This window comes from Pinus tabuliformis, chromosome J (genome assembly GCF_031772625.1).
Source record: "Pinus tabuliformis cultivar Carrire ecotype Pingquan chromosome J, CPIR1, whole genome shotgun sequence".
Lineage (NCBI taxonomy): Eukaryota > Viridiplantae > Streptophyta > Pinopsida > Pinales > Pinaceae > Pinus > Pinus tabuliformis.
The window spans coordinates 686,213,191-686,285,279 of NC_142295.1; the positions used below are offsets into that span (position 1 = coordinate 686,213,191).

At 37.0% G+C, this 72,089-nt stretch overlaps 1 non-coding gene and 2 pseudogenes across 1 annotated transcript; all 3 read left to right on the forward strand.

The window, feature by feature from the left end:
• Positions 1-31,650: 31,650 nt before the first annotated feature.
• LOC149228683 (18S ribosomal RNA) lies at positions 31,651-33,460 on the forward strand (annotated as a pseudogene).
• Positions 33,461-35,670: 2,210 nt separating this feature from the next.
• LOC149228684 (5.8S ribosomal RNA) lies at positions 35,671-35,824 on the forward strand. Its single transcript, XR_016248540.1, has one exon. It is a non-coding gene; the product is annotated as a 5.8S ribosomal RNA (ribosomal RNA).
• Positions 35,825-52,942: 17,118 nt separating this feature from the next.
• LOC149228685 (25S ribosomal RNA) lies at positions 52,943-53,941 on the forward strand (annotated as a pseudogene; the record flags this gene model as incomplete).
• Between the last annotated feature and the right edge of the window lie 18,148 nt (positions 53,942-72,089).

The following is a 72,089-nucleotide window of genomic DNA, read 5'->3' on the forward strand; positions in this document are numbered from 1 at the left end:
GTTGGGCAGACCTACCTATGGTTTTGTGCATGATTTTTGCACATGGTTTTGGATGCGATGGTTTTCGGTCCATGGCTTTGGGAGCGATGGTTTTCAGTCCATGGTATTGAATGCTTCGGCATGTATAAATATGTATTGTAACATTGAAAGGAACATAATGAAAAATCAAGATAGTAGTCCCGATTTTGGGATCCAGGGGAAAGTCTCTATGTATATGTGTTTTATGTGTTATCCTCTTGCATTGTTTATTTTATGTGTTTTAGAATTCGTATGCAGGTAATTTTTGTATGGGGTTAAAACCTATATTTGGTATCAGAGCTATTTTGGCTTCAAGGGGACACCTTTGTTGCTGAGGGGTTTCACTTGGGCCTGTGGTAGACCCTATTCAGTGGGAGATATGTGAGATCATTTTTGGGTGTGAAAGAAGATGGTGAGTAGTGGAAAGATAGAGATCGAGAAATTTCATAGTCAGAGTTTTGAGTTGTGGGAACTCAAGATGGAGGATCTGTTGGTGGATAAAGATTAGTGGATCGCGGTAGATCTGGGTACTAAACCAACGGGAGTGTCCGATGAAGAATGGAAGAATTTGGATCGGAAGGCAAAAAGAAAAATATGATTGTGTGTCTCAGATTCAGTAGTGCTGAATGTATCAAGGGAAGCTACGGAAAAGGATTTTTGGCACAAGTTAGGGACTTTGTACCAATCTAAGTCTCTAATGAATAAACTGTTCCTGCGGAAAAAGCTATATAACCTAAGGATGAAATATGGAGACTTAGTGACAAAGCATCTGAATGCATTTAATATTGTGGTAAGTCAGTTAGTGTCTGTTGATATTAAAATTTTAGATGAAGATAAGTGCATCAATTTGCTGTGTTCTATACCAGATTCATGGGATAGTCTGGTTATTGCAATAGGTAGCAATGCAACTGCCTTGCAATTTGATGAAATAGTATCATCCTTGCTGACAGAGGAGATGAGACAGAAAAACATGGAAAGCCAGTTGATGCCTTTCCTATACGAGGAAGGTCCCAAAATAGAAACAAAAATAAGTCATCGAGTGTGAGATCTAAATCTCCAAGAAAACCTGTAAAGGTGGTGTGCTGGAAGTGCGAAAAGGAAGGGCACTACAAAAGGGACAGTAAATCTAAAGATCTTGATAAAGGAAAGGGATCTGATGATGCTCCTTCTGTAGAGGTGAAAACCACCTCAGATGAAGGTGGGGATGTTTACTTGGCTTCTTCAAGTACACATCTAGATCATGAGGCAGGGTTGATTGACTTAGGTGCATCCTTTCACTTCACTCCCCATAGAGAGTGGTTCTACGAGTATGAGAAATATGATGGTGGTAATGTTTTCTTGGGGGATGAAAGGAAGGCTAGAATCATTGGTTGTGGAAAAGTAAAGTTGAAGTTGCAAGGTGGAAGGGTTAGAACGCTTCCTGGTGTTCTACATATTCCTACATTGGCCAGAAATCTGATTTTTGTAAGCAAGTTGGATGATGCAGGTGTAAAAATAGTGTTTGAGAAAGATACCTGCAAGATGGTTCGAGGATCACTGGTATTGATGCAGGGAGTTTGGACTAGAACTCTGTACAAGCTACAAGGTAGCACTGTTGTTGATGGGTGCAACAGTTCTATGGTTCCGGAAAGTGGAGCAGAAAATCTATTGGTCTCTGGAGAGAAGACCATGCTATCGCATCAAAGGCTTGGACATATTGGAGAGAAGGGCCTTCGAATACTTCATGGTAAAGGTATGGTAGAAGGTATGACTAATAGCTCTTTGGATTTTGATTCCTGTGAAAACTGTGTATTTGGGAAGAATAATCAGGTGAGTTTCCCCTCTGGTGGTAAGAGGGCAAAACAGATACTAGAGCTTGTGCATAGTAATGTGTTTGGACCTGTGAAGGTTCCATCACTGGGTAAGTTTGTGTACTATGTATCATTTATATATGACGTCTCAAGGAATACATGGATATATTTCCTTAATAATAAATCTGAAGTCTTTGACATGTTTAAAGAATTTAAGGCTCTAGTGGAAAACTAGACAGAGAAGAAGATAAAGTGTTGAGGATAGATAACGGTGGAGAGTTTTGCAGTAAGGAATTTGAAGAATTTTGTAAGAAGTGTGGTATAGCACGGTAGAAGACTACTCCATATACACCTCATCAAAATGGAGCTGTAGAAAGAATTAATAAGATGTTGATGGAAAGGGAAAGAAGTATGCTCAGTGGTGCCGGGTTAGGACAGGAATTCTGGGCAGAGGCAGTGGAGATAGAATGTTACCTGGTCAACAGATCAATTTCATCAGCATTGGATGATAATACTCCACAAGAGCTATGGATTGGTAAGAAACCCTCTCTTTCACATTAGAGGGTATTTGGATGTGATGCATATGTACATGTTCCAAAGGAGAAACAAATCAAGTTGGATAGTAAATCTGAAAAGTGCATCTTTATTGGGTATGAGAATGGTTTAAAGGGTTATAAGCTTTGGAACCCAACAAGAAGGAAGGTTGTGTACAACCGAGATGTGGTGTTCATAGAGGTGAAAGATGTTATTAAACATGAAATCCAACCAAAGGAACTTGAAAAGATAGAGTTTGAGCTAAAGGCGGAAGAATCGGACTCTACAGCAGAGGAGGAATTAGAAGATGAAGAGCCACAAACTCCAAGTCTAAGAAGATCAGTTCGAGAAAGAAGGCAGCCAAAAAGGTATAGTCCATCTGCTTTCTGTTCGAATTTTTCTTTATCTATTACTGATGATGATACTGGAACTATGAAGGAAGCAGTAGATTCAGAGGATGGAAAACTCTAGAAAGAGGCCATGGTTGATGAAATGGCATCTTTGCACAAAAATGAGGCTTGGGAACTGGTGGAGTTGCTGGCTAGAAGGAAATCCATTGGTAGCAAATGGGTGTTCAAGAAGAAGACAAATGCAAAAGGAAAGGTGGAGAAATACAAAGCTCGGTTGGTAGCAAAAGGTTATTCCTAGGTGCTGAGAATTGATTTTGGTGATATTTTTTCTCCTGTTTCCAAGGTAGATTCTATTAGATTACTTTTGTTTGTCGTTGTTGATTTTGATTTTAAGGTAGAACAGGTGGATGTGAAGATAATATTTCTTTATAGGGATCTGGAAGAGAAGATCTACGTGAAGCAACCTAAAGGCTTTGCAGTGAAGGGTAAGGAAGAACTGCTATGAAAGTTAAAGAAGTCTTTGTATGGGTTAAAATAGTCACCAAGGATGTGGTATCAGAAATTTGAGACATTTATACGGGGACTTGGCTTCACCAGAAGAAAAGAAAATCACTGTGTGTATTTTAAATTAATTGGTGACCGTGTTATTTATCTAGTCTTGTATGTGGATGATATGTTGTTGGTTGGAAATGACAAAGAAATTATCTAGGATTTGAAGACCCAATTGTCCTCCAAATTCAGCATGAAGGATATTGGTGCTGCAAACTATATTTTGGGCATGGAAATTAAAAGAGACCGGGAAAAGAGGAAGCTCTAGTTAAACTAGAGGAAGTATGTCGAGACAATACTGCAGACGTTTAATATGCAAGATAGTAAACCAGTGAAGGTTCCTATTCCTGTAGGTGTAAGGTTATCTACTGAACAATGTCCCAAGACACAAGAAGAGGAAGAGGACATGTCTCGTGTTCCATATGAAAGTGCAGTCAGTAGCTTGATGTATGCAATGGTCTGTACTAGACCAAACATTGCACATGTAGTGGGAGTATTGAGTAGGTTTATGCCAAAACCAGGGAAGGAGCACTAGATAGCAATGAAGTGGGTTTTCAGGTATTTAGGTGGCACTAGTGATTATGGTTTGTGCTACCAAGGAAGACCAGGATTGGACAGATTGTTGGATGGGCTTTGTTGATGTAGATTGGGCTGGAGATCTGGATCAGAGAAGATCTACAAGTGGGTATGTGTTTAACCTATTTGGAGGTGCAGTCAGTTGGATGAGTAAGAAACAATCTATAGTGGCACTATCAACTACAGAGGCAGAATACATGGCAGCCACTCATGCAAGCAAGGAAGCAGTTTGGTTGCAGAGATTGTGTTCAAGTATGGGGTTAGTACAGGGAGCTATAAGGATAGACTGTGATAGCCAAAGTGCAATTTTATTGGAAAATAACCCTGCATATCATTCAAAGACAAAACACATTGATGTTTAGTATCACTTTGTGAGGGATATGATAGAATACAAAAATGTGTTGTTGGTAAAGGTGGACACATTGAAGAATACTGCAGATGCATTGACAAAATATGTTAGCTCTGAGAAGTTCTTTTGGTGTAGAGAAACAATGGGCATTGTAGGGCTAGATAAATGACTAAGCTCTCTTGTCGTCCCCTGTGGAAAGAAAAAAACAAGTGGGAGAATGTTGGGTTGTGTTATATTCTTTCCACGACTAGCCCACGTAGTTAATCGGGGCGTTATAAGGGGGGTGGAGCCCCCCCTTCATTGTGTCGATTGCATAGTGAGGGGAGTCACAGGTGGTTTGAGGGTTGCAAGTAACCCCACTCTATGGGGTCCGAGGCATCACCCCGGAAAATTTTGGTTTTGGACCCTATGTTAGGTTGGGCGGACCTACCTAGGGTTTTGTGCATGATTTTTGCACATGGTTTTGGACGTGATGGTTTTCGGTCCATGGTTTTGGATGCGATGGTTTTTGGTCCATGGTATTGAATGCTTTGGCATGTATAAATATGTATTGTAACATTGAAAGGAACATAATGAAAAATCAAGATGGTATTCCTGGTTTTGGGATCCAGGGGATAATATCTGTGTATATGTGTTTTATGTGTTATCTCTCACATTATTTATTTTATGTGCTTTAGAATTCGTATGCAAGTAATTTCTATATGGGGTTAAAACATACAATAGGTCAACTTTGACCAACATTGATCGGGCTTGTATTTGCTCATTTTGGCCAAACCAATAGATTTTCATCCATCTGTGGTTCCTAATATTTCTAAATATGTATTTATGTCATGCCCATGTGTCCTGCACATATCACTTGAATGGAGCTATTATGGGAATTTTTAATGCAGTTGAAAATTAATTTTAAAACCTATTTTTTATAAAAACTTCTAAAAATTGAAAAAACTTAATTGAATTACATGAATATGAAAAATAAGGGTAAAATGAAGCATATATGACTGTAATAAGGTGGAATATTATGTTAAGTAAGTGGTTTTATGATAAACAAAAATGACCAAAATTGAAGGCCAACATCTCCCCCTTGCTAATGTTCCAGCATGTCCTCAAGCTTGCTTCTTTCACTTGGACCTTCTAAGTATTGATTCCCCTACTCTACTTGTCACTGTAGCTATGTCTCTTGATGTTGAAACCTTTTCTTGTGCTTCTTGAAGAAATATGATAAACCTCTCCATTTCCTCCTTTGTCAATTTAATTGGAGCGCCTCCAAAGATTAATTGAACTCTTTGCCATGTGAATCATGTACAATACCATACTTTTGGAGATGTGTCTAAAAGTTTTCTTTGATTTTGAAAGAGGGTATTAATTTCTTTTATCTGAACCCTATGAGTGTCCTTATACAACCCATTCCTTTATAATTTCCATTTCCTAATGCCCAATAACCAAAACCACTCTTTTTGCCCAATTCATCATATTGATAGGAAATGAATTTTTTAACCATTTCTCATAAACTACAAAGTGAGATTCTCTGAAATTTTGCAAAAATATTTCTACCACTCCATTGCTTCGCTTCACCAAAAATTGGAAATATCCTCATCACAGATTTTGAGAAAAAGACAAATTGACTATAGGTGACACTGCTTGATTTCCTCAAAAATACAAATTAGTTTAACTTGAAATTTATTGTATCTATTTATCTCACAATGATGCATCCCCTTGCTAAATTTCATGATAATCTGATGCACGAAATTAAAAAAAAATGGGAAACAATTGTGGGTGATGATGGTTGATTTCTAGAAAAATGAAAATTATTTTGGTATGAAATTTTCTAGGTTTATTCATCTTATATCACTGCATCTTACCTCAAAATTTTGCATCAAATGGATATACGGTTTAAAAGTAATCAACAATTTTTGAAAATGAAACTATTTTCTTACCATGACTCTGATGTTTTGAGACTAATTGAGACTGATTCCTCTTCTTATTACTCCTTCAATTCCCCTTTTGTTATGCTGCAAATGATGCCCAAAAATGCCCTCTGTTTTAGAAAACTAATAAAAGAAATTTTGCACTGTGTGAAAGACCATAAAAATACCTCAGAAAGATTTCACTGTAGGGAAAAATCATGTCTCAATCTATGTTTGCAATTTCAACCTTATGAAAAAAAATCCCCTCTGTTTAAAAAAATTGCATACTATGTATACAAACTGGGAGTTACTGCACTTTTCATGTGCAAAATTTTGACAAATATGCACAAAGAAATTGTTTAGATACCTGATCTTTGATTAACTGGAAGAGAACTTGTAGAATTTTTTGGTAATAGTTGTTTTCTTGTGTTAAACAATACAATTCCAATTAAAACTCTTCTCTCGGCATTTCAAAATCTACAAGTGGCAGTGTGTGTCTATGTGACAATTCCTCAAATGAAGTTTTATTTCCATACTATGTCATCTCTTTAAATAAAACCCTGAACATATCATTGTAATCCTCTAACTGTTGATGAATTTACGAGATTAACTCTTACAAGTGGCAGAGGATTTTCCGCAAAATAGATCTGGAACTGAAGTCATAAAACTTGGGATTTAATTTTATATTTCGATGCTTACCTTCATTGAGAGTTCACTACACAATTTGAGGGATTCTTTATGTAAATTATGGCTTGGCGCAAAATCCTCCACCTTTAAATAATCCTTCAATTCTACATGTTGCTCAGCATTCCTCTTTCCCTACGCAGCTCAGTATTCCTTTTCAACTATTCAACTATGGATCTACGCAATTTTAATAGCCTATTCTTTCTCAATTCGAAGTTTTAGGCTTTTTTTTTTTATTGCTTCAGTAGCTAAGAGAGCTTATCTACATTATGGTTCTGCGTAGCTACAACTCAAAGTAGCTCTGTGTAATTCTCTACTGCTCACAACATTCTTCTACATCTCACAACAGCTCTGCATTAGGCTATAGTTTTGCTTCAACTCAGAACAATTTTTCACGGCTAGGAATGTTTTACTATGGCTCTAGCGTTTTACTACATCTCACGGGGTTTCAGAACTGCATAATTCTCTAATTTTCAGAACTGCAGACTTCTTTTTTGAAAATTTTGACCATTTTAATTTGAAACTTTGAAGTTGATTTCAATGTTGCTGTGATTTGAACATTTGTTTCGTAAAGCCTTAACTCATATGTACTATGGCTCAACCTATTTCAATTTTTCAACATTTGTTGCATAGCCTTAAGGTTATGAGTATTTAGGTTATGATTCTTAGATATGCACTATACTCATATTCTTTTAATACCATCTCAATATCCATTATGTGCATGTTTGATTTTATGTTTTTATCATTGTCCCTCCTTTTCATCATATGCTCTTAGGACCATAGTTTATTTATCATTGTAGTTCTTTGTCCTATTTTCATCATATGTTCTCATGTATTTTATTTTAAAATGACCATAGTTTTGGGTCATTTTAAATAAAATATTTGTTACAATGATACTAACCCTTTTTGCTTTTGTAGGCAAGCCAAAATTCCTTATGGGAAAAAATTTTGAGCCTCAATTTTTGATAAAAAATTCTTCTGTTTATGTTGAAGGATAACAAAGGAGTATATGGGGTTAATGGAGGAATATAATGAAATGTAGGGTAGGATAATGAATGTAATGTTTTATGTGGTGATGTAGTTAAGATAAATATAATATGAATGAAGGAGTATAATGGGGTTAATTTAGGACTCTGATGGAATGTAGTAGGATGCATATCCAAGTTAAATTAGTTTTAACAATTCTAGAAATTTATTAAAAACTCAAAGATTTTAAAAGAAATCTAAACTTATAGTACTTTCCTTTGATAACTCATTTCTTTTGTCATCACTTGACTTTCAAAATGAATTATTGTCATCCCTTTGACATTAATTTGATTAAGGTCCCTTCTATATGTGTTAATGATGGTGTTTCTAGGTCCCTTATGATACTTGTTGATGAGAATGTTTCAGGTCCCTTCAGATAAAAAACTTCTTGAGATCAAACCATTGCATGGTTTGTTGATTTATTATGAATCTCCTCCCTTGCGGATCTTAAGACTTGTCCTCAATTCTTTAAATTTTGGAGGATGATTATGCAAAATAAAATTGAAAAACATAAAAGAGAATTCATATTGGCCAAAGAAGTTGATTTTCCGATATGAATTCGAGTTTGTATTGTGCTAGTATCTTGGATTTTCACAACCAAACTCCCTTTTTGTTTTTTATGTTTTTTTTTTTGGATGCTGGTGGTGTATAATGGAATAGGGAATAGATAGATAGATAATAGGTATGGACTTCATTCATGCATGATCGTGGAGCTTAACATACAATATGGATGATGGATGACATCATGAACAATATAGCTTATGAAAGGCTTCTTAGGCAATGGATGTGACTTTTCATGGTACAAAACTTGACTTCTTCTTCTGATGATTACCTTTATTCCTTTTTCCCCGATCTTGATTCATGTTGTTGGGTCGTTGGTGTTGTTTGTCAACAACTGAAAGCAAGATTCAAGAGTTTTGAGTTTATTTGAATGAACTCAATATTAGGTGAATTCCACTTTACTTTGAAATGGATATTTTCATTTGATATTCTCATATACGAATTTTTTAAAAATTGACTTTGAAAAGTCCTTAATCCATGGAGTTCATTCCTTATTTCTTCTTATGACCTGTAAAAACATAACATTTTCCTGCAATAAAATTTTAGATGATGGATAAAGAGAGGTGTACAGTCTCTCTTCTTCCAAGAAATATGTAAAATAATTACAATAAATTCTTGAAAAACAAGTCCAAAGATGATATGCAAAGAAAATGTATTTGTTTACCCCTTGAGGAATGGTGGCCCACCTAAACCTCCTAGCGGTATGTTGTTCACAAAATCTTCTTTTTACATCAAATTAGAGTGATTACAAATCCAAATTGAAGTGAATTCAAATGGATACTTCCAATATAAACATGTTTTCAAAATTATTTGAAATGATACATTATAAAAATGATGAGGAGTACCATGTTTTCTAGAGCTGCGTGTGAATGTTCGACTAGACCAACGGTCAATATTTGGAGTGTAACGTTTTCGTTAAAGATCAGATCAATGTGATTCAACTTGGAGATTAAACTAGATTTATTTTTTTCTACCCAGTAGAAACATTTTTTTAAAATCCTTAGGTTTGATATCATAAAATTGTTTATGAACATACCTAGGAGGTAGAGTTTCCCTATGTTGATTTTAAGACATGCAGTCACTAAAGGTGGCATAAATTTTTCATTTGACCTCTAAATGGGATGATTCAAATTGTTTATTGATATATACTTGAATATGTATCTCCCATATAAATATGTTTTGAAAATAATATTATTGCGTATGTTAAATATGCCAACGAACAATCAAGGCCTAGAATTGTCACCATGCAAATTTTTCGACGAGCAGTTAGTATTTTCAGTTTAAGTTTTTCATATGATATTGGATTGAGGTGATTCAAATTTATTTAGAAACTAGATTCCAAGGGTTATCATCCCTATAAATATTATGTTAAATTGTTTCCATTAGACCCCTCATATCAAGGTTGTACTAACTCTTGTCCTCAAAATTTCACTTGAGACTTAGTATTTATTTTGATCATATCATTTTGATTTGTGGTCCAACTTGAAAATTTCAAAATGGATTTAAAAACTATATTTCAAGCGATACCTTGTTTAAAAAAATTCTTTGAAAATTATCTTGTGTATTGCCATTAAGTTCTTCCAAATGAATATTGAACAATGATTTGAAGAATTTATTCATGAGAGTTTGAATAAAAAGTCTTATTATGAACTCATTCTACCTATTTATTTATTAATTCTATTCAATCATACTCTATTGTATAAAAAATAAGTCATTCTCTTAAGTATAAGAGAATTTCTAATGCATCCATTTGTGCAACAAGATCATAAGTAGACTCATATCCAAGTTTGAAAAATATACCTTAATGAATACTTAGACTTGAAAAATTAGTTGATCATAAAAATTTGGTGTTAAAGAATATTGAAAAATGGAGTGATGTTGTACCCTAATGACTCATTGAAACTAATTTTTGAAATGATATTTGTTTGTTTGGCTGTCCTTAATTTTCATATCACAAATTTCTTCTTGTGGAACTTGTTCAAAATTATGAATGCACAAGGAATATTGTGATACATATTCTAGATATTCTTCAATTTCTACCTCATTTTTTTGAATTTCATTGAATGTGATTGATGGGCCTAGAAATTATACATAAATTAAGGCCTATGACCATCCTTCGGCATATTAAAATTATCTTTTTGCATTAGATAAATCATTTTCAACTTTAATATATTGATTAGGAAGGTTTATGAATAATTGAATATTTGTGCGTAATATTATTTATTTGTATGGAATATTATGAGAATATTGGGCACATTATGAAGAGTTGGAGGAGGAGATAATTTAGGGACTTGTTCCCTACTACTGGGGGATCAATAATGAACAATACTTCAACAAGATATTATAGAATTATGGCACAAATTGTGGAACTCAAATGATTGAGAAAATATAGGAATGTGTTCCACTAATCAAGGGAGAAGATCCGCCAATCAACAGATCATATCCACTAATCAATGGATTTCGGTGGGGAAAGCTTACACCATCCATGGGGAATGATTATTAATCATTTTTTATAAGTACCAAGTCGAATTTTTCTCTAGGGAATGATTGAGAAAATTTAGGAATGTGTTCCCTACCATTTAATGGAAATTCCTAGTATTGGGGACTAGATCCACTAATCAAGGGATTTTGGTGGGGAAATCTTCCTCCATTCATGGAAAATGATTCATAATCATTTTTTATAAGTACCAAGTCAAATTTTCCTCTAGGCGGAGATTTTCATTACTGTTATTGCGGAGAGATATTGTATTTTTGCAGCTCCATTGTATTTTCTTGCATGGATGTAATTCTATTGATGAAAATAATGAATATTTGTGTCATGTTCAGCTTCTAAATCTTGTTTTCCTCAATATATATCTGATTTTCCTTGGGATTGTCCATCTCAAGAACCTCAGAGCCCTTTTGCATCATTTTTTTCATTGCACATGCATTTCTAGTTTTTATTTCTTTCTATTTCTGCTTTTAGTATTAATGATTTCTTGTTGTAGGATTGAGTTAAATGGTTGATGTAAATTCTTTTCCAGGACCACAAGCATCATTTCATCCTTGGAAAATCTTTTGGATTTCATAATAATCATTTAGTTGCTTGGATTAGTCTTCTCATTCCCAAATCTAGATTGTTGGACCTCCTTTTTAGCAAAGAACAATAAATTTCTGCTATTTTTTAGAGCATCCTAACGAGCTTCAATCAAATTGATTCCACTTGAATTAGGTCAAAAAAAAATTCTAATTCGTAAAAAATTAATCCATTGCATTTACACTTGATTTGGTTAGGCATTTTTCAGATTTACTAGCTCACTAGTTCTTGAATTTCTAGATTTTCAACTAGTAATGTTTTTTTACTTTTTTTGCATGGGTTAACATATGTATTTTTGAGTGATTCCACATGGAATGGGGACCCAAGACATTATAGTTAATAATAAAATTTGTCCCATCCAATTTGGATTTGATTTTCTTGGTCATTCAATGAATTATTGTAAATCTGTACATCTTGTAGGAAATGAGGGGATCTTGTAGGAAATCATTGTAGCATCCTATAGGAAAGCCTATTTTGAGGCCGAATTGAGGGAAAATCCTATAGGAGGCTACAAAAGGGTCCCTACTTATCTCCCAAGCCTTCTAACAATTCACCATCATCTGCAAGCCACCTTCCACATCACCAAAAGATATTAGCTTTCACGCTCTCACATGAAAAAGACAAAAATAAAAACAAATTTAATTTATTCATTTACATGCACAACAATGGAAGGTTTGATGGTTTGAATCTGCATGCTTAGGATAGTAGGGTTGCATACATGTTAAGTTAGCATTCTTTTGAAGCAAGGCCTCTTAGGAGTTAGTTAGAAAATGGTGTGTTTTAGCATTTGATTTTATTCTCTTCCCTTGTACTTCCTTTCTTGCAATAGGTTAAGGTCCAATTTCGAACATTTCATTTTCTTCAATTATTTTAGGATTTGAATTTAGTACATACACTCCATTACATTATAATAGCAAAGAAAGGACACATTGTATGATGCACATATAATGTTGACACCTCTTAATTTTGTACGAACCCTGGGTTGATAATTAAAGTCGGTAGCCTTGGGAGTTGCAACATTCTTGTTGCAATACTGATGCTCATCACTTTTTGGCACTGTTGTCGGATAGGTGTCGAAGTATCCATTTTTTTCTTCCCTAGTTGATTCATTTCTTTTTACTTTTTTCAAAAGAAAAACGTAATTGCATTAGGCATATTTCATTTCAAAAATAGAAAAGTGCATTGTATTAGAGTTTTCATTCAATTATAAAAAAAAAAAACAAAATTTCTCCGACACTAACCCACCTCCCCCCTCCCCCCCCATTTTATCACATGGTGCAGCAAGAGCCATATCACCATCCACTTTTGCAGGTAGAAGAAGAAGATGGCAAAGAATGTAGAAGAAATAGATGGAGATGATGACAATGAGGAAGATCCTCTTGGGTTTCGCATTCAAGACACTGATGGTAGTGTGCACATGAAGAAGATCACTCCATCTTTTGTTCCAAAATTTCATGGTCTAAGGTCAGAGGATTTGGAAACCTTTCTCTTTGAATTTGAAATTGTTTGTAGATCTTATGGTTACTTATCACAAATCAAAAACTCAAAAACTGATATTTTTTCCGGAAACATTAAAGGATAGAGCTCTTAAATGGTTCATGAGTTTAGGGACTAATTCAATAACATTATGGAATGATATGCAAAATATATTTCTAGAAAAATATAAAGATCATAATCTTAAGGAAGAAATATTTAGAATGAATCAAAGAGAAGATGAGAGTCTAGAGGATCTAACAGAGAGGTTCATGTATAGTGTTAAGAAGGCAAAACTACATCATTTAGGATCTGACACACTAAAAACCCTCTTACTTAGAACAATTAGGGATGAGTGGATTGATTTCCTTAATCTCATGAGTAAAATTGATGTATATCAATTATCATTTGAGGAAATTTGTGAAACATGCAAACACATATCAAGAGGAAAAGCAAGAGTAGGTAAATCAGTATCAAGATCGGTAACTCAAGCTAAACTTGGAAAGTTGTTTGATGATTTTAAAATAGAAATTCTTAGCAATCTAACAAAACAAGTAGAAATGTTAAGAATGCAAGATGAAGGAAAAGAAATTTTGAGATTTGTTTTGCAGAATCACATGATGTTAAATTTTGCTCCTCATTATGAAGGTTGAAGGAAGTTCACCAAGAGGACAATGGAGCAAGTCAATTTCCAATGCGATAATGTTATGTAGCTCCAAGAGGACCATGGAAACTTATTCAACCTGATATGATGCAAGAGCCTAAATCAAAATTTCAAGCTTATGCACATCCACCTCAAAGTAATTGGAACACACCCTTTCCTTAGCAACATTGGCTATCTCAACCCCAAAACTAATCTTGGCAACAAGGTTGGAAAGGAACTTATGGGAGCCATCCACAATATCCTCAATATTTTCCTCAATATCCTCCATACCAAACTTCATGTTTTTCTTACCATTCACCTCCACCACAACCACAACTCGATCCACATCCATGTCAAATATACACTCCCACTCAACTACCTGTACCACCATTTCCAAACCCACACATTGAAGTAGCTCAGCCCACTTACAGTGTTGAGGTACAAAACTTACAAACATCTCCTCTTGAGCTCAATGGTATTCACCATAAATTAGGAAAAGTATTGCAAAAAAAGAGATTCTCTTGATATTATTGAAGGACTACATCAAGAAGAAGAAGTTTTGAAAGAGAATATTAAAGAATCGTGGGTTGCACTTGATGAAGAGAAGACATCAAAATCAGAGATTGAGAAAGCTCACTAATGGTTTTCATAAAATCCTCCATGTATTCAAGAGAAAAATCAACAAAAAGAGGAAGATTTGAAGGTTATGGTATAGGAAGACATGAAGAATGATTCAAATCAGCAAGTGGACTAGGGGCATCACAACTATATTGAAATATGGTTCCAGACAATCACTAAGTTGCAACATCACTCTCTTCCTCAAATATGCTTGATCCATTCAAAGTCAAATCATTTGGTCTCTAAAATCTAGGTACATGTCAAAGCATACATTTCAAGCATCCACATCATTTTTTCTGACATCTTGATGTGCACATGGCTTCATTGGAAGTATTATTATACTTGAAAGTGATTTTGTTTTTCAAGGAGGGTAGGATAGAAAAAAAAAAAAAGAAAAAAAAAAAAGAGAAAAAAAAAAATCTAATGTGAAAACCTCCTTGGAGACGCCTCAGATTGGCTCATTTATTGAAAACCTCTATGAAGTCATCAATGGGTTGAAAAAAGGGAAAAAAGAGAAAAAAAAAAGATCCTAGGTGAAAACCTCCTTTGAGGTGCCTAGGCAGACCTACTAGTTGAAAACCTCATTGAAGCGACTAGTAGGCCTAGAAGAAAAAAGATAAAAAAAAAATAATAAAAGAAATCCTTACTCCATGCATTTCTTTGATAAATGCATGTACTCTCCAACATCTGCAAGAAACAAGAACAAGTTGGTACCAAAAGGAAAATTGCTCAAGCCTAGTGAAAAGAAGTCAAATTTTGACTTTTTCCTCCTTTGCTCAAATGCCCCAACAAGGCAAAGGTCATGCCCCATCACCCTCATCTATTTTCACGATCCACCTATCATTCTAAAGCTTCTACCATTCACTTTGCTTGTTGTCCTAAAAAACTACAGGATGCTCTGTTTTACTATAAGATTAAAAATTCATAGCGCAGAAATTTGTTTTTTCCATAGCTTGAAAACCATGCATCCATTTTCTAAGTTGTTTCAAGGGGAGATTTATATGGATGATGCTAACATGATCAAGCAGTTTCAACAAATTTAAGTGCACAGTTTCCAATAAATTTTCCTCCATCACCTTCAACTATTTTTCCATTTTCTAAAAATCTGTGCATCCATTTAAAAAGTTGTTTCATGGGGAGATGCATATGGATGATGGTAACATGCCCAAGTAATTTCAACAAATTCCAATGCATGGTTTCATAGAAATAAGCCTCTATCACCTTCAACCATTTTTAGTTTTTCTTGAGATCCGTGCATCCATTGACCAAAATGCTTCTATGGGGAGGTGCATAATGATGATGGAAACATGTTCAAAAAGTTTCAGCTCAATCCAGTCTACTGTTTGGGAGATATGGACAAAAATTTGTTGTCTTATAAACGTACAGGATACAGAACAACACTTACAGGATTGGCAGTGAGCATTTTTAAAGGAGTTCTAGAGGTCAAAGAAGCTCCTCCAGAGCTTAGTAGCATCATTAGGATCATCGGCATCACCATCCAACACCCGCACATCAACATCAACTTAGCAGTAACATGCATGTCTCTCCAACAACCATAAGGTAGGTGTAGGTATGCAATGTTCTTGACCTCTTCTCTTGAGCACATTATTGTTAGAAATGTGTTTTCAATGCATGAGAGATGAGGTTTTATAAGCTAAGGATGGGTCAGCAGTCTCAGACACCTTCAACTAGTTGATTGTAGCTCACTCCTTCACTCATGCAATGTTGAAAATTCAAATTACGAAGGGTGATGATTTCAAGGAATGAGGACAACAGTTAAAAGAAGAAATTTTTGCAAATTCCAGGTCACCATAGCACTCCAAGCCCTCCATCCACTTCATATTCACTATCTATTCATCATTCATCGATCACATTTCATTCTTGAGAAAAGAACAAGAAGAGCATCCTCTCCATTTTCACAAGCCTACACTACTCCCTTTGAGCCCTAGCATCATCATGCAATCCCTCTTCATCATTTCATTTCACTCCAATACAATTAGAAGACTATAAAGGAAGAAGGAATGACTACTACAGGAAGGTAGAATGTTGCTAAAAGAAGGAAGAAAGGAAAAAAGTGTGCTAAAACCCAAAATGATAGTGTCTAAGAGAAACCTAATCAAAACAGAGAACTCCAAGGCCATTAGGAAATCATCTAGGCCACAAAAGAGAAGAAGAAGGCAAAAAAAAAAATAAGGCATTCACCATCAAGATAGAACTCAAATTGTAGTGATGAAAAGAGGTGTTATGAGAGGTCTCCAATCTCTTTCTAGATTTTATCCAAGACCTAAAAATGGTAGAAATGTATGGGAGTCAAGTTGAGGGCCTGCCCTAACCTTAATCTATCATTTGTGCTCAAAACTGGTTTCCTGTAGTTTTAACAGGGTTTCCTGTGGTTTTGACAGGAATTACTACAGGATGTATTAGTTCTCATCTAAAGGAAATTTGAAGGTTTTATAGTTGTCTAAATGGCGGAACAATGTAACATATGGTTGATAAGGGTGTGGAAGACCTTGCCAAACTAAAAAAATATTCAAGAACTCATCTTGAATAAGGGAAAGAGAGCAAGCTAATGGTCTCAAAAAAACAATTATTTTTCCTTAAACAAATATGATTTTGGGCTTGTCCTTGCAGAGATTACAGCCAAGATTCTTAATGCACAAGAGAGAGGCCACCAAAGCCATGGATGAGGCACAATGAGGTCACTAAGTTTCTTAGAGGATGAGCAACACTTTTAGCAGGGGGTATTATGGGCCTCTAAATTAGACATAAATTAAGGCCCATGCCTCTAATTTAAAACATAAATTAAGGCCAATGACCATCCTTCAACACATTAAACCTATCTTTTTGCATTAGATAATTTATTTTTAACTTTAATATATTTATTAGGAAGGTTTATGAATAATTGAATATTTGTGCCTAATATTATTTATTTTTATGGAATATTATGAGAATATTGAGCAGATTATGAAGAGTTGGAGGAGGATATAATTTAGTGACTTGTTCCCTACTACTGGAGGATCAAAAATAGACAATAAGTCAACAAGATATTATGGAATTATGACACAAATTGTGGAACTCCAATGATTGAGAAAATTAGGAATGTGTTCCACTAATCAAGGAAGCAGATCCACCAATCAAGGGAGTAGATCCACTAATCAAGGGATTTTGATGGTGAAAGCTTCCTCCATCCATGGGGAATGATTCTTAATAATTTTTTATAAGTACCAAGTAGAATTTTCCTCTAAGGAATGATTGAGAAAATCTAGGAATGTGTTCCCTCCCATTTAATGCAAATTCCTAGTATTGGGGACTAGATCCACTGATCAAGGGATTTTGGTGGGGAAAGCTTCCTCCATTCATGTGGAATGATTCCTAATAATTTGTATGAGGACCAAGTCAAATTTTCCTATAGGGAGATATTTTCATTAGTGTTATTGTTGAGATATCTTTTATTTTTGCAACTCCGTTTTATTTTCTTGTGGGGATGTAATTCTATTGATGTAAATAATGATGATTGGTGTCATTTTCAGCTTCTAAATCTTGTTCTCCTCCATAGGTATATGATTTTCCTTGGGCTTGGCCATCCCAGGAACCTCAGAGCCCTTTTGTATCATTTTCTTTCCTTATTTTAAATTTCTTATTCACATCCATCTCTAGTTTTTATTTCTTTTTATTTCTGCATTTAGCATTACTGATTCCTTGTTGTAGGATTGAGTTAAATGGTTGATATAAATTCATTTGCAGGACCACAAGCATTATTTTATCTTTGGAAAATCTTTGGAAGTTCATAATAATCATTGAGTTGCTTGGATTAGTCTTCTCATTCCCAAATCTAGATTACTGGACCTCCTTTTTAACAAAGAACAATAAATTTCTACTATTTTTTAGAGCATTCTAAAGATCTTCAATCGAATTGATTCCACTTGCATTAGATCACAAAAAAAATTTAGTTCATAAAACAAATCACCCCATTGCATTTACACTTTATTTGGTTAGGCATTTTTCAGATTTACTAGCTCACGAGTTCTCAAATTTCTAGATTTTCGACTAGTAATGTTTTTTTATGTTTTTTGCACGGGTTAACAGAGGTATTATTTATTTATTCCACTTGGAATGGGGACCTAAGACATCCTAGTTAATACCAAAATCTGTCCCATCAAATTTTGATTTTATTTTCTTGTTCATTTGATGAATTATTGTAAATTTGTACATCCTGTAGGAAATCAAGGGATCCTGTAGGAAATCACTGTAGCATCCAGTAGGAAAGCCTGCTTTGAGGCTGAATTGAGGTAAAATCCTCTAGGAAGCTAAAAAATGGTTCCTACTTGTTTCCCAATCCTTCTGACCATTCACCATCATATCCAAGCCACTTGCCACATCACCAAAAGAGATTATCTTTCACACTCTCACATGAAAAAGACAAAAAGAAAAACAAATTTATTTTATTCATATATAGGCATAGTAGTAGAAGGTTTGATGGTTTGAATATGTATGCTTAGGATAGTAAGATTTCATATATGTTAAGTTAACATTCTTTTGAAGCAAAGCCTCTTAGGAGTTAGTTAGAAAATGGTGTGTTTTAGCATTTGATTTCATAGTTTTTCCTTGTACTTTTTTTCTTGCAATAGGTTAAGGTTCTATTTCAAACATTTCATTTTTTTCAATTAGTTTAGGATTTTAATTCAGTACATACACTCCATTACATTATGACAACAAAGGAAGGACACATTATATGTTGCACATATAGTGTTGATACGTCTTAAGTTTGTACGAACACTGGGTTGATAATTAAAGTCGGTAGCCTTGGGAGTTGCAACATTCTTGTTGCGATACTGAGGCTCATCAATGATCGATAACTTATTAATATCCTTAAAAAGATAACTATAATATGCTTCTAGGTTCTCTTCGTGTGGATCCTCTTCATGGATGCTTTGTTCTTGTTCTATCTTTTGAAATGAAGATTCATCTCTAGTGACCATTCTAAATTGTGGATAAGGGTTTAAGAAGATCTTTGTGGTGGCATACCCTCCTTCTCTTAATGACTTCTTTAACATCATGTCTTGTAGATATTTGTTTTGCAAATGGATTTTGTAGTTAAAGAGCTTTTGTTAGTGCTTGGGGGTTTTGTTTTATGTATCTACCTTTTTCATCTCTTTGTCTAGGCATAAATGACCATAATGAAAAATCTTATCTATTTTATTTTATTTTATTTTATTTTAATTTTTTTTTTATGTTTTTTGAATGATCTTCCTAATTAGTTATATCCAAAATTATGCTTCCCCAACAACGGTGCCAAAAATGTTAGCTCAACTTATCGTATAAATTAAAACATGTATTTTTTCTATGAATCTAGGTTGGTAAACTTAGAAGCAAACCACAATTTATGGATTTTTGGATAAGGAATAATATAGAAAGAAGATATGAGAATGGAAATGCATATTATAAATATAAATCACTCTTCTTAACTTAAGCAAAAATATCTAAATCTATTCCATAAAAGCATCCATTATCGATTAATGAAAGTAGACTGTTTTATAAAAACAAGGAAGAGGCTCTTTTCAAGGAGACCTGGTTATCCTCCCTCAACAATTCTATAATGAAATTTCCAATATCTAAGTAAGCATAAGAGAATGAAATGAAAGCATAAGAATTTAATCTAAGAAAGCTTAAAAGAAGTGAATCTTGTTCAATCTTAGTCCTAGCTCACGGAAAAGAGGATCTTTTCTAAGAGACCTAGTTGTCCTTCCACATTCAATATAATCACTAAAATGAAGCAATATTCACTTAACACATGCCATAAAATGAATTCACATTAAACATATTTACAAATATTTACAACAAATGAATATCATAAATGTGGAGAATCAAACTAGCATATGCATAAATATGAACATCATACAACAAAGTGTATTTAGCTTGGTATGGGGGCCCTCCAACCTTGCTGGTACACTGGTAAAATACTCATCTACAACAACTCATTCACTTCAGAAAGACCTGTTTTCAATTATCTCAAAATAATAATCTTCAAGTTTTTCTACATGTTCCAACTGTGAATGCCTCTCTTTAAATAGGCAAAATAATAACCATATAAGCTAAAAAGTTTTAAGAAACCATAATTAATGTTATCCCACTTCATTAGGTCGAAGCCATCCATTAGTTACATGAATCTGGAAGAAGTCCAAAAAATTCTAAAGCTGCCCCTTTTTAATCGGGAATTCTGGGTGATAGGTCAAGTTTGACCAGCGTTGATTGGGCCTGTATTTTCTCATTTTGATCGAACCAATAGATGTTCATCCATCCATGGTTCCTAAGACTTCCAAATATGCATTCATCTCGTGCACAAGTGTCTTGCACATATCATTTTAATGGAGCTATTACGAGAATTTTTAATGCAGTGTAAAATTATTTTTAAAATTATTTTTTACAAAAATTTCTAAAAATTGAAAAACTTAATCTAATTACCTGAATATGAAAAAAAAGGGTAGAATGAAGCATATATGAGTGGAATAAGGTGTAATATGATGGTAAGTAAGTGGGTTTATGATAAACAAAAATGAAAAAAATTGAGGGCCAACATTAAGTATAATTTTTCAATTACATACTTATTTTCCCTGCGCACTTAGCTACACGGGCCCACGCACTCAGCCTGCAGACTTACCAAGGTCTCTGCACACTCAATTGTAGGAGCTTTCCCCTTTTTCCTAAGTACCAAAAACGAACCTTTCCTTCCTTAGCACCTTGCCCTTACAATGATTGTTCTCTATTAGATACTTCTTAAGACTCTCTATGACTCATTTGTTGGCATTATGACACAGGTTTGGCACTATGGCACAGGTGTTGTCCTTGATGGCAACTTACTCAGAAACTCACTCAGATGATAGTTTAGGCTCACAGACTCACAGAATAAAGGAAAAGGAGGTATACGCAGGTTCCCTTTGACCAAGTCACGTATACACACAGATTCACAAACCAAAAGGTGCGCATGCATATACACGCACTTTCATGCACAGAAAAGTACGTACAGTTTTGAAAACTTGGTTTTTGTCCTTGGTATTTGGACCTATGGTATTGGTCCATAGTATCTTGTCTGAAGTGTTGAACCCAAGTATTTGGACCCAGGTATTGATTCTATGTGGTTTTGGACCATGGTATTGAGTAAGGCCTAAGACTATAAAAGGGGAAGGAAATCATTAGGCAAAGGCACTCAAGTATTGAATATCTAATGAAGAGCAAGATCTAGAATACTCGTGATTGGGTTATGGTGCATAGCTGGATCTGAATCAAGGAGGAACCTGAGCACTAGAAGAAGGATAAGTTCTATTAATGGGTCAAGGTCTTAAGGCTTGAAGAGAAGTATCTTTGTGTGATTTTGATCTTTTATATTTGGTGCATGTCCTGATCTGTAAATCTGATGATCTGGGTATAACTGATGTCTGAATAGTTGGAAAGGGTAAATTATCTTTTACAGATCTGTACGCAGGTTCATTATAGAAAGGGAACGTATACACGTTGTTTCAGTAATTCAAAACAGCGTATATGCAGGTTTTCCTTAATATAGCAGCATATGCATGCAGGTTCTTCATATTGAAGTAGCATACGTCTCATAAAATATGTTTTAGCTACTTATGTTTATTGTTGTAGTGTTCTGGGTTCAAGATTGGTTTCTAGTTACTGTTACTATATTCTGGTTACAACATCCAGAGAAGTGATTGTTTGATTCAGTTTTTGATTGGTGTAAAGGAGATTGGTTGATGCATAAATATTTAATGTTTGATTGATGTTATTGATGGATCCAATTTGAAAATTTATGAAATGTGGTCCCTGGAAGAAAAGAGAAGGTTGTAGCCTTTTGTAGGTCAACACCTACGTACTAGTACATCAACTAGTACAAGAGCTAAGGGGGTTGTATCTCCCTTCCAGGAAAAAGTGGAGAATGAGAAAAGGTTATAGCCTTCTACAGGTAGAAACCTGCGTACTGGTATAAGACTGCACTAGTACAAAAATATTGTAAAAAGAAGTTACTTATTAAAAGAAGATAGAGACGAATTGCAGCAGGTGGTTTTCACCCACATTGGGTTTCCACCTTATATCTTGTGTTCATGTGTGTGATGTATGTACTGTTTACTGCACTTGATTACTGTTTTATGGTTCTGATACACAGATTAAGATCAACTAACTAAATTATAAGTTTGTAAGATATACGTGGTTTTTTCTAAACACAGTTGCTTATATACATAGGTTGAATTAATAGAAGTAGTGTATATCAATTTGTTTATGGAAATGAAAAATTGTTAAATTTCTAATATTGATTCACCCTTCCTCCTTTTAGTATTATTTCCAAGAATTGGTATCAGAGCAGGTCCTTCAGAAGAAGCTTGATCGCTTGAAGGAAGATCTATCATCATGAGCAACTACGAAAAAGTGGCATCCATCAGGCCACCAATCTTTTATGAGAGCAACTTCGTCTATTGGAAGGTAAGAACCAAAACCTAACTTCAATCTCTTGTAACAGAAGTTTGGGATATCGTGGAAGGAGGATACACATTTCCTTCAACAACTCCTACAGATACGACAGGTAAAAAGCAGTATGAAACAAATGCAAAGGTGGTCAATACTCTATTGGGGAGTCTATCACAATTAGAATTCATCAAGGTTATGTAGCTCAAAACCGCCAAAGAAATATGGGATAAGATAATTCTAAGCTATGAAGGAGACAATCAGGTAAAACGTGAAAAACTACAATCTCTCATAATTCAATATGAAACTCTCAGAATGCACAATTATGAAAGTGTAGCTAATTATTTCTTATGTATAGATGAGATTGTTAATCGAATGAAAAACTTGGGTGAAGAGATAAAAGAAGGTACTTTAGTTGAAAAGGTTCTAAGATCCTTTTCTTCTAAGTTTGAATCAAAAGATTTTGCCATAGAAGAAAAGCATGATCTTCAGAGTATTACTATGTCACAGCTACACAAAATCCTAACTACTTTCGAAATGATAAAAGGGGTTACATCAGACATGTGAGAAGCTACATTCAAAGCTTCATGAGAAGGAGAATACAATGAGTCAGGACATATGTTAGAAGGAGAGGAAGAATCAAATTTCATCAAGAACCTTCAATGGGGTTCTGGAAGATTCAAAGGTAAGTTACCTTTCAAATGCTTTGCTTGTGGAAGAGTCAATCACTATGCAACCAAATGTCCTCATAATGATAATCTTGATAAAGATAAGGAACCCATTAAATGGAATAGAAAATAGAGCATAAGTAAGAGGAGCTATTATGCACATGAAGACAACGATGGATTTTCAAATAGTGATGAAGATGAACATGGTAACAATTATATACTTTTTATGGCTTTTGAAGATGATGATTTCTTGGATGCTATAGATGAAGATGGTCCCTATGAAGAAATTTATAAACTTAAAATCTATTTAGAAGAAAAGAGTATGATTATAGATACTCTGACATTCCAACTTGCTGAAAGGGAAAAACACAATGAAAAGTTAGAATGTGAAATTGTGGGACTTAGAAACGATATTGAGAAAACAAAAGCTCTTAATCTTAGATTTTTTAAAGGATCTAAAACTTTAGATGAGATTATCAAAGTGCAGCGTTCTCCTCTAATAAAGATAGGTCTTGGATATACTAAAGAAGCATCTCAAGCACAGAAGCCATCCACCTCCAAAAGTTATCTTGATGCAGCAAGAAGAAGTGAACATGTTGACAATCATCAGCAAAGGCATAAAGCAGATCACCAAGTAAATCGGGGTCAATCTACTTCAAGGATGAACAAAAGATACAACCAACCACAGGTAAATCATTCCCAATTTGTTTCAAGAATGAATGTCAATGGAAACTACAATCACCTAGTCAGTAGATTTGATAATCGCAGGAATTTCTTTAATGGCCAATGTTTCTCATTAACTTTAGACACAAAGCTACTCAATGTGTTGCCTACAAGACCATCATGACTAGAGAAGCATGAAATCAAAGGAGTGTGACTGGGATCATGAAGAGGACCTACAATAACTTTTATGCTCTTGAAAATGAAATATAATGCTCTATTTGTAACAGCTTCAGTCATGAAGATTCTAAATGAAGGACTAAGTTTCGGCAAACATCTCAGAAGGAGCAAGATTCATTTGGTCCCAAAACATGGAGAATGAAAGAACTGCAAATAGAAAGATGTGGTATAGCTTTATATGCGGAAGGATAGGAAAATCAGTGGTACATCGATAGTGGATGCTCGAAACATATGATAGGTGATAAAGAAAAACTTCAGTCGATAGTGCCTTAGAAAAGGAAAGGAATGCCTCGTTTGGAAATGACACCCCTACAATCATAAAAGGTAAAGGATCTATTTTCTTAAAAGAAAAGGTCAAAGCTGGGAACGTTATGTATGTTAATAGCTTAAAGCATAATCTATTGAGTGTTAATCAAATGTGTGATCAAGGAATTGAGGTAGTATTTCAATCAAATGGATTTATTGTTCATGAGCTTGATACAGGAGAAACAGTGATCGAAGGCATAAGAACTCCAAATAATTTATACATACTCAAGGGAGGACAATAGCAATGCTATCTAAGCAAAAATGATGAACATTGGCTATGGCACAAAAGGTTGGGGCATCTAAGCTTCCCTCAGATAAGGAAAGAGTGCAAATATCAGGTTGTTCATGATCTTCCTAACATCATAATTCCAGATAATACAATATGCAAATCATGTCAGTTTGGTAAGCAAACCAGAACACATTTCCTTGAGAAGGAATGATCAGCTAGTAAGCCACTTGAACTTGTCCATACTGTTTTATGTGGTCCATCAAGAAAAAATTCACCTCGTGGAGAAGAATACTTTATATTGTTCATTGATGACTTTTCCAGAATGTGTTAGATAAGACTTCTGAAGCATAAAGACGAAGCTTTTGAAAAGTTCAAAGCCTTCAAAGCCTTGGTTGAAAATGAATAAGATTGCAAAATCAAATGCCTCAGGTCTGATCGAGGAGGGGAATTTACCTTGGATGAATTTTTCGACAATTGTGAAGAACATGGAATAAGAAGAGAATTCTCTATTGTAAGGACTCCTCAGCAAAATGGAGTGGTAGAAAGGATGAACAGAATGGTTCAACAGATGGCTCGTGCTATTCTTGATGAGTCTGGAACTCCTGCAACCTTCTGGGGTGAAGCTGCATTTGTTTTCGTTACTATTCTCAACAAAACAAACGTTCGGGTAAACAACATTCAAACTCCTCATGAACTTTGGTATGGTAAGACTCCTACTGTAAAATACTTCAAATTCTTTGGACGCAAATGTTACCTCAAAAGGACTGATGAAAATCTTGGCAAGTTTGAACCTAGAGCAGATGAAGGCATTCTCCTTGGTTACTCTTTCTGAAGTAAAGGATATAAGTGTTACAATAAAAGACTTGGAAAAATTGTTGAAGGTATTGATGTGGCAGTTGATGAAGTAGGCAACAATGCAAAGCAGGTAAAATCCAAAGATTTTGAAGCTGATGAGGACTATCCTTCAACACCAAATCAGACTAATGCTAAAGAAGAAACCTATGAGGCACCAAAATAACAGATAAGGGTAGAAGAAAAGAATCCATCTAGGTACGTCCAGAAGAATCATCTAGAGACTCAAATTTTGGGGTAGAAAGAGGAAAGTGTTTATTACAGAAGCTTCAAGCTATCTAGCATTGCTCTCCTCCGTCGAACCATGAAATATAAGTGAAGCATGCAAAGATGAATGTTGGTTCAAGGCCATGAATGAAGAACTTGAGCAGATTGAAAAGAATAACACTTGGGAATTGGTTCCTAGACCTAATGATAAGAATGCCATAGGGACCAAATGGATATTCAAAAACAAGCTGAATGAAAATGGAGATGTTATTAGAAACAAGGCCAGACTTGTTTGTAAAGGTTATGCTCAACAAGAAGGTATAGGCTTTGAGGAAACTTTTGCACCAGTTGCTAGACTTGAAGCCATAAGAATGTTCCTTGCTTTTTCTAGCTTTCAGAAGTTCAAAGTATATCAAATGGATGTGAAATTTGCCTTTCTAAATGGAGACTTAGAAGAAGAAGTGTATATTGAGCAACCAGATGGATTCATCCTTGGAAATGATCCAAAACTTGTATGTAGACTCAGAAAGGCTCTCTATGGTCTTAAACAGGCTCCAAGGGCTTGGTATTATCATCTGGACAAATACCTCCATCAATAAGGTTTTTCAAAAGGATCACCAGATAACATTCTATATATAAAAATTGACAATGATAAATTGCTAATACTTGTTATGTATGTTGATGATATCATCTTTGGTAGCAACGAAGAAGCCATGAGTCAAAACTTTGCTTTGGTGATGCAGAAATAATTTGAAATTTCCTTGCTTGGTGAGCTCACATATTTTCTTGGTTTACAACTCCAACAAAACAAAGACGGTATCTTTCCATCACAAACTAAGTACCTCAAGCAGATTTTGAAGAAATATGGCATGGAAGATTCGAAACCAGTATGTACCCCTATGGTAATATGATGCAACCTCAGCGCAAATGATGAATTAGCTGCAGTACATCAACCAACCTATAGATCCATGATTGGTAGTCTGCTCTATCTAACAGGTACCTGACCAGAAATCATGCATGCAGTGGGAATATTTAGAAGATTTCAAGCAAATCCAAAGGGAGCACACCTTCAGGAAGTTAAAAGGATTTTCAAATATCTTCAAGGAACTTAAAACTATGGCTTATGGTATCCTAGAGATACAGATCTCACACTTCATGTATATACAGATGTAAATTGGGTAGGAAGTGTGGATGACAGAAAAAGCACTAGTGGTGGTACATTATTTATGGGTTCCAGATTAGTGTCTTGGTTCAGCAAGAAACAAAGTTCAATTGCATTATCTACAGCTGAAGCAGAATATGTGGTTGTTGCATCTTGCTGCACACAACTCCTTTGGATGATGCAAACATTACAAGACATTCAAATCACTTGTACTCCACCCATCTCCATTCTATGTGATAATACAAGTGCAATCAACATTTCAAAGAATCGTGTCATGCATTCCAAGACCAAGCACATACCTATCAAATATCATTTTCTTCAGGAACAAGTACTTGAACAAAAAGTCAAATTGGAGTATGTTCCCTCCAAGGAATAGGTTTTTGATATATTCACCAAACCACTACCCAGAGAGACATTTGAATACCTTAGATAGAATCTGGGAGTAGTTGATGCATCATCTTGCTGTTGACACTTATCTGTTTCAGAGAATAGTGGTTGTACTCTAGTTTCATGAAGCATATCCACGTACATACACCGGGTTCTGTGGATATAGTCACGTATATGTTGGTTTGAAGAATATCAATGGGCCAGACTTAGGATGAAAAGAGTCTGATATGGGTCTGATCATCTGGCATAGGTTCAGGGGGAGCATATACTTCTAATAGTGCATTTTTGGAATTACCTTAGAAGATCTTGGTACAATTTCATAGTTGTTTTTGATTCAAGTGGAACAGGTGCAAAGGGAGATCATGGTTGCTGGTTTGAATGGTGATTGATAGATGTTGTTGATGACTATCATATTATTGTCTTATATATTTGGTCTCCATGTCATGTATTTATTTTATTATCAAGGTCATGTAACGACCTATTTTGTTTCCCCACTATGCCTGGGATGGATGATGTAATATTCTTGTTTTATCATGTATAAATTTTTGGTATATCCCCACGTAGTTGGGTGGATGAATCAATTTTGGTATATCCCCACTTGGTTGGGAGATGGATGTATGTATGATTCTTTGGTGATAGGAAGGTCATTTATGATTTAAAGAGTCATCTTCTTTCTTTTAGAACATATTTTTGTAGACCTTGCCTACAGTCAGGAGAAGCATGGACAACATAGTAGAGCAGAGATTTCAACATGCACTCGGGGGGGGGCATAACCCTTTTGCCCTTGATGACAAAGCAGGAGAATGACTTGGGGTTGCCATCAAGTCCAGAGGGGGAGATTGTTGGCATTATGACACCGCTTTGGAACTATGGCACAGTTGTTGTCCTTGATGGCAACTCACTCGACAACTCACTCAGATGACAGTTTAGGATCACAAACTCACAGAATAAAGGAAAAGGAGGTATACACAGGTTCCCTTTGACCAAGCCGTGTATACATGTGGATTCACAGACCAAAAGGCACGTATGCGTATACACGCACCTTCATGCACAAAAAAGCACATACAGTTTTGAAAACTTGGTTTTGGTCCTTGGTATTTGGACCTATGGTATTGGTCCATGGTATCTTGTCCGAAGTGTTGAACCCAGGTATTTGGACCCAGGTATTGATTCTAAGTGGTTTTGGACCATGGTATTGAGTAAGGCCTAAGACTATAAAAGGGGAAGGAGATCATTAGGCAAAGGCACTCAAGTATTGAATATCTAATGAAGAACAAGATCTAGAATACTTGTGATTGGGTTATGGTGCATAGCTCGATCTGAATCATGGAGGAACATGAGCACTAGAGGAAGGATGAGTTCTATTGATGGGTCAAGATCTTAAGGCTTGAAGAAAAGTATCTTTGTTTGGTTTTGATCTTTTGTATTTGGCACATGTCTTGATATGTAAATCTGATGATTTGGGTATAACTAATGTCTGAATAGTTGAAAAGGGTAAATTATCTTTTACAAATCTATACGTAGGTTTAGTATAGAAAAGGCGTGTATACATGCTATTTCAGTAATTCAAAATAGCTTATATGCATGTTTGCCTTAATATATCAGCATATGCACACATGTTCTTCATATTGAAGTAACATACGTCTCATAAAATATGTTTTAGCTACTTCTGTTTATTGCTGTAGTGTTCTGGGTTCAGGATTGGTTTTTGGTTACTGTTATTGTATTCTGGTTACAACATTCAGAGAAGTGATTGTTTGATTCAGTTTTTGATTGGCACAAAGGAGATAGGTTGATGCAGAAATATTTGATGTTTGATTGATGTTATTGAAGGATCTAGTCTGAAAATTTATGAAATGTGGTCCCTAGAAGAAAAGAAAAGGTTGTAACCTTTTGTAGGTCAGCACCTACGTACTAGTACATTAGCTAGTACAAGAGCTAAGGGGGTTGTAGCTCCCTTCTAGGAGAAGCCGGAGAACGAGAGAAGGTTGTAGCCTTCTGCAAGTAGAAGCCTACATACTGGTATAAGACTGTACCAGTATGGAAATATTGTAAAAAGAAGTTTCTTATTAAAAGAAGATAGAGACGAATTGCAGCAGGTGGTTTTCACCCACATTGGGTTTCCACCTTATATCTTGTGTTCATGTGTGTAATTGCCTGTAATGTTTACTGCACTTGATTACTATTTTATGGTTTTGATACACAGATTAAGATCAACTAACTAAATTATAATTTTGTAAGATATACGTGGATTTTTCTAAACACAATTGTGTATATACACAGGTTGAATTAACAAAAGTAGCATATATCAATCTGTTTGTGGAAATGAAAAATTGTTAAATTTCTAATACTAATTCACCCCCCCGCCCTCAGTATTATTTCCAACATCATCTATATATAACATTTTGTTTACAATACCATGGCCCATAGACCATGGGAAGGTATCCAAAACTCTCTATCGCCTACCCACCTAAGGAACTAAATCCTCTTTGATTTCTACTAGCTTTGCGCTCTGCTTCCACATTTCGCAAAGACTCTACATTCGCTACAAAAAAAATCACAAAAATTACCAAAACTTTGACCACAATGACCCCATGGACCCCTTCCCAACATAACCTCTTCATTGTTTAGCTATTTATAGTGCTAGTTTCTTGTCCTTGTACTCTTTCTATGTTGGCATTTTCAGTTAAGATGCATACATTTAAGAGGAACATGGAATGATTTTGATTGTAAACCACCTCCCCCCCTCTTTCTTGCTTTTTCTATCGGGTGATGTGAGGAGTGGTTCTCCTTATTGTAAAGTTAGGGTTGGAATTCCTTTCAAAGTGCACACCATCTATGGTTGCGTTGGCTTTGAGGTTTTGATAGATGTTGGGGCTCATATGTTTGATCGAGTGGTCATATTTTTCTTTTCATCTTACATGCATAGTGGACTTTTGCGGCTCGAAATGTTAAGTCACAGTGTGATGGATATTCATTGTTTCAATTATGTATGTGATTGTGGTCCAATGGGGAGGAGGCTTGCTATGTTGATGGTGGGGTCTATATGGAAGAATGATTTTGAGGTGGAATTCTTCGACCTCCCTCCTCTGTGTGGAGGTGGCGATAGGTGAAGATTATTCGTTGTCTAGTTGGTAAAATTATGGGGCAATCTCCAAGGTTGTCTGTACATAGGGTGCGTGGGGTGCGGCACTGCTCGATCCCTCCTCCTATTCAGATATGTTATTGTCTTGTGTAGTGAGCATCTTAATTTACATTTATTTTCTTCCTTTTCCTTCGCATAATGGTTGCCATAACTAGTCAAGTGATTGAGGTCCACCATTTTTGTTGTCTGGATGGACTCCTAGGCGGCCTCAATGTGGGGCAGGGAGGGTTAGGGGGAATTTATAACAGAGTTTGTGGGCTCGGTCATTCTTGTTTTGTTTCCTTCCTTTTTCTTTGCTTCGAGGTCCACCATTATTGTTGTCTAGGTGGACTCCTAGGTGGCCTCGGTGTGGGGTGGGGAGGGTCGTGAGATATTTCTAAGAGAGGCTGCAAGCTCGGTTCTTCTTGTATTGTTTCCTTTCTTTGCCTTTGCATCGAGGCAATTGTAGGGGATCATTCGATCAAGGTCCACCATTTTTGTGGTCTAGGTAAAATCTTAGGTGGCATCATCGTGGGGTGGGGAGGTTCGTATGGACTTTCTAAGATAGTATTTGCGGTTGGTGGTTCTCTTTTTATTTCCTTCATTTTCCTTCACATCGAGGTTGTTGCAGGTGATCGAGAGATTGAGGTCCACCATTTTTGCTACTCGAGTCGACTCTTAGGTGGCATCAGTGTAGGGTAGGGAGGGTTGGGGGTCATTTCTAATATAGAGGTTACGTGGTTGGTCATTCTCCATTTATTTCCTTCCATTTCCTTTTAATCAAGGCTACCACAGGCGATCAAGTGATCGAGGTCCACTGTTGTTGTTGTTTGGGTGGGCTCCTAGGTGGCCTTAGTGTGGGATGGGGAGGGTTTGGGAGGCATTTCTAAGGGAGTGGGTGAGTGATTGCTCGTTTTATTGTTGGTTTTGGGGTGGTTTCAAACTCCGAACTAGCCTTGGTGTGTTGTGACTCGGTATGTTTACCCACTTTTTCACTTTCTGGATCTTGTAGCCATCATCAATTACATTTGAGGTTGACATTTATTTTGCATGCCTTTGGCATGTAGTGTGTGTTCCCTTCTTGGGATGCAAGGTGTGCAAGGTATACAAGTTTACATGATATTTTTACATCTCTTTGATTTGATGGGTGTTCAGGTTGGCTCTTGGTAAGAGAGCACTTGGAATACCCATTGAAGTGGGAGGGTGCTACCTAGTTGATCCTACAAGTAGCCATATGCTTGTCTCAAAGATTAAGTTATGCATATATAAGTATGAAATAATTTAGACCATGAAACTGTAGATGGTTCATTAAATTATTTATAGATTTTTTGATGATACCATACTACTCAAATAACTGTAGTAATTCTAGAGCTAATACGTTCACCAAGTCCCAACTCTTTGGAAGGGATGCAATTTTTAGATAAAAGGTCGGTGCCAGGTTGCCCACTTCTTCAGTGAATCATGATAACTCGATGGATCACACAACCCTTGTGTTGGTGATGCTTCATTCAAATTTCTTCCCTATAAACTTTCGATGGTAGGATAGAGGCCTACCATGGTGGTGATGGGTGACAAAGAGTTAGGGTTCGATTCTAGAGAGGGAGCCTAAGAAATGACTACCACATCCATGGAAGGCAGCGTGCACACAAATTACCCAATCTTGACATGGGGAGGTAGTGAAAATAAATAACAATACTCATCTCATCGAGTCTAGTAATTGGAATGAGTACAATATAAATCCCTCAATAAGGATCCATTGGAGGGAAATTCTGATGCTAGTAGTCACGGTAATTCCAACTGCAGTAACGTATATTTACGTTGTTGCAGTTAAAACGCTCGTTGTTGGATATTGGGTTGCAAAGTTTGGTTTGCCTACTTGGTGTGCACCTACCCTTTTTTCCCTTTTATCAGCGGTGTGCTCTTGGCCTTAATTGGCTAGGTCATGACTTCAATGCTGTTACTTTGAAAAAATTATAGTTCTCAAAGCAAGCTTATGCTCTGAGTACATTAGCATGGAATAAGATGGTAGGAGTCTGGCCCTATTATGTTGGCCTTCGGGACTAGAGTAATGATTAATAAGGACTATTGGGGGCATTCGTATTTCATTGTCAGAGGTGAAATTCTTGGATTTATGAAAGATGGACCACTGCGAAAGCATTTTCTATGGATGTTTTCATTAATCAATAATGAAAGATCGGGGCTTGAAGACAATCAAATACCTTTCTAGTATCAACCATAAACAATGTCGACCACAGATCAACAGATGTTTCTCTAAGGACTTTGCCAGAACCTTTTGAGAAATAAGAGTGTTTGGGTTCTGGGGGGAGTATGGTTGAAAGGATGAAACTTAAAGGAATTGACGAAAAGGCACCACTAGGAGTGGAGCCTCTGGCTTATTTGACTCAACACAGGGAAACTTACCATGTCCATACATAGTAAGGATTGACATTTTGAGAGATCTTTCTTGATTTTATGGGTGGTGGTGCATCGTCATTCTTAGTTGGTGGAGCGATTTGTATGGTTAATTCCGATAAAAAATGAGAACTTAGCCTTCTAACTAGCTACGTGGAGGTTCCCCTTCGTAGCCATCTTCTTCGAGGGATTATGGCCATTTAGGCCATGGAATTTTGAGGAAATAATAATTCTGTGATGCCCCTATATGTCCTGGGCCACATATGCTCTACACTGATGCAACCGATGATTTTTTCTTCCTAGTTCGAGAGGGTTGAGAAATATTCTCAAATTTCATCATGATGGGGATAGACCATTGCAATTATTGGTCTTAAATGATGAATTCCTAGTAAGTGTGTCATCAACTTGTGTTGACTACATCCCTGCCCTCTATAGACATCGCCCATCACTCCTACCGATTGAATGATCCTGTGAAGTGTTTGGATTGCATTGATGATGATGGTTCGTTGCTGTCAACAATGTGATAATCTCATTGAACCTTATCATTTAGAGGAAGGAGAAGTCGTAACAAGGTTACTGTAAGCGAAAATATAGTAGGATCATTTATAGTAGGGGGTCATTTTTTAGGTTCAGGTTGGGTGGGTTTTGATTGCAATGTAGGCCCGTGTGATTTCTTGTTTTGAGGTCAAGCCTATTTTTTCTGTGTGATTGCAACAATGTCATGGTGTGCACTCTATAGACATCCCTCTCTTTAGTGGCCTTGAACCATTGATGTATTTGTGGCCCATGGCTTTATCCATGATTGAGTGTCAGCCCGCAACAACTCCTCTTTGGAGTTCAATTTTTGACCCACCTAAACTTTCTTGCAGGAAAGGTTGTTGGGTGTTTTCTGAATGGAGGGGTGCAATAGAAGGCTGGGTTTTCTATTAGTTTATTTGTCATCTAAAGCCTTGTGCCTGGTTGGGGGGTTGTTTACCTCTAAGTAACGTGCTCTAGACACTAGTCTCATCCCGAGCCTCATCTTTTCTAGTCGTCAAGTTTAGGTCGTGATTTATTTTCTTGGTTATTTTTATTATCATTTGTTATGTTATAAGCTAGAAAGGGTGTTGTGCCGTAATGTATGTGGAAGGGTGTCAAGAGGTGGGATGGTTTGATTTGGTGTCTTTTTTTCTTTATTTTTGGTTAGGAAACATCTCCTCGATGTGTTGGTGAGCCTCTCTTTTCTTGGGATTTTTGTTTCTTTTGTGTTGTTTTCTTCCCTTCTTCCTTTTGGACCCTAGCTTTATGGAGAAAAGGGGGGATTGTTGTGGATTGGTGTTTAGGAAGGATGAAAATAAGTGCGAGTTTGAGGGGTAGGACACCCTAGTCCTTCTTGATCGTCATCCCTTGCAGTTCGCCCCTTTTTGCAAAGGCATGGGGTTTGGGAATCCTGTTCTTTGTTTGAGCCTCCCCTTGTGAGCCGGGAGTCATGTTTGATATCTCTTTCTTTCATGCTGCTTTCTTCCCTTCTTCCTTTTTGCCTCTAGATTTATAGAGGAAAGGATGAATTGTTGTGGAATGGTGTTCAGTAAGGATGAAAAGCAGCGCGAGCTCTCGAGGTGGCCTCCCTAGTCCTTCCAGGTCATCGTTCCCTGCAGTTCCCCCCTTTTTGTGAAGGAACAAGGCTTGGAAAGCTTGTACTTTATTTGAGCCTCCCCTTGTGAGCCTGTTGCCATGTTTGATTTATTTCACCTTATTTTCTTCCTTTCTTCCTCTCGGCCCCTAAGTTTATGAAGAAAAGGGGGGATTGTTTTGGATTGGTGTCCGGGAAGGATGATAAGCAGCGTGAGCACCCCGGGTGGCCTCCCTAGTCCTTCTTGTTCATTGTTCCATTCAACTCCCCCCTTTTTGTGAAGGAACGAGGCTTGGAAAGATTGTAATTTGTTTTAGCCTCCCCTTGTGATCCGGTAGCCATGTTTGGTTTCCCTTTCTTTCACCTTGTTTTCTTCCCTTCTTCCTTTCGGTCCCTAGCTTTACGAAGAAAAGGGGGAATTGTTGTGGACTGGTGTTCAGGAAGGATGAAATGTAGTGCGAGCTCCCATGGTCACCACCCTAGTTGTTATCAATCACTTTTCATTGTAGGTCCCATCTTTTTGAGAGGGCACAGGGCCTAGAGCCTCCTCTTCTTCATTGGTAAACACATTTTTTTTCTCTTTATATCACCTTGTTTTCTTCCCTTCCTCCTTTCGAACCTTACCTTTATGGAGAAAAGGGTGAATTTTTTAAGGATTGGTATTCATAAAGGATGAAAAGCAGTATGAGTTTCTAGGTAAGCCACCATAGTCCTTATTGATCATCGTTCCTTGTAATTCCCCGCTTTTTGCAGGGTCGTGGGGCTTGGGAATATTGTTATTTTTTTGAGCGTCCTCTTGTGAGGGGGTAGACACCTTTGTTTCTCTTTCTTTCATGTGTTTTTATTCCTTAACTCCTTTTTTCCCTTAGCCTTATGGAGAAAGTGGGGTTGTGTTTTGGTTTGGGGTTTGGGAAGGATGAAAAGAAGTGTGAGTTTTGGGGTGGCCACCCTAGTCCTTCTCGATCACCATTCCTTGCAGGTTACCCCATTCTTTACAAAGGCACGGGGTTCAGGGAGATTATTTGTCTCTATTTGAGCCTCTCTTTATTGAGTGGGTTATGGAGTGCACTTGTCTCAATGGAGAGGGGTGCTTGTTGCTTGTTTCTTTTTGTGATGCATTTGGCATTGGGTTGGATTTTAGCCATTTGTTGTGGGGGATGCCTTATTAAGCATTGTGGGGATTTTTTGGTAATACGTGGAAAAGACTCTCGGAAATGGATATCTTGGATCTTGTTACGATGAAGAATGTATCAAAATTTGATACTTATTATGAATTGCATAATCCCATGAATCATCAGGTCTTTTAACACAATTTGCGCTCGAGGCCTTGGTCGAGGGCACATCTATCTGGGTGTCACATCCCATTCAAATGTGCTCCATATAATATGTTAGCATGAAATGAATCTAGTAATCTATACCCTTTATGGTGTGGTTAGCTAAAATACGTCAAGTGATGTTTCATGGTGTTCGTCGGTAAGTGGTGATCTTGTCCCCTTGGTTTGGCAATCGACATTAGCTGATGCAGGTTTTGTGTGGCATTGTTCAAACTTTCTTTTCTCTCGTCCTCCCATTGGAGAGTGAATATTTAGCTTGAAACTTGCGACCTCATCCCAAGCGATAACACTCATTGAGTTTAAACATATATTTAAGCATAGGAAAATAAACTTAAAAGGATTCCCCTAGTAGCAGTGAGAAAACTGGGAAGAGCCCAAAATGAAAATCGGGTGGTAGTGTCACCTAAATTGTATTCTGTAGAAGTCCTCAGTAGTGTACCTAGTCCAAGTCCCTTGGAAATGGGTGCCTAAGAGGGTGACAGCCCCGTCGGGCCAAGACCTTGCCACCTCACGAGGCATTGTCGGTGAGTCGGGTTGTTCGGGAATGCAACCCTAATAGGGTGGTAAATTCTGTCCAAGGCTACATAAGGGTGAGAGACCGATAGCGAACAAGTACCAAGAGGGAAAGACTAAAAGGAATTTGAAAGGAGAGTTAAATAGTGTTTTAAATTTCCAAAAGGGAAGAGGATGGAGGTTGTCGATGCATCTTGGTAGAATGTGGAACGACTTAGGCTAGTCCGTTGCTCGACTTGAGGTGTAAACCAACACGGGCTATTGCATCATCACAAGTGAAGTTGGAGTACTACTTGTCAGTTTTGTATTGCAGTGGTTGAAGAATGAAGCATGCATCCTTGTAGCGGGTCATGTGAACCTACGTGCTCACGGCGTTTGTTGACAAGATTTCCATTCAAACTGTCTTAAAACACAGAACAAGGAGTTTAACATGTGTGAAAGTCAGAGGGTTTGAAAAACATGAGGCACAAGCAAGGTGGTGGGTGACATCCCCTCTCTCAGAGGGTTCATCATCGACTGATATTGAGCTTATGTGAAGGGGAGTCGATCACACCTATTGGGACTCGAAAGATGGTGAAATATTCCTAAGCAGGGCAAAGCCATATGAATCTCTGGTGAAGGATCGTAGCAATACGGATGTGAAAATCATTTGTCTGACTTGTGTATAGGGGCAAAAGACTAATTGAACCATCTAGTAGTTGGTTTCCTCCGATGTTTCCCTCAGGATTGTTGGACGTCACATGCAAGTTTTATCATGTAAAGGAAATTATTAGAGGCATCGAGGGAGTAATTCCCTGGACCTATTCTCAAAATTTAAATAGTTAAGAGGGTGTGGTTGCTCCATTGAGTTGTGCCATGAAATCGAGAGCTCCAAGTGTCCATTTTTGGTAAGAAAAACTAGCGATGTGGGATGAATAGAAATTCGAGTTATGGTGTCGAATTTCGTGTGTTGGCATTATGACACAAATTTGGCACTATGACACAGGTGTTGTCCTTGATGGCAAATCACTCAGATGACAGATTATAGTTCAAACTCACAGAATGAAGAAAGAGAGGTATAGATAGGTTCTCCATTGACCAAGCCGTGTGTACATGTGGGTTCGCAGACCAAAAGGCGCGTATAGCGTACACACGCATTTTCATGGAAGGAAAGGCACGTACATGTTGGAAAACTTAGTTTTGGTCCATGGTATTTTGATCCTTGGGATTGGTCCAAGGTATCTCGTTCGAAGTTTTGACCCCAGGTATTTGGTCCAAGGTATTGGTTCTAAGTGGTTTTGGTCCATGGTATTGAGTAAGGGCTAAGACTATAAAAGGAGGAGAATATCATTAGGTAAATGCACTCATGCATTGAATATCTAATGAAGAGCAAGATCTAGAATATAGGTTATTGGGTTATGGTGCACAACTGGATCTGAATGAAGGATGAACCTTAATGCTTGATGAAGGATAATATCTAATGATGGGTCAATATCTTAAGGCTTGAAGTGAAGTATATTTGTGTGTTTTGATCTTTTATCTGAATAACTGGTGCATGTTGTAGACTATAAATATGATGATCTGGGTATAACTGAAGTTTGGAATTTTTGTAAAGATTAAATCATCATTTATAGATTTGTATGCAGGTTCACTTTAGAAAAGGCATGTATACACGCTGGTTCTGCATATCAAAACAGCATATACATCTTAAATTTGATTTGCAGATATGTACATAGGTTCACCCTGAGAAAAGTTCATATGCACGCAGGTTCAACACATTGAAGTAGCCTATATCTCATAAACTATGCTTTAGCTACTTTTGGTGGTTGTTATAGTGTTCTAGGTTCTAGTTACTGTTTTCTGGTTACTGTTACAGCATTCTGAAAAGTGATTGATTGATTCAGTTGTGGTTGGTGGAAAGGAGGTTGATTGATGCAGATGTATTTGATGTTTGAATGATGTTATTGATGGATCTAGTCTGAAAATTTATGAAACGTGGTCCCTGGAAGAAAAGAGAAGGTTGTAGCCTTCTGTAGGCCGGCACCTACGTACTAGTAAACATATCAGCTAGTACAAGAGCTAGGGAGTTGTAGCTCCCTTCCAGGAGAAGCTGGAGAATGAAAGAAGGTTGTAGCCTTCTACAAGTAGAATCTTGCATACTGGTATATGGTTGCACCAGTACAAAAATTGTAAAAAGAAGTTTCTTATTAAAAGAAGATAGAGACGATTGCAGTAGGTGGTTTTCACCCACATTGGGTTTCCACCTTATATCTTGTGTTCATGTGTGTGTGATTTTCTATTATACTACACCTGGTTACTGTTTATATGGTTATAATTCACTGATTAAAGATCAACATATGATAAATTAACTAAATCATAAGTTTGCAAGATATACGCTAGTTGCTTTAAATACATTTGCGTATACACACAAGTTCCATTAACTGAAGTAGCGTATATGAATCTGATTATGGAAATGAAATATTATTGACTTGCTAATACTGATTCACCCCCCCTCTCAGTATTATTTCCAACAATTGGTATTAGAGAAGGTCCTTCAAAAGAAGCTTGATTGCTTGAAGGAAGATCTATCATCATGAGTAACTACGAAAGAGAGGGATCCATTAGACCACCAATCTTTGATGGGAGAAACTTCATTTATTGGAAGGTAAGAACCACAACCTATCTTCAATCTCTTGGAACAGATGTCTGGGAAATCGTGGAAGGAGGATATACATTTCCATCAGCAATTCCTACAGATATGGCAGGTAAAAAGAAATATGAAACTAATGCCAAGGCTATCAATACATTATTGGGGAGTTTGTCACAATCAAAATTTGTCAAAGTTATGCAGCTCAAAACCGCCAAAGAAATATGGGACAAGATCATTCTAAGCTATGAAGGAGACAATCAGGTAAAACTTGCAAAACTGCAATCTCTCAGAATTCAATATGAAACTCTCAAAAGGCATAATGGTGAAAGTATCGCTAGTTACTTCTTATGTATAGATGAGATTTTTAATTGCATGAAGAACTTGGGTGAAGAGATAAAAGAAGTTACTTTAGTTGAAAAGGTTTTAAGATCCTTGTCTAATAAGTTTGAATCAAAAGTATCTGCCATAGAATAAAAGCAGGATCTTCAGACTATTACTATGACACAGCTGCACAGAATCTTAACTGCTTTCAAAATGAGAAAAGGAGGTCCATAAGATATGAAAGAAGTTGCATTCAAAGCTTCAGGAAGAGAAGAACTCAATAAATCAGGACATATTTCAGAAGGAAAGGAAGAAGCAAAATTTGTCAAGAACCTTCAATGTGTCTGGGAGATTCAGAGGTAAACTACCTTTCAAATGTTTTTCTTGTGGAAGAGTCGGTCATTATGCTACCAAATGTCCTCATAAAGATAAGCTTGATAAAGGTAATGAATCAGCAAAATGGAATAGAAAACAAAGTGTAAGTAAGAAGAGCTACTATACTCATGAAGATAGTGATGGTTTATCAAATAGCGATGAAGATGAAAATAGTAATGACTATATACTGCTAATGGCTTTTGAAGATGATGATTTCTTGGATGCTTTAGATGAAGAAGACCTTTATGAAGAAATATCTAAACTCAAAATCTGTTTAGAAGAAAATAATATGATTATAGATACTCTGACATTCCAACTTGCTGAAAGAGAAAAACACAATGAAAAACTAGAATGTGAAATTGTGGGTCTAAGAAAGGATATTGAGAAAACAAAAGCTCTCAACCTTAGATTTACTAAAGGATCAGAAAACTTAAATGAAATTATCAAAGTGCAGTGTTCTCCTCTGATAAAGACAGGTCTTGGATATATTGAAGAAGCATCCCAAGCACAGAAGTCGTCAACCTCCACTAAAAGCTATCTTGATGCAGCAAAGAGTAGTGAACAGTTTCACAATTGACAACAAAGGCATAAAGCAGATCACCAAGTAAATCAGGCTCAATTTACTTCAAGGATGAACAAAATCTACAAACCTCAGGTAAATCATACTCAATCTACTTGAAGAATGAATATAAATAGCAACTACAATCACCACGTCAGTAGATTCGATAATCGCAGGAACTTCTTTAATCGCCAATGTTCTTCATGTCATAACTTTGGACACAAAGCTGATCAATGTGTTGCTTACAAGACCATCATGAATAGAGAAGCATGAAATCAAAGGAATGTGATGGGGATCATGAAATAGACCTACAATAACTTTTCTCTCCTTGAAAATGAAATAGAATGCCCTATCTGCAACAACTTTGGTCACGAAGAATCTAAATGCAGGAGTAAATTTCAGCAAACATCTCAGAAGGAGAAAACTTCATTAAATCACAAAATATGGAGAAAGAAAGGAACACAAAAAGAAATATGTGGTATAGCCCTGTATACAGAAAGACAAGAAAATCATTGGTACATCGATAGTGGATGCTCGAAACACATGACAGGTGATAAAGAAAAACTTCAGTCATATAATGCCTTAGAAAAGGAAAAGAAGGTCTCATTTGGAAATGACACTCCTGTTGTCATAAAAGGTAAAGGTTCTGTTCTTTTAAAAGAAAAAGTTAAAGCTGGGAATGTTATGTATGTTGATGGTCTAAAGCATAACCTGTTGAGTGTCATTCAAATGTGTGATCAAGGAAATGAAGTAGTATTTTGATCAAATGGATGTCTTGTTTGTGAGCTTGATACAGGAGAAACCATGATAAAAGGTATAATAACTCCCAACAACTTATATATACTCAAGGGAGGACAACAACAATGCTATCTAAGAAAAAATTATGAACACTAGCTATGGCATAGAAGATTGGGGCATCTAAGCTTCTCTCAAATAGGAAAAGCAAGCAAATTCCAGGTTGTTCGTGATCTTCCTAATATCAGCATTCTAGAAAATAAAATATGCAAATCATGTCAATTTGGTAAGCAAAGCAAGTCGCAATTCCCTGAAAAGGAAGGATCAGCAAATAAGCCTCTTGAACTTGTTCATACTGATTTATGTGGTCCATCAAGGAAAAATTCACCTTGTGGAGAGGAATACTTTATATTGTTCATTGATGATTTTTCCAGAATGTGTTGGATAGGGATTCTAAAGCATAAAGATGAAGCATTTGAAAAATTAAAAGCCTTCAAAGCCCTGGTTGAAAATGAATCAAACCAAAAAATCAAATGTCTTAGATCTGATTGAGGAGGGGAATTCACCTTGGATGAATTCTTTGACTTTTGTGAAGAACATGGAATAAAAAGGCAATTCTCCACTGCAAGGACTCCTCAGCAAAATGGAGTGGTAGAAAGGATGAAAAAAAATGTTCAACAAACAATTCATGCTATGCTAGATGATTCTGGAACTCTTGCAACCTTCTGGGGTAAAGTTGCATTCGCTGCCATCACTATTCTCAACAAAGAAAATGTTTGGGTAAACAACACTCAAACTCCACATGAAATTTGGTATGGTAAGACTCCTACCATAAAATACTTCAAAGTTTTTGGAAGCAAACGTTACATCAAAAGGACTGATGAAAAACTTGGCAAGTTTGAACCCAGAGTAGATGAAGGCATTCTCCTTGGTTACTCTTCTCGAAGTAAAGGGTATAAGTGTTATAATAAAAGAATTGGGAAAATTATTGAAAGTATTGATGTTGCGGTTGATGAAGGATGCAAAAATCCAAATCAGGTAAAAATCGAAGATTATGGAGAAGATGAGGATTATCGTTCCACATCAAGTCAGACTAATTCTAAAGAAGAAACCAATGAAGCACCAGAAGAACAGATAACGGCAGAAGAAAAGACTCCATCCAGGTATGTTCAGAAAATTCATCCAGAGACTCAAATTTTGGGACAGAAAGAGGGTGGTGTGCAGACAAGAAGACTTATTACAGAAGCTTAAAGCTATCTAACATTGCTTTCCTCCATCAAACCTAAAAATATAAATGAAGCATACAAATATGAATGTTGGGTCAAGGCCATGAATGAAGAAATTGAGCAAATTGAAAAGAATAATACTTGGGAATTAGTTCCTAGACCTTATGATAAGAATATCATAGGAACCAAATGGATATTCAAAAACAAGCTGAATGAAAATGGTGAGGTTATTAGAAACAAGGCCAAACTTGTTTGTAAAGGATATGCTCAACAAGAAGGTATAGATTTTGAAGATACTTTTCCACCTATTGCTAGACTTGAAGCCATAAGAATGTCCCTTGCTCTTTCTAGTTTTCATAAATTCAAAGTATACCAAATGGATGTAAAATTTTCCTTTCTTAATGGGGACTTAGAAGAAGAAGTATATATTGAGCAACCAGTTGGATTCATCCTTGGAAATGATCCAAAACTTGTATGCAGACTCAGAAAGGCTCTCTATGGTCTAAAGCAAGCTCCAAGGGCTTGGTATTACCATCTTGACAAATACCTCCATCAATAAGGTTTTTCAAAAGGATCAGCTGATAGCAATCTATATACAAATATTGACAATAATAAATTGTTAATACTTGTTGTGTATGTTGATGATATCATTTTTGGTAGCAATGAAGAAGCCATGAGTCAAAACTTTGCTTTGGTAATTCAGCAAGAATTTGAAATGTCCTTGCTTGGTGAGCTCACATATTTTCTTGGTCTACAAGTTCAATAAAAGAAAGATGGTATTTTTTTGTCACAAACCAAGTATCTCAAGCAGATCTTGAAAAAATATGGTATGGAAGATTCTAAACCAATATGTACCCCTATGGTAATAGGATGCAGTCTCAACTCAAATGATGAATCAGCAGCAGTACATCAACCAACCTACAGATCCATGATTGGCAGTCTGCTTTATCTAACGGGTACCCGACTAGACATCATGCATGTAGTGGGAATAATTGGAAGATTCCAAGCCAATCCAAAGGAATCACACCTTCAAGCAGTCAAAAGGATTTTCAAAAATATTCAAGGAACACAGAATTTGGTTTATGTCATCCGAGAGATATAGATCTTATTCTTAATGCATATATAGATGCATATTGGGTAGGAAGCATTGATGACAGAAAAAACACTAGTGGTGGTGCATTCTATATGGGTTCCAAATAAGTGTCTTGGTTCAGAAAGAAACAAAGTTCAATTGCATTATCTACATATGAAGCAAAATATGTGGCTGTTGCATCTTACTGCACACAACTCCTTTGGATGATGCAAACATTGAAAGACATTTAGATCACATGTATTCCACCCATCTCCATTCTATGTGATAATACAAGTGCAATCAGTATTTCAAAGAATCCAATCATGCATTCCAAGACTAAGCACATACCCATCAAATATCATTTTCTATGTGAACAAGTTCTTGAACAAAAGGTCAAATTGGAGTATGTTCCCTCCAAAGAACAGGTTGTTGATATATTCACCAAACCACTACCCAGAGAGACATTTGAATATCCCAGTCAGAAGTTGGGAGTAGTTGATGCATCATATTGCGGTTAAAACTTACTGTTTCATAGAAAAGTGGTTATATGCGAGTTCCATGAAGCATATCCATGTACATACGCCGGTTTCTGTGGATACAGTCGCGTATATGTTGGTTTGAAGAAAAACAGTGGGCCAGATTCAAGATGAAAGGAGTCTGATATGGGTCTGACAGTGATCATCTGGCACAGGGGGAGCATATACTTCTAATACTGCATTGTTGGCATTATCTTAGAATATCTTGGTACAAATTCACATTTGTTTCTGATTCAGGTGGAACATGTTCAGGGGGAGATCATGGTTGCTAGTCTGGATGGTGATTGACAGATGCTGCTAATGATAGTTGCTGATAACTATCATGGTCTTATTTCATATATTTAATCTCTATGTCATGTATATCTTTTAATGTCAAGGTCATGAAACGACCTACTATGCATGCAATGGATGATGTAATGTTCTTGTTTTGACATGTATAAACGTTTGGTATATCCCCACTTGGTTGGGTGGATGAGTCAAACTTGGTATATCCCCACTTGGTTGGGAGATGGATGTATGTATGAGTCATTAGTGATAGGAAGATCATTTATGAGGTATAGAGTCATGTTCTTCTTTTAAAACATCTTTCTGCAAACCTTGCTTATATTTAGGGGGAGCATGGACTCGAGCATGGAGCTCAATCAACACTCTTCAGCATATCAGAGCATTCAGCATGTACTCAGGGGGAGCATAACCCTTTGCCCTTGATGAAAAAGGGGGAGAGTGACTTGGGGTTACCATCAAGTCCAAAGGGGGAGATTGTTGGCATTATGACACAGATTTGGCACTATGACACAGGTGTTGTCCTTGATGGTAACTCACTCAGATGATAGATCATATTTCAAACTCACATAATGAAGAAAGAGAGGTATACGTAGGTTCTCCATTGACCAAGCCACGTGTACACTTGGGTTCGCAGACCAAAAGGCACGTATAGTGTACACATTCATTTTCACGAAAGGAAAGGCATGTACATGTTGGAAAACTTAGTTTTGGTCCGTTGTATTTGGTCCATGGTGTTTTGATCCTTGGTATTGGTCCAAGGTATCTTGTCTGAAGTGTTGACCCCAGGTATTTGGTCTAAGGTATTGGTTCTAAGTGGTTTTGGTCCATGGTATTGAGTAAGGGCTAAGACTATAAAAGGAGGAGAATATCATTAGGAAAATGCACTCATGCATTGAATATCTAATGAAGAACAAGATCTTGAATACAGGTTATTTAGTTATGGTGCACAACTGGATCTGAATCAACGATGAACCTTAGTGCTTGATGAAGGATAAGATCTAATGATGGGTCAAGATCTTAAGGCTTGATGTGAAGTATCTTGGTGTGTTTTGATATTTTATTTGAATAACTAGCGCATGTTGTAGACTATAAATATGATGATCTATGTATAAATGAAGTCTGGAATTGTTGTAAAGATTAAATCATCATTTATAGATCCATACACATGTTCACTTCATAAAAGGCATGTATACATGTTGGTTCTGCATATCAAAACAGCGTATACATCCTAAATTTGATTTGCAGATCTGTACGCTGGTTCGCCTTGAGAAAAATGCATATGCAAGCAGGTTCGACACATTGAAGTAGCGTATATCTCATAAAATATGCTTTAGCTACTTCTGGTTGTTGTTACAGTGTTTTGGGTTCTAGTTACTATTTTTTGGTTACTGTTACAGCATTCTGAAAAGTGATTGATTGATTCAGTTGTGGCTGGTGCAAATGAGATTGATTGATGTAGATGTATTTGATGTTTGAATGATGTTATTAATGGATCTAGTTTGAAAATTTATGAAATGTGGTCCCTGGAAGAAAAGAGAAGGTTGTAGCCTTTTGTAGGCTGACACCTACGTACTAGTAAACATATCAGCTAGTACAAGAGCTAGGGGGTTGTAGCTCCCTTCCAAGAGAAGCTGGAGAATGAGGGAAGGTTGTAGCCTTCTACAGGTAGAAGCTTGCGTACTGGTATAAGACTGTACCAGTACAAAATTTGTAAAAAGAAATTTCTTATTAAAAGAAGATATAGACGATTACAGTAGGTGGTTTCATCCACATTGGGTTTCCACCTTATATCTTGTGTTCATGTGTGTGTGATTGTCTGTTCTACTGCACCTGGTTACTGTTTATATGGTTCTGATGCACTAATTAAATATCAACATATGATAAATTAACTGAATCATAAGTTTGCACGATATATGCTAGTTTCCTTAAATACAGTTGTGTATACATGCAAGTTCTATTAACTGAAGTAGCATATATGAATCTGATTATGGAAATGAAATATTATTGACTTGCTAATATTGATTCACCCCCCCCCCCCTCCCTCTTAGCATTATTTCCAACACTACGCTAATCTAGATCCCATAAACGATGTTGGTTGATTAAGACAGTAGGACGGTGGTCATGGAAGTCAAAATCCACTAAGGAGTGTGTAACAACTGACCTGCCAAACCAACTGGTGCCAAAAATGGATGGTGCTGAAGCGCGCAACCTATACTCGACTGTTGGAGCAATTTCCTCGCTTCGATGAGTAGGAGGATGTGGGGGTCATTGAGAAAACTAGGGCGTGAGCTTGGGTGGATTGGACCTTGGTGTAGATCTTGGTGGTAGTAGCAAATATTCAAATGCAAACTTTGAAGACTAAAGTGGGGAAAGGTTTCATGTGAACAACACTTGGACATGGGTTAGTTGATCCTAAGAGATGTGGAAGCCTTCTATCAAGGGTGCACTTTACACAAGCATTGAAATGGAATCGGGTTAATATTCCCAGACCGAGACATGGCAGTGGGTGACAATGTTAGGAAATCCAGAGACATCGTGAGGGGCCCCGAGAAGAGTTATGTTTTTTTTTAACATCTTTCCCACCCTGGAATCGGTTCACCTAGAGATAGGGTCCAACAACTGGAAGAGCACTACACATCTTGCAGTGATCAGTGTGCCCTTGAGAACCCTTAAAAATCTGGAGGACCATGTACCATTCGTTCTTGTTCATACTCATAATAGCATTAGGTCTGCAAGGTGAACAACCTCTAATCAATAAAACAATGTAGGTAAGGGAAGTTAGCAAAATGGATCTGTAACTTCCAGAAAAGGATTGGCTCTAAGGGTTGGGCCTAGGGGTTTGTGGCCTCAACTCATGGGTTTTTGACATTTTTCTCGAGTTGTTATTGCGGCAAGGGTGGGAAGTCATGTGCCAATTGGGATATGGACGTAGAATTCCCCCTACTAGGGGATTCTCCCTAGTCAGTGAACATTTGACTCAGAACTAGTATGGCTAAGGGGAGTCTAGATCTTTAATTAAAACAAAGCATTGCGATGGTTGATCCAGGTGGATGTTGGTGGCCACAAACCTATCCCACTTACACCCCCACAACTGTCTCTTTTAGTTTTTCATTTTTTGTAATTGTAGCACTATTTACTATTTTTAGCATTTTTTTGGGTCCTCAACTTCCGGATCCGTTTTGAGGCCCTAAATGACGTCTTTTGGGAAATCTAGGAGCAACATGGGTCCATGGACCGATGTTTATCTTCCCAAAGTTGTAGTTCTCGGATATATATTTCTAACAAGCTATTGTACGTATCAAACGAAGATTGGGTTCCAAAGTTACAACCCCAAGAAGTTGATGTACCAACTTACCCAAAACTGGGCCCACAATTTGGTGTTTCATTTTCTAGGGTTAGGTTTTGGGATGTTAAGGGTTTTCCATTTTTTCTCAACAATAAATAGGCCTTCGAGCCTCATTGTAACACAGTTCAGAGGCATGTAGCCACCACATCTCTTCTCAGAGATAAGCTACCATCGCCCTAGTTGGTTTATTTCCATTTCTATTTGTAAGCATATTTCAGTATTTTACAATAATGAAATGAAGTATTTTTTCTGCTGCATATCTATCTTTAGGTTATCTCTATATTTTATTACGTTCTTGTTTAAATTTGGATCAGTGGTATCAGAGCGGTCTGCTTTTTCTCTATTTTTTTTTTTGCATGTACCCAACGAGGTCGGGATATAAGGAGTTAGGGCTTGAACTAGTCGAACCTTTGCAAGACTAGCCTTGCAAATCCCAAAGGCCTCCCATGGTGGATGAAAGGAAAGATGAGGGGGTAGGAGATCCTATCAAAATCTTGTTTGAAGAAGCCCTCGAGTGACAAAGCAATGCGATGATGGACAACTTTGCCCAGATCCTTCAGCGGCTACACAGAGGCAACACATCGACTTCAAACAGCTATTCTGGAAATGCCACACCGTTTAAGGTACAAGTTGATTTTGAAATCCCCATCATCGAGGGTCAAATAGACACAGATGTCGTAGTTAAATGTTTAAATTTGCTAGATGGGTATTTTTCTATTCATGAATTTTCAAGTCAGGAAAAGATTGTTTTTGCTCTTCTCAAAGCAACCCCCCACATCAAGGACTGGTGGGAAACCTACTACGAGCAGAAGAATGAAAGTACAAGTTCACTATTTTTAGCCGCACCCACTTGGGATTCATTTCGGGATGCCGTCAAGGAGTAGTACTAACCTGTCAAAAGCTGTGAGGACAATTACATCAAATGGACCACATTGCAACAGGGAAGGGACCAAGATGTGCTGGATTTCACAAACATTTTTCATACCCTTCGCACACAGTTGGGTATCAAGGACTCTGAGTTGCATTTGGTACTCAAATTTCATGGCTACCTACACAAATACATCCAGGAAGAGATGGAGTTCCTAAACATCTCCTTGCTCAGCACGACATACCGATATGCTATCAAAATCGAGCAAAAGTTCAAACAAAAAAAGTGAGACTTTGGATTTGCAAATCCGAAGACCAAAGGACAAAGCTAAGGCGTGGTGACCTAAGACAACCCATTGAAGCTGCAAGAAAATAACAACACCATGAAGTCAAATAAGGACAAAGGAAAGTGGTGTGAGTTCCACAAGAGTCCCACTCATAACACAAGTGAGTGTCAGACCAAGCAATTGTTGGTGGCTGAGTTGAAGGCTTCAGAATCAGATGCATGTTCCGCCCCTGAGTTAGGACCCGACAAGGGGAATGGAAAGGGAATTAGATCACTGATGTAGAGCCCAATGTCACTGTTATCACCGCCAAGATCCAAAAGAATGAGCCTGAAGACCTAGAGGAGGGGGAACGTCTTTTCCACTCACAGATGTGGGTGAAGGGTTCGCCGCTTGTTATAGACATTTTTGTGCCTTACAGCATTGAGCATGAAATGTCCATAATCCAAGGGATTCAAAGTCCCTAAAAGAGTTGTTCCTACCCCTAAAGAAACAAGGTCAACCAATGACAGCTTCTCCCAGAAGTTCTCCACCAAAAACAACTCAGAAACAGTCAATTCAGGATCAATTCAGAGGCTCTACTAGCTGTCTGCGCTGAAATGCAGAGATTAAACTGGCTAGGTGCACTGCAACGTAGGTGAAAGCACTACCAGGGTGCGCTGAGTGGGAAATGACAAATGGCAAGTTCATTCAACGAGGTGGAAAGACCCTGGAAGCTTCCAGAATCTTCCTCAATGACACTTGCCTCAATGAATTCGACTAGTGATGAGTAAGAGGTCCTCAACCTCCAAGTGGAAGCAAGAACTGACAGAGAGAAGCCACAAGTCAAAACATAAGCTGACTCATCCTCTCTGCTTACATCTATATATGGATCTCTCACCCAGAGGTCCAGGAGGCTAGAATTTTGTACTTTGCAGAGAATTGTTGTTGGTTTGAGATTGAGATTAGTACATTGGGTGATTTATGCTTTGTTGGAGGAGAGGAAGGGTTTCCTTTGCTGGGAGGTAGATGCTGGATCGGGACTCACTTGGTTGTATCTCCTCTTGGACTTTTTTATCATATCAATAAATCTATTTGAGTTTCTCCTATATGCTTGTATTTCAATGATGTTTTGTTATATTTGCATATTTAGTTTACATCTGATCCTAAACTAGTTATGAATGTGAATGTATGTCTTTTGTGTAGTTTTCCTCTCTTTTGATCTTGTAGGAACTGGGTGAAGCTGGACCAGTGAAAGAGCAGGCAGTGAGAAGCGAACAAAAGAGAGAGTGATTGGATTGACAAACTAGTGGAAGACACCGGTTAGTTACATCCTTCTTTCTCTATTTACATCTCATAAAGAAGAATACTCGGATAGTTTTCCTTGTTTGATGCTAAGGCACTATCACCTCTTAGAGTGGGATAGGGGCATTCCGAATTGGATACTTTTCCCAAAAACAAATTGGCGACTCCGTTGGGGAGAGTATCTTGTTAGTTTACTTGTGTTTCTATTGCTATTCATTTCATAAACTCAAGAGTGTCGAATCGAACTGCATTTGCCATCTACAAATGCAAGGTAGAGATCAGCTACTCTAGTCCACTCACTGGGCCTGTTTATGGTCTGAACAGCTGATCCACAAGTGCTCTAACAGCCCTTTGTGATAGATCTTAGTCCTCCTTTAAATCATCCTCCTAATTGTACCTAATTGATAGATTTTATCCGGCCAAAAACTGTAGATTAAACTGCAAACCGTAACCCAGAACCCAGAAACAACTCTCATTTCTGCTTCAGCGCAGACTCTGTGAAGAGGTTTTGCATTTCAACGCAGGTCCCGTGAAGGCTACCTGCGCTGAAGTTCAGTTTCTCTGTGTTGAGGGTGCGCTGATCAGTCTTTGCCTTGTGCAGCCGTGGTTCCCTGCTTCCTTTTTCTCAGTTTTATCTCTGTTTTTTGCAGCCTGTTATCAGTCAGTGTACCTATTTGAAACCCCTTTTCTTTGCCTCAATTCTGCCTCAGTTGTATAAAGAAACTGTATTTGTTCTTTGTTTATTTTTTACATCATTTGCAGTTTCCCATTACAAAAGTAAGCTAGTCATATTGTCGCCCTTAGATCTAGACCTGTCGTAAGTGTCATTTTGATCTTAGGAGTGAGTTTGTTTGCTGTTCACAGTTGATTTAGCAGAGAATTGTTGTTGGTTTGAGATTGAGATTAGTACATTGGGTGATTTATGCTTTGTTGGAGGAGAGGAAGGGTTTCCTTTGCTGGGAGGTAGATGCTGGATCAGGACTCACTTGGTTGTATCTCCTCTTGGAATATGTTATCATATCAATAAAGCTATTTGAGTTTCTCCTATATGCTTGTATTTCAATGATGTTTTGTTATATTTGCATATTTAGTTTACATCTGATCCTAAACTAGTTATGAATGTGAATCTATGTATTTTGTGTAGTTTTCCTCTCTTGTGATCTTGCAGGAAATGGGTGAAGCTAGACCAGTGAAAGAGCAGGCAGCGGGAAGCGAACAAAAGAGAGAGTGATTGGATCGACAAACTAGCGGAAGACATTGGTTAGTTACATCCTTCTTTCTCTATTTACATCTCATAAAGAAGAATACTCAGATAGTTTTCCTTGTTTGTTTCTAAGGCACTATCACCTCTTAGAGTGGGATAGGGGCATTCCGAATTGGATACTTTTCCCAACAACACTGCTACAATTCATTGTCGATAGTGGCAGCTAAAAGAACCTCATTTCAGTAGAGGTCGTGAAGCGGTTGGGCCTAGCGACTACAACACACCCACAACCATATAGTATCGGGTGGCTTCATGAAGGATGAGATCTCAAATTTTTCCAATAGTGTTGCCTTCCCTACAGCATCAACCCCTTCACAGACAAGGTATTGTGTGATGTTACACCTTTGGATGTTTGTGATGTAATATTAGGCTAGCCATACTTGTGGAGGCAACATGTTGTGTATGAGTGAAGGCCTCGTGTTGTCATTATTTCTTTGTGTAATTCATTATATAGGATACTGGAGGTAGCCCCACCTACTACCACCACTTTGATCATTGCCAAGAAAGGCAGCAAGCTCATCTCCCAGACTAGGAAATTCATTTTCTATTTGGTTCTCTCCCAAAGTAAGGGGAAGATCATCACCATTTCCATGACCCCCCTGAAGGGTTACTCCATGCAGAAGCAACAGTAAAGGGATACAGTCATGATAGAACACAGGAATAACTTCTCCTCAACCACAGGGGTACCACACAAGCTTCAGGTGGGCAACAAAGTCTGGTTGCATCTACAGAAAGAATTCCTTACAAGAGCCCATTAGAAACTCAGACCACTCTGACATGGTCCTTACACCAGTACCAAGGCTACAGGAAAAAATTGTTTGAAGCATAGCATTCCCCCATTCCTTCGATTGCATTGAGTGTTCACTGTGTACTACCCTCGACCATACTTCCCACCATTACTGGACACATCCGAGATTGCAGAACAACTCACTAGGGACCAAGTTTAGCAGATGGAGGAACCCAACGCAATCGGGACCATTGCTTCCTAAGGGGAGAGGAATGATACAGGTGGATGTTGGTGGCCACCCACCTATTCCACTTGGACCCCCACAACTATCTCTTTCATTTTTTGAGTTTCCATAATTGTAGCACAATTTACTATTTTTAGCAGTTTTTTGGGTTGTGAACTTTCGGAGTTGTTTTGAGACCCTAAACGACATTTTTGGGAAATCCGGGAGCAACATGGGTCCTTGGACCAATGTTTCTCTTCCCAAAGTTGTAGTTCTTGGATATATCTTTCTAATGAGCTATTGCATGCATCAAACGAAGATCGGGTGTCAAAGTTATGACCCTGGGAAGTTGATGTACCAACTTACCCAAAACGGGGCGCACAATTTGGCGTTTCATCTTCTAGGGTTAGGTTTTGGGATGTTAAGTATTTTCCATTGTTTCTCAAAAACAAATAGGCCTTCGAGCCTCATTGTAACACAGTTTAGAGGCATATAGCCACCACATCTCTTCTCAGAGATAAGCTACCATCGCCCTAGCTAGTTTATTTCCATTTCTGTATGTAAGCATATTTCAGTATTTTACAGTAATGAAATGAAGTATTATTTCCGCTTCATATCTGTCTTTATGGTTATCTCTGTATTTTATTGTGTTCTTATTTAAATCTAGATCAATGGTCCTTATGGACGCTGACACAATGTGATTTCTGCCCAATGCTCTAAATGTCAAAGTGAAGATATTCAACTAAGCACGGGTAAACGTTGGGAGTAACTATGACTCTCGTAAGGTAGCCAAATGCCTCATCATCTAATTAGTGACACACATGAATGGATTAAAGATATTCCCACTATCCCTATCTACTATATAGTGAAACCACAACCAAGGGAACGAGCTTGGAAGAGTTAATGGGGAAAGAAGATCTTGTTGAGCTTGACTCTAGTCTGAATTTGTGAAATGACTTGAGAGGTATAGAATAAGTGGGAGTGGCACAAGTGAAATATCACTAATTTTAACATTATTTTACTTATTCCGTGGGGTGGAGATGGGTAAATGCCCCTATGTTTGGCCTTAAGGAACATTTCAGTGGATTGATCCAGGCGAAAGACATTGTCAGGTGGGGAGTTTGGCTGGGGTGGCATATCTGTTAAAAGATAACTCATGTGTCCTAAGATGATCTCAACGAGAACAAAAATATCATCTGCAACAAAAGGGTAAAGTATCATTTCATTTTGGTTTTCAATAAAAGCCATGAAATCATGGCCTACTGATCCTTTATATTTTTAGAATTTGAAGCTAGAGGTGTCAAAAAAGTTACCACAGGGATAACTTGCTTGTGGCAGCCAAGCATTCATCGTGACATTGCTTTTTCATTCTCTTATGTCGACTCTTCCTATCATGTGAAGCAAAATTCACTAAGTGTTGGATTGTTCTCCCACCAATAGCAATGTGATCTGGGCTTAGACCATCGTGAGATACATTAGTTTTACCCTACTGATGAACCACATCACAATAGTAATTCAATTTAGTATGAGAGGAATCATTGATTCACACAACTGGTCACCGCACTTGGTTGAAAATATAGTGGCATGAAGATACCATGTGTCAGATTATGACTGAATGCCTCGAAGTCGGAATCCACGCTAGAAGCAGTGTATGGAACTCTTCAACTGTATCTTGACCCGCAGTAGGGGCATCACTTTGTCACCCCAGGGGCCCATGTCATTTGCAAATTGTGATTGTGAAGCATCTTCGTCGGGGCAGCTTTGAAGTTCAATTCCAAATGGGCATTGAGAATACTATTTTGCATATGACTTATATACACAACCAGGTATTGTAAGTGGCAGAGTGGCCTTGATACCACGATCCACTAAGATTCAACCTTTGGTTGCCTTGATGTAGAACTATGCTCTTGTCACACATTATTAAAAAAAAATCAGACATTTCTCTCGCTAGTGCACCTTTGTCTTATCCTTCAACCAACAATTTTGTTTTGTTCACATCTCAAAAATGCTTTGCTTAGGGGGTGGGAAATTTGGGGTTTCCATGTCATGACTTGGGGTTGGTCGTATGGGAGGGTGTGGAGGGGGCAGGGGCAGTTTCCATTCCACGGCACGATGGAAAACCAACCCAAGTCAAAAACACTTAGGTTTTCCATGTTGCACCATGAACAAAATGGGCATCCAAGTCTGGGGAACATGGGGATTCCATTTCGCAGCACATGATGGAAAACCAGCGCAAGCCTGGGAAATTTGGAGTTTCCATGTCCTACCCCTAATGGAAACCATGAGTTTTCATATTGTACAGAATGATGGAAACTCAGGGTTTTCAGTGAAGCCCTAATGTAGGGAACATGGGGTTTCAATGATGATCGAAACCACCTCTCAATTTTGGGGAACTGGGGTTGTTTCAAAATCATTGCCCCAAGTATGGGGAACTCAAAAATTCCACGTTGTAGTGTGTTTACAACCACTGACAGAAACCACTCAAGTCTATGAAACTGGGGGTTCTCATGTCCCTACTCGCACGGGGAAGTTGGGGGTTTCCATGTCATGGCATGACTTGAAATGCCCGAGAGTCTGTGGAACTTGGGATTTCCATGTCGTGGGGTGACGAAAAGCTACCAAAGTATGGGGAACTTGGGGTGTCCATTTTTGATGTGATGGAAACTTCTACCCAAGTCTGTGGACACATGGGGTTTCCATTTTGTGTCATGAATGAAATTTCTACCAAAGTTTGGGAAACTAGGGGTTCCCATGTCGCTTGCGGCTAAAATTGCCACCCAAGTCCGAGGAGCTTTGGGTTTCCATGTCATCGTGTGATAGGGAACAACTGCCCAAGTCTACTAAAAATGGGGGTTTCCATTTTGTGCAATGACAAAAACTGCCCAATTTTGGGAAACTTGGGTCTTGCATGTCCTGCCATGACAAAAATCGCGACCTCAGTGCAGGGAACTCGAGTTTATATGCCGCAGAACGACAGAGAACCACCCAAGTATGCCGCACTTGGGGTATTCTATTTTGTGGCATGAGGGAAACCACTTGATTTTGGGAACCTCAGGGTTTCGATCTCCCGCCCCGACAAAAATCGTGGTACTGGCGCAGGGAACTTGGGTTTCCATGTCGAAAAATGACTGAAATCACCCAAGTTTATGGATTTCATGGTTTCCATGTAGCAACATGTATGAAATCTTCCAATTTTATGGAACTCATGGTTTCCATGTCGCAACACGAATGAAGAACCACCTAAGTCTGGTGAATTTGGGGTTTCCATTTCTTGGCGGGATGGAAACTGATTACTTAGTCGGCCTCCGGAACTTGGGGTTTCCATTCCTCATCACAATGTAAGCCATCCAAGTGTAGGGAAAGTGGGATTTACGTGCCCTACTATGATGATAGTTGCTAAAGTGTGCGAAATCTAGGGTTTATGCATCAGAAACCTGCCATGTAGGGGAGAACTGGGGTGTGAGGGCTTCGAGTCGGGAGCATCCGAGAGAGTTGAAAAATTGAATCCGTAGTACCTATGGGCCTTGATGTACGATGGGCACCTGTGTTTGGTTACATGTGACTCAGGTGAGGGTTTGGTTATATGTGATGACTTGGTATGACATTGGGTTATGTGTGACAGTGATGGGTGCACTCATATTAGATGCACCGTGTTGTGTAGGGTGCCCTCCCCTTGATATATGCACAATGATTGAGTCACCATTGGAAGGCGTGCGAGCAACTTGTGTTGGGAACTTGAATGAAAGAGGTGACCATGTGCATATGAGTTAGGATGTGAGAAAGTTTGTGACATGCAATGATGGGTGTAATTAGCTAAGTGTTGTAGCAGACCCATTGGTACGACAATGCACACGAAGGGACGCAATGGTTGGTTGGAATGGGGTGTGTCGAGGTTATGTGGAAAGTTGGCTAAGCATACCTGATGATGGAGACTACTGACTCTTGTTATGCCCAAGAGACACGACCCTTAGGTGAACCACACTTGGAGGATGTATATAAGTAAGGAGGATGGAATTCGACAAAGGGACACTAATCTCAGACTTACACATTGTAGAACAAGTACAAAGGAAGGAGTTGGGAGAAAACAAAAAGAAGAGAAGGCTTTAGGTAAAAGGGTAGCATCAATGGGTGGATTATAGCTAACAGGTCAAACTTGGTAGTGTAGATAGGTAAAGCGGGCTAGGTTACCAGGCAGGTAGGTCGCACTGTGTGTGGGCCATGCACCCACATTGATGAGCAGAGTTTGGGCATTTCGGACTTGGGAGTGGGTGATGCAGGTTGGATTTCAAGTGTGGAGTTGTGTCATGCAGTCCATGGGTAGTGCAACATGACCACATTACACGAATGGTGGATAGGGTGTAGGTTGCGTGCACAATTTCGGTCATGTTGAATGGCCCAAGTAGAACGTGTTCCGTCGAGAAAAGCATTGGGGTTTCCAATTATAGAGTGCAGGCAGGGCAATGGGAAAGTTGCATGACTGTGGCAAGGATTTGGTAAATTATTCAACTGTGTAGGCCAAGAGGATGGTTGCACAACTTATGAGTAAAATTGTACATTTGTAAAATATTGAAGTTTATATAACTGTTCACCAGACTTTACAGGAGTTTCCCCTCCCAAGTATATATGGGTGTACTTGTGTTAGTGTTATGATTTCCACTACATATTGATGAAAGAATAATTGAAGAAGATAAATTGTTGATAAGTTATTTCCACTACATTGTTAACAACACTTATTGGAAAATTGACTAAGTGTTGAAGTAGGCATAGATCATGTACTCAAGTATTGGTAAAAAGAAAAAGCACAATAGTGCCTCACCCACGTATGTGTGGTTGTAAGACTATCACTAGGATAGGGGTGGGACATGTGGTATCCCTGTCCCTCCTCGACAAAAGCCACCAAATTACAGGGAACCCGGGGTTTCCATGTCTTGCCTTGTTGAAAGCCTTTGAAGTATGGAAAATTTGCGGTTTCCATGGCATATGGTCAATTCTCAACTCGAACTTATCAGTACCAACAAGGAATTCCTCATGGAACTGTTCAACAACAACCTTTACAGTAGCAGGGGAAACCTTTGCAACAAGAGGGGCAACCTTTGAAGTAGTTTCAACAACCTTTGCAACAACAAATGTAGTTTCTTGAACAACCGAATCAACACTTGTATCGCAAGGTCAACAATTGCAATATAAAGGTTGACCCTTGTAGTAGAAAACCCAACCTCAACAAGGTAAAACCTTGCAGAAACAAGGCCAACTCCTACAGCAGTAGGGTCAACAGTTATATCACCAGGGTCAGTAGATGTAGCAACCCTACAATCCATATGCCGCATAAAATTTTTATCCACCTTATGGTTAGGGTACCCCTTAGTTGGGGCAAAATCAAGTTCCATATGGTAAAAATCTACCACTTTGGGGGAAAAACCCTTACCAACAAGGATGGAATCTACAAATTGGGCCTTATCAAAGGCCTTACATTCCTTTCAACCTGCAATTACCATTTCTAGAAACATTGGAACTGTCGGATGTCTAAAGTCTTACTAATGATCCAATACTTCATTCACCTTACTAGCCTCTAGTTCCCACTAAGATTCCTAGCGATTTCCAAAAAATCAAAGAAAAAGCTAAAGAAGACCACCAAGCCCATGTGATGAATTATCACTTATGGTGTTCTTCTAATTCCTACATTGATGACTCTGTTCATCTATGTTTCCTTCAGGGAAATTGATAGGTGCTTCCACAAAGTGGTATTAGATTTCAATTATTTGGACATGGCCTTCCTCATTCACTTCTAGCTTTATGGGCTTGTTATGAAAATGATACCCACTTACTCACCTCATCAAGTTGAAATCCCTGATGAGTTGTTAACCAAATGGTTTACCAAATCATTCATAAACAAAAAATTGGTAGATATAGAAATGGGAGGTTGTGTTAATGAGGATCAAGTCATTGCCCATGCCTAATATTTAGATTTGGTTTATTCCCAATCTGAAGTGCTATATGAGATCTTCCCTGATGCTCCAAGACCATCTTCAGACTCAGCGTCTTTAAAGTCTCTAGACATCCCACCTGTCGATGGTATTATTGGATCAGTATCTCAGATTTCCAGTAAAGCTTCTTTGAAGCATAAATCCGTTTCGAATAATCCATCCAATCCTCCTTCAAAAACAACCTCGAATTGTGGTAAAACCTCTCATATTGATGTCGCTTAGTTTACCATGGCAAACAAAGCCTCAAAAGGTAAGAAAAAGGGTAAAGGTAAAGAAAAATATGATACCTCGAAATAGGATCCTCCTAATCCATCTGCTGATGATGCCTCCAAACGTAAGCCTAGGTATCCTTGCATCATTTGTGAGGAAGATCACTATACCAAGGATTTTCCCCATTGTGTGGAAGTTAGTCGCTTATTGAAAGGGACACTGGTTGTATTGAAAGAGGAATTTCCATGACAGCAGACTCAGTTGTTAGACCAACCACAATCCTCTGCCTCTTCAGGTTCTGAAGTTTACATGAGTAGCACAATGCCTATTTCTGTTGCCACCCGGTCAAAAGATTATCAAACTCCTCAAAAGAAGATGGTGGAAAGGAAGCCACTGACACACCTTATACTTCCACTCCACCTAGCTCTGGTCCTATTCACATCGAGAGACCTAATAATGAATCTGTCATTTGACCACCTCCTAAAGGTGTGCTTCAGAAGTCATCCTATAATCTGAATGCTAGAGCTGCTCAAAATTATAGTATTGTTGAAGATCTAGCTCAAGAGCCTTCAACGATGTTTACCTTGGAAGTTCTCCAAACTTGTGTGACACAACATAATTCATTATTGTCTACTATAGGAGCAATTGATCCCGTAGATTTGAATTTGATCACTTTTGATCTAGAAAAGCATGTTCCTTGTCTTCCCCATCAAATTGTGTTTTTAATTCAAATCATTACCAAAGGGAAGATGATTCATTGGAATGTAATGGATGAGAGTGCTTCCAGCTACATCATGTATGTTTCATGTTGGAAGGCCATTGGCTCTCCAACTCTTAATTAGTCTATGAATACCTTAGAAGCCTTTGATGGCAAAGGCTCCCGTCCTTTTGGCATTCTCACAAGTTTTCCCATCATCTTAGAAGGGAAATCTGTTGAATTAGAAGTAGAAGTTGTGGGTGAAAATATGAATTACAACCTTCTACTTGCAAAAATTTGGGCTCATGCCATTTTTTGTGTGGTTTCCTCTCTATTCTTCATGGTCCATTTTCCTCATGAAGGGAAAATTGTCACTGTCAATCAATTATCTTTTTTCTCTTTCGGTGCTTCAAATGGCAATGTCCCATATGTGGGAAATATCGATATTCCCTATGAGAGCATCAGGGCAGGTATTTTCAAATATTCTACTTTAATGGGAACTTTTTCTCTCCTACCTCCACATGTCGCCTCAGTCAACATGATCTCAAGCTCAACTGATCCATGGATTATCCCTACTCTGAATCAGGTTGAGTCTTTTGGTGATGCTATGTCGATTAGTCCTTTCAAACGAGCTTAACAATAAGTTATTTTGGCTTCAACGAATACTTTTGAAAATAATACTATTCTTAGTATGCACCTAGATCCCTTGAATGAGATATTTCCCACCAACGATAGTATTTTTGAGGTTACGTCGCTTGACGAAGCTCCGTGGAATGATGCTCATCATCATCCTCATTTCTTCCAAGTCTTAGTGATATTTATTCGTGTCCTAAGACTTTTGTTTCTCATAATCTGACGCATTCACTTCAAACACATGTTTTGTTGCATGAAGTTCTATCCGAAGGTAATATGGGAAATATTACTGCCTTGCCTATTGACATTTCAGTCCAACCTGAAATTTTCAAAATCTTTCAACTAGGGGGATATTTTTCTAGCCATGAGATTAAGATTTTCTCACATCCTTTTATGAGATATTCTCACTGAGTCTTTACCATTTTCCCATTTTCGCAATGGGGTATTCATCCTATGACTCATAACCCTCACCTGCCTGCAGGGCATGGGGGCACTTTCATTTATGTGTGTTATTCCACTATTTGGTTGAGTTGATGCTTACATGTCATGCCAATGGTGAAACTTTGGTTTCATTCTTTGTTGATCGACTACTCGAGTTTGAAAATGTGCTCCATCTTAACTTTTTTTACATGTGATGATCTGTGTAGATACTTTTGTACATTAGTGTGTGAATTCATTAGTGTGAATTTTGATTTTTTGGTGTGATTGTTTTCTTTGCAGACATGTTTCTTCTGCTTACCTTATGTTCTACTCGGTTCGCAGATGTCGTCAAACCATTATGTTGGTTTTGTTCACGATGCTTATCGTAGCACATGAAACTTATCCTATGCAACTTCGGAACTCTTTTCCCCTAATGGTGAGTTGATCAATTTACAAGGTATTTTCCTAGGATAAACAACTAATAATATTTCCAAGTACAGTGTAGTTATTGAACTGTTATTAGAAGCAGTTGCTCTTGGAATCATAAATTTGGTTGTTAAGTTAGATTCATAACTCATTTTACTACAATTAAATAGTCATTATTCAGTAAGAAAACCACAAATTTTTCGCATGTATCTACATGTTCAATTAATGGAAAGGAACTTTGATTACATTACATATCAACACATTCCACAAAATTTCAATACATTAACAAATGCATTACAAAATTATGTTTTAGATAGACGTTTGCATCACTTGTGAAAAAATTGAACACATCATATGAACACATAAGTAGACAATAAAAACATGCATATCTATATATATATCAGGTCTGTCAAATTTTGTTATATCAAAATCTCAAAAAATAGTGTTATGAGACACATGGCTTTCAAAGCCTACAAAAGTGTTGATAAACACGACTAGGAATAGGCTATTCACCCACATGATGCTCATGATAGCATGAAACCACTCTGATAACACAGCCTAACAACCAATGCAGTCTCGTAAAGACTCTTACTGTATACCTCTAGTACCTTAGCGACACGTTATATATGGTAGTGTACTCTGGAATCCCCCAAGTAATAACTTCTAGGTTTTGCTCCATCTCCACTATAGGATCTGCTCCTTCCTTGTACAAAGCTTCTTCCTCTATTGGGCATGCTACTCATTGAGCTATCAGAGACATTTCGAGAGGTCTTTTTGGTCCCACATCTACAAAATTATCACCCGTAAACTCTCAAATACACTTTAAGAAAATCATAAATCATAAAAGTGGTTTTCTCCTTCATAGGGGAGGTGGTTTAGTGGAGGCAGAAAACACTTTTTGGGGGGCCCTTGGAGCGGTAAGTAGAATGAGTGCATGGGGGTGTGAAATCCCAACAGCGTGACACATACGTGACTTGAAAATACTAATTTTGGACTCCCTGCGCCCCCGCCCCCACTTAAGATTCGAAGGGTGAGGCAGGGGCAGAAAGTCATATGGGTCGTCAGATCATATGGTGGGTGCAGAGATTAGATGAGAGGTGAGGGGTGGGTAATATTCGATGTGATGGGTAAGTGAATGGTGGGGTAGGAGAATTAATAGGGGGTGGAGTATAGGAGTATAAAATGAAGTTAGGAATAATGATATGAGACTCCTTTCCCTTCTTAATTTCTTTTCCCGACATTAGGAAAAAACATGACTATGTCATAAAACTTTTTAAAAAGAGATTTTCATGTCTTTTTCCCTTTGTAATTTTTCTCAACCTAACTAACCTTATTTTTCTAATATAACATTTTTTCTTTTTGCATTTGCAGGGTGCATTTGGACTTGCAGAGTCTTTTTCATTTTCTCTTATTTTTTTCTAACCTACTCTATCACTTATCTCTCCTATTGGTCCAGATTGAACAGTTGAACAAATTTTATTTCTACCTAGCTACTGATTTTCCAAGCTTAAACTATTTGGCAGATCTTTATTTTCTATCCTATCAGCAGAAATTGATATTTATTCAATCATGCTTAGACTGTATGAATTGAACAACATTTTGGGTTTCCTTTTCTTCTCATTTTTTTCTTTTGTTCTTTTTCTCCTTTTTTTATATCCTCTTTTCTTTTCCTTTCATTTTTCCTTTTTTTTTGAAATCAATTGAATATTGAAATCTATAAACTGTGAAATACTCAATCACCTTGAGATACTATAAATTATAAGACCCTAATAGTGGCTCCATGTGGGGATGGCACTTATCGGTTTGAAGTGTCAAGAACACATGACCAGTAGCCTTGAGTCCTCCCTATCTACATTATCTTCAATCTGATTTCTTTTTTTCAAATGAATTATCCAACTAAAAACCTAAAATATTGTGATATTTACAATGGAGTGAGGAAATTTTTGTGTTCATGAAAAGTAATTCTTTAGCATCCTGCCATTGACAGGACCTCCTGGCAGTTCCTTACCATCCAACTCATTGAGGAAAAATGCATCATTTCCTCTAAGAGCAGAAATAATATATGGAAATTTCCAAATATTTTCAAATTTTCCATGCTTTCCTTTATCTTCTATGCTTGAATACCATTTTAGCACTTTGTCCCCTAGGTTGAAATCATCATCTTTGGTTCTCTTGTCAAAAATTTTCTTTATGTTTTCATGGACAACATAAGTTCTATTATATACCTCTTCTCTGAACCATTGCAATTGAATTTCATGATTTATCCTTCTCTTTATATTAGTTGGTTTAGTTTGTATCTCTTGAATGATATTCATGACTGGCACTTCCATAGAAGAAGGGAAAACTACATCTATTCCATAATCCAGTTGAAATGGCGACATGCCAATGGATTTCTTTGAAGTCAATTTGTGAGCCCATAATGCATAGATCAATTTGTTATGCCATGACTTCTTATTTTCCTCCAGTATCTTATTAATAAAGTTTACAAAACTTTTTTTGAGGATTCATCCAACTAATTACCTTGAGGGTAATAAGTTGTTGAATGAACCAAAGAGATATGGTACTTATGGAAAAAATCCATCATCTCCTTTGATTTGAAAGTTGTATCATTGTCAATCATCAGCTTCCTAGGACAACCAAATCTGGAAGGGATATTGGTTTTAAGGAATTTTATGATGATGGAATCAGCAGAAGCTCTTGAAGCGATGGATTCTATGCATTTGGTAATGTGGTCTGTGGCAGTCATGATCCATTTGTTTTGGGCAGAGGATGGAGGATGAATTTCACCAACGAAATCCAATCCCCATTGTTGGAAAGGACTTTCAATAGAGATGGATTTAAGGGGAAAGGGAAATAATTTTCTCTTCCCTTCAAAGAATTGGCATTTATGCCAAGAAATTACCATCTTATGGATTTCTGGGAAAAGTGTAGGCCAATATAAACCATCTCTAAGGATTTTATTAGCTGTTGTTTTCCAATAAAGATGGCCCCCACAGTCACCTTCATGGAATTCCTACATAACTTTGTCAGCATCATCCTTTAACAAACATCTGAGTAAGACACCTCCAACATCTTTCCAATATAATGCACCGTCAATAATTCAAATCTTGACTGCTTTTGATTTTAGAAATATGGCCTTTGTTTGGATAATCCAGGAGGAGCATTCAAATTAAATAGAACATACAAAAGGTCTACATACCAGGGGGAATTTAGATATGCTTCATCTATTGGTGGAGTCACCAGTTCCTCACGATCATCTAAAGAAAATACCATGTTGATGTTTAATGCATTGAAATTTGATTTAGCACTACAAGAAAAAAGGACATTGGTGAGGGGCGAAAAATGTCACCATAAGCTCATTGGTGATGGTCAAAAGAGCCTTCGTCACCAAAAACTGAACATCACCAAAGGTGGCGTCGCCAAAAGTATAGGTGTTGTGGTGACATTCAAATTCATCACCAATAATGATTTATAATGACAAATAGTGATCGTCACCATTTCATATGAGCAATGGTGATGGACCATAACCTCCATCACCAAAAACTGAATGTCACCAAAGGTGGCATCACCAAAACTATAGGTGTTGTAGTGACGTTCAAATTCCATCACTAATAATGATTTATAATGAAAAATAGTGACCATAACCATTTCATATGAACAATGGTGACGAACTATAGCCTCGGTCACCAAAAAATGAACGTCACCAAAAGTATAGGTCTTATGGTGACATTCAATGTCCATCATGAATATTGATTATAATGACAGATAGTGACTATCACCATTTCATATGAACAACAATGATTTATTGTGATGGACCTTTCATGGTCATCACTATTGGTGCATATATATGGTGATGTTCGTTGATCGTAACCAAAAGCCACATTGTTAGAAGTATAGGTGTTGTGGTGACATTAAAGGTCCATCACAAATAATGACTATAATGACAAACATCAACCATCACCATTTCATATCAACAACAATGATCTATGGTTATGGACCTTTGAGGGTCATCACTATTGATCCGTATATATGGTGGTATTCATTGACCGTCACCATTTCATATTTTGGTAAAGGTTGAAAAATGTCACCAAAGCTCATTAGTGATGGTCAAAAGAGTCTCTCTCACCAAAAATTTATCGTCCCCATTCCATTAAAGTCTCAACAATGTTATACTAAACAAGAGAATCAACATCAAAGTTGCAGGACCCTACCTAATGGTTATGAAATTTATGAAAAGTGGGTGGAGGGAAAAGTAGTTATGTATAAGAGAATCAATATGTTCAGTTGAATACTCAATTAGAAGTGAAAATATGAAGACATTTGAAACCTATAAATGACCTATAACTGGAAAATGCACCAAATATTGTAAGAGAAATGTCATAAGTGGATAGCATATGAAAGAAGATAATTGATGAAGATAGATGCAATATGTTATAGGTTGAGTGAAAGAAAAATCTCAATGTTGTTGTTGTTTGGTGTTTATATATCTCAATGATTTCTAAACTTGTGTGAAAATCTCTGGAAACCATGAATGATATATATATATATATATATATATATATATATATATATATATATATATATATATATATATATATATATATATATATATATATATATATATATATATATATATATATATCCCCCTTCACATAAACCAACATGCAATTTGGAATTTCACAAGTCCGCACTCGAAACATGAAAACAACCAACAAATAAAAAAAATTGACTTGGACAAAAAGAAATAGCTTCACCTTCATTCTGGAGTTGCTTCTGTTTATTTGAATTTGACTTGTGACATTCTTTATCTGAAAAGGAATCAAAATCATCACTAGTATTGAATTCATCCAACATAGACTTTGGATATCCCATTGACATCTGCGTTTTTGTTGCCATGCCTGAAAACCATGGAGTTTCCTATTGACCATTCCTTATTAACCATTGTTCCCTAAGAAAAACCAAAGAGACAACATAATATTGGTGTACACAAAATCCCTTAACGAAATATAATCATAACTTAGCTAAGATGTCTAAAATATGTTCTTAATTAATAAACTTTGTATTTGGAAATTTTATTTCTTTAGATTTAAAAAATACTATGTTGTACAACATGTTTGTCTATTTATCCAGATAATTATATCATAGCATATGTCACATGGTAGCAATCTACATTACCTAAAGTAAAAAGACAAAATTTCTCAAGAAAATAGATTTAGAAAAGAGCCTGAAAGCTATAAGTTTGTCATCAAATATTTAGTTAGTTTAACAACAAACTAGTTGGAGTTTCAAAATAAAAATCATTGACAGGAAACAACATGACAATGGCCAAAGTCGCTATTCATACAAACAAAGCTAGAGTCATTATTGTCATTGCAGATAACTGAAATTTGTGCAGTGGTCTAACAGTTAGAGCTTATTTGCTAGGAAAACTCGTCAATACCATCATTTTTTTCCACTGTCTATTGTGTCTCTAGATCCAGATCAAATAGCTTATTGTTCTCAAGTTCTACCTTTCAAGTATTAATTTCTAGCTCACCCTTTAAAACACAATTCTACCACTCCATTAAAAAGGTAAACAAAATTTTTGTTTCAAGGTTTTTGTTTCAAGTTTTCAAGTTGGGAGTAATTAATGAAGTGAAGTGAGTGTTTAATTAAGTCATGTCCTTTTATGGTTACATAAAGGTGGTTGTGTAGCTTATGTCTCTCTTTTGAGGCATAAAATTTATCAAATATTGATTTCATCTACTTTGTCTCTGCTACTCTTCTGAAAAGGTCATTGACAAAAGCATATTGTTGAAACTAGAGTTGTTTGTATTTGTTAACTAATAATTTTATCCCTTGGATCTTACAGATTAATTTTAGTGGTTTTTTAATTTATAAATACATCATATTTTACACCTCACCTCATGGGCCTGGAAATATAGTAATGTCAAACTTATGAAAGAAAAGGTTTTAAAAATAAAAAAAAACAAAAACAATGATTGTTTCAATGTATCTAATATGGTATACCATTACAAAATTAATGTATTCAATAGGCTCTAGATTTAATGACAAATTTAAAGATAACAGGAAAAAATCAACATTAACCTATTTAGCATTATTCTTACTAGAAATTAAATCCCAACCATGTAATTGTTATAAACACTCTCGAAGTCAACATAAAGAAAAACATTTCAAATTAGAGGAGAACATGCAAAAGTGGAGAGTGGTACCATCAAAGGTTGTGTCTGGTACACGACATACAACTTCCTTGAAATAATTTGCAATAAACATACGTTGATTATCTTGGCCTCCTACCTCTGAATAGAAAGTTCCCCATGGCCTACCTAGATGCATTTTTCCTTTGCCCGCAATTTAAAAAGATGAAGCTTGAGTCTTCTGACGCATACATACTCTTTTGAGCCATAAATGCACCATGAAGTTTAGGAATGGCATGTAGCTGGCATTTTTTCCACCAACAAAAAAAAATGTATTATTATTAATGAGCGCCAAGCGATATTGAAACAAAAAAAGAAAAGCAATCGAAAGACAAATTTTCCATTGCCTGATAGAGAGATTTTACATTGCCACATACTAAGTCGACAACACCCTCAATGTAATAGTTTTGAAAATAATGCCTCCCACTGTCGTCTAACAAGGTGTCCTGATATCCCAAAAATATGCAATTTTAAAATGCAATGCAACTATCTCCTGAAACTGTCAACACCACAGCTTGCTTGTCTGCACTCTCATCACCCGGACCATATTAATTCTGCACAACTCTATTTTTTTAACATAAATTCATCTCATGATTTACTATGATTATAACTAACTACTCTGTGGTATCAACTTATACTAGGGATCCCAATGTTTTTCTAGCCAACTTATACTAAGGAGCATCATCGCCTCATAGTAAGTGGATGGACAGATCAACTAGCCATCCTTTCTCACTCAGATACTAGGGATCCCAATGTTTTTTTATTCTTGCATTAAATTTTAATTTTGTATGTTCAGATATTAATAGTTTGAATGTTGGATCAAAAAACCACATTGTTACATATGGAAATCCAACTAAATATTGCAATGATCATGATCGTGTTTAGATTAGCGCTCTTTCAAAAATTAATATGAGAAAAAAATAAAACACTTCTTAAATTATTCCTTTTGTTTTGCAATATTTATGTTGATAGGAATTCTTTTTTAATTAGTTCACTTTCTAGTTTCTTCTACCCATTTCATCTGCCTATAACATTTACCATATTCTCTTTTACTGGATTAAATGACATCTATTTGATTTAATTTAACGGTGGCACCATTCTCCGCATGCAGTGGCGCAGCCGGAGCATCAGGCGTAGGATGTTGTGAAAGAGTTCCTGACATAGAAAGGGTCTTTTTGAAATCAATTGTCTTATCAAACCATCTCTTTGATTGATTGAAATGACCCAAATTGCATAGGCAATGCCCAGTTAATTCAAGAATTCTTCATACAGGGTTCTCACAATGTCAATTAAAACACCCCCACACTTAATAAAATAAAACTTCATAATAAATATATAAATCAATATGATTCAAACAATCCATGGAAAGTGTGGTAACTGCAATTTGCACCTTTATTAGGATTGCAGTGATTACAAAATAATATTCAAGCCATTTCGAGCAATAAAATAAAAATAATTTCAAAAAGTAAATTAATTTTTTTTATAATGTATAAATTGAAAAATATATTTTATTTTTTGGTCAAACACCAAATTAATTCATTGTCAACCCATTATTGATTGGTGAATATTCAAAGCCAAGTGGACATTTAGGGATTAATAAGTGATTACAAAACCACCCATTAGGCACAACGAATAAACCACACAGATAAAATATTATTACTAGTAGGTACCCTCCCAAGTGCCAACCAGAACATGGATGCCTAATAAACCTAGAGTTACTTTTGAGCCGTGAAAATCAAAACGACTTCAAACTATGAGGGTGCAATTATCTTACTAGACATATTGAATGGCTATAGATGTTGTATGCCAGAGTTCAAACATTTGTGGCAACGCAATTTCTTGAATGCATTATATACTTTCCCAATTACAACCAAGCATTAAAACAATTCAAACATTATGCAAATGTTTGGTGTTGGGCCAATTAGAATCACATTGATTTGCATGTATATTGAGCTCATTTGGATTAGGAAGTGAGTATATCAATGATATCTAGACATATCTATGAGATTTGAGCACACCCCAACCCATATGATTGCATAGTGAAGTAATGAATAGAGATATAGATCCAGTGGTTGAGAATTTGGTTTAGAAAGTGCACATATATTTATTTCAATGCAAGAATGTGGAGCCTTAAAAATGCTCCAATGAGTTCATTCAATGAAAACCATTACACATTAGTAATAGTCTCAATAAATTCTAGAAGTCACGCTAGATTTTTCCTTCTGTGAAGACTGATTTCAGGTTCCAAAACCACACTAGATTGGACTTAAGGTAATTCATTGCACTCTACTTCTCAAACCCATCTAAATTGTAAGGGTCAATCATTGATTCATTATTTATGGATAAAGGATAGAAGGCCAATTCCAAATTTGATAGGTTTTGTATTATTTGTAACATATGGCAAGAGGGTTTTATATCTCATTCCATGATGAATAAAATTTCAAGCCCATGACCACAAGAATTGAGAGCCAACTCATCTTTGTGATAGAGAGATTTGGTGTTTGGCCTGCAATTTTTTTATAACCTTCAAACCAGCAATCATTTGTCTCTACAACCAATTTCTATAGCTCTACAATCATAGTCTGTGAAGATTTGATGCACACATGCTACAACCATGGTTTTGTGTCTATAACCTACTAAGTTGATTTTACCATCAATTACAATCAACACAAATTCCTATACAGACTTCATCCTCAATTACAATTGTATATACTCATTGGATACTAATTTCTACTTTTGTTTCGATGAATCAAGTTGATATGCATCAACGTTGAACTCAATTTTAAATGAGTGATGCATTGGATATAGGCTTCACCATTGGTTCCATATAAATGATGAAATAAGTATAATTTACATCATCAATTTTGATGAATAACTCGTTGTACAGAGAAAATCTCCCCCAAACTCGACCTTGAACATAATTCCTTTTCCCTATTCCATAAAACACAATAATTTAATGTTGCACTTCCATTTGGATGCGATTCGACCCAATTTTGCTTACAATTGATAGGTTGAATGGATAATATGTATTATGCAATTAACACCATACGTTGGCACATTAATGCATAGACATTGAACTCATAAAACTGGGAATAAAATATACCAATTTCATTAATCCAAACTTTGTACAAACTCTGTACAAGAATTTTGTAAATTAATAATTAATATATGGTTGAATTACATGTAAATTTTTTGGCATCCTTATGCTTATTACAGATTCCAAGAATATCCTTAAATCTGAAGAATAAGAGAGAGGGGTCAATTATTTGATCTCTTGACAGTCAAATTTCAAGATATTTCTGGAATCTGGAATCAACATAAATTCAACACAATTATTTTGATGTTACTCTGCTTAGGCCACCTCTACCTCACCTTCAAACACACTTGTCACCCACAACAAAGTCATAAGAAATGAGCATACCTGATGCAACAAAATGTGTTCATAGCGAAACAAGGATCTGAAAACTGATCGTAGTTTGAAAGAACAAATTCTAGGATATCCAAGGTGAATGTTCTCTACATATTACTGACACACAATCATGTAGCAGATCCACTTGCATCAAGAGCTGTGAGGCTTCAAATAGAAAAAGGTCGAACTTTTGATGTGTGTCCAAGTCCAGTGTTGCATCTCAAATTCACAGCCAAATTTGACGACCTCAATTCTGATGATAGTAATGACATGACCAAAGTGTTGGAGAAACTGTGCGGCTATACTAGAAGAAATCAGTCACAGATTTGTTAGATCAAATAAATTGCACGAGAACCAAGAACCATTAACCAATCATTGATATGAAGTGAGAATCACACATCTAATCTCCTCGATTTGAATCCTCACCCTTAAGTTATGTTTAAAATGATAGATCTAGGCTACAAGACACATAATGTAGAGATATTCGTACAAAAATCGGGTTTTGGAAATTTGATTTGGTCATAGAAGGAACATACTGTCGTATAAGGTATGGATCATTAGATTCAACAAGGGTGTTGATTGATTTCCAAATGTCAAGCATTACTCAACACCATTATTAATAGAGTACATGTCTGTAATATTTTGCCTTTCAAAGGAAAGTTTTGTCTTGGATTCCTTTTTTGGTCACTGGATCCGTTTGTTAGAATTAATTACTTTGAACACAAATGATTCCTTAAATACTCACGAGTATGTTTCAAAATTCCTGGATCAAAACCAACCCTTTTTTAATAAATGAGAACTCTGGCATTAATCTATAGATCCATCCACGTACCATTTTCTTGGACACTAGACTCCTATTTTCTCTTTTAACAATTTCCATAGAGAATTTCCATGATGTAATTCAAGATTCTGGAAAACTATCATTTTGTATGCTATATGCCATATGTTTTGTCATTTTAATTGTTGTTATAGCATGCGATGTAAAGGCAAGAGTTTGGAACAACATATTATTTTTGTAACACTTTTATTTTTTGAATCATAAGCAGCTAATTTATTATGGATTTTCCAAAGAAGCTAATTTATAGCAAAATGTCTTTCAAATTCAAAGCTCAACTGAATAAGGTAATTATTGTGTTTAGGAACTTCAATTTCAAAGTTGCACTTAATATAATTGTGTTTAGAAATTATGGAAAATGTCATGCACTTCAACCATGTATATATGGTTGAAGTGTCTAATGAAATAATTGGAGTGTATTCATTCATGGAGATGATTACTGTGTGCAGATTAAGTTAGAAAGGGAGCCCATGAAATTGTTCATGGATAATGAGATTGAAGAACTACAAAGAAGCCCTTGGCTAAAATTGAGAGTGAGAAGGTTAATAAAGACGATATAAATGTACGCCTGAAGTAGTTGGATCTCTTTCACCGAAGAAAGCATCAGTGTAGGTGCCCTAATTAAATTCCTCTAGGCTATGCCTTCCCCTGAATTTTTGAGTTTTTTTTTGTTATTTGATCACTATGAGCTGAACGATTTTTGGTTCTTTGTTTGTTTTTGAAGATGGGAGATTCATCATGACACTTAAGATTTTGAATGGAGTGATTGCCAGTCTCCAAACTCGATTTTTGGCAAGCATGATTGAAAAATATGGAGTTGAGGGATGCACATATATAATGACTCCGCATAATTGGCATATTCATGGAGTTATGCTGGATGAAGTACCTGCCATATTGAAAAGGCTGAAGGAGGTTGGATTGTCAAGCTTGCAGAGTGGAATGGACAATGTTAGAAACCCTGTGGGCAATTATTTAGCAGGGATTGATGCTGATGAAATCATTGACACAAGGCCATATACAAAGGTTTTGACTGACTACATTGTCAACAATGGTAAGGGGAATCTATCCATAACCAACTTGTGAGTGCTAAAGTAGATGCTGCTGGTACCATTCATTTTGGATGTTGAATTAAATTGTTTAAATCTCAACTTATTTTCATTTCGTTTTGGGAAATAAAAATATCTTTTCTAGAGAAATAGGTATATTTTTTTTAGTTCAAGACAATTTTACA